General features: G+C 35.4%; 2 long non-coding RNA genes across 4 annotated transcripts in view; both read left to right on the top strand.

The window, feature by feature from the left end:
• Positions 1 to 218, top strand: part of LOC117090438 — an 18,135-nt gene extending 17,917 nt beyond the window's left edge. For both annotated transcript variants that reach the window (XR_004440007.1, XR_004440006.1), the window contains exon 6: positions 156 to 218. This is a non-coding gene — a long non-coding RNA (uncharacterized LOC117090438). The remainder of the gene's footprint in view (positions 1 to 155) is intronic.
• A 30,674-nt stretch (positions 219 to 30,892) lies between these two features.
• LOC117091104 lies at positions 30,893 to 48,664 on the top strand. Of its 2 annotated transcripts, none has more exons than XR_004440240.1 (3): positions 30,893 to 31,010; positions 40,730 to 40,738; positions 48,649 to 48,664. It is a non-coding gene; the product is annotated as an uncharacterized LOC117091104 (long non-coding RNA). The 2 variants fall into 2 exon arrangements; XR_004440241.1 differs by lacking the exons at positions 40,730 to 40,738; positions 48,649 to 48,664 and adding exons at positions 42,634 to 42,666; positions 43,535 to 45,561.
• Positions 48,665 to 72,089: the final 23,425 nt, after the last annotated feature.

Raw genomic sequence — 72,089 nt, 5'->3', positions numbered from 1 at the left:
AATAACATGAATAGATGGACAGAAAATGCTGTGTAGGTTTAAAGGAGAAAATAGGCACATTAAATAATAAAATAATAATAATAATAATCACAGTAATTGTGTTACTGCTACTACTAACCTCTACAAATTATTCTATTTTTATTTGCTGTTGACAGATGAAAGAAGCATTACCATTTGGCTAATGGACAAAAGTAATCCCTGACCTGTTGAGGTAAGTTGTCCATGGGTCTCTAGTACAATTAGGCCCTGCTATTTGCATTAAGATAGCCCAATAAAGAATCCAGTCTAGAGACTTTGTGACTGTCCACTTTGAAGTGGCGGAGTAAGTATACAAACTGACTCTGTTTGAAATCAGAACAGAAACCCTATACTTTGAGAGGTAATTTTTGAAAAGCTTTGTATTTGATATAGTAAAGTATATGAAAGGAGAAAAACCTAGACAAAATTTTAGAAAAAAGGAGAAAAATCAAGCAGTAAGAGATGAGAAAGTATGAGGATTGCTTACAGATCCTAAAATGCTTTTGTTTGGTTTGAGTGAAGCAAGGAAGAGGTAGATAACACTGAGAAGTTTTGTAAAAATATCTTTTTAAACTCAATTTAATAAGCATTAGGGCAAGTCAGTGCAAGATTTTGAGGTAGAGTTTTGACAAAACAGGAACTTTCTTTTGTGAAACTGTATTGTGAATAGGATAGATTAGTAAAAGAAGATATTAAAGCAAGATGATCAATAATAAATGCCATATTGGAGTAGAGCAGTATTTTTTTCTGACACAAAATTAGGGAATTTTATTTTGGCTTTGAGGAAAATTGTATTAGGAATGGGTGACAACTCCTAAATGTAAAAACAGGTTGCCAACCTCTATGTGTTCATTTTGTAATTTATGATCATATTAAAATGGCTTTTAATTTTAGTTTCATCCAAGTCTAAGAGTTAGATGGTTCCATTCGTTTAACTGCTAGGTGAAATCATTCTAAAATGTCCTTATCCAAGTCTCAAACTGTTAAATATTCCAGGTGTTTAAGAGCAAGTCTATGATAACTCCATTTTTATCCTCCATGATTTCCAAAATACTGCTCTGTGATTGCCTTCCCCATTCTCGTCCTTTTATATTCCTTTTGTAGGCTATGAGAATCTTGTTTGTTTTCTTTATGCCTTATACTTTTTGATTTGTTTTGTGCTTTCCAAATTTGGTTAATCAGAGCTTCATAATCCTTCACTCATTGTATTTGTCATCTTAACAATTTCAACACCATGAAAATCCCAAACAAACAACCCCATCAAAAAGTGGGCAAAGGATATGAACAGATATTTCTCAAAAGAAGACATTCATACAGCCAACAAACACATGAAAAAATGCTCATCATCACTGGCCATCAGAGAAATGCAAATCAAAATCACAATGAGATACCATCTCACACCAGTTAGAATGGCAATCATTAAAAAGTCAGGAAACAACAGGTGCTGGAGAGGATGTGGAGAAATAGGGACACTTTTACACTGTTGGTGGGATTGTAAACTAGTTCAACCATTATGGAAAACAGTATGGCGATTCCTCAAGGATCTAGAGCTAGAAGTACCATATGACCCAGCCATCCCATTACTGGGTATGTACCCAAAGGATTATAAATCATGCTGCTATAAAGACACATGCACACATATGTTTATTGTGGCACTATTCACAATAGCAAAGACTTGGAATCAACTCAAATGTCCATCAGTGACAGACTGTATTAAGAAAATGTGGCACATATACACCATGAAATACTATGCAGCCATCAAAAAGGATGAGTTTGTGTCCTTTGTAGGGACATGGATGCAGCTGGAAACCATCATTCTCAGCAAACTATTGCAAGAACAGAAAACCAAACACCGCATGTTCTCACTCATAGGTGGGAACTGAACAATGAGATCACTTGGACTCGGGAAAGGGAACATCACACACCGGGGCCTATCATAGGGAGCGGGGAGGGGGGAGGGATTGTATTGGGAGTTATACCTGATGTAAATGATGAGTTGATGGGTGCTGATGAATTGATGGGTGCAGCACACCAACATGGCACAAGTATACATATGTAACAAACCTGCACGTTATGCACATGTACCCCAGAACTTAAAGTATAATAATAATAATAATAATAATAGAAAAAAGAAAATCCCAATGCCATCTGGAAATGTGCAGATATTAATATTAGATAATGTTCTTCAATTTTAATACCAGTTTCTGAGGTTACATCAATCCATCCATTTTTTGATCAACCATATTTATTGAGAGCCTATTATATTATCAACCACATTGAGGTACAAAGGTAAATAAAATGCCCATGGCAGAGAGTTATTGTGTAGAGGAGATAGACAAACATAAACTCCTGTAATGTGCTACTAATATAAATGTTATGATTAGGAATGAACAAAATGCTGAGTGCATATAGGCATGGAAATGCCAAATTCTCCCAGGAGATGCTAGCAAAGACTTTGCAGAGTAGGTGGCCTGATCTTAAAATATGAGGGTAAATTCATGAAGCAGAAGGGTAGAATAGGATACATGCTGGAGAAACAATGTGTAACTGTATAAAGGTGTTGGGACATAAAAAGTAAAGGAGAATTTGGAAATGGTAAAAATTTCAGTGTGAATGCAACATGGAGATCCTAGAAAGGTTTGTCCTGAGGAGAAGCTGAAGAAGGAGATATGGCTCAACTGAGGAGGTTACAGTTTGCTTGGATTTAATCCTTAGTAATGCAGAATTAATAGAAATTTCAATGGTAGAGTGATGTGATCACATTTTTCTAAAGGGAGATAACTTTGGAATCCATTTGGAAACTTAATTAAGTATAAGAGATTAGTGAAAATATATCAATTAGGAAGCTATTGGAATATAAAAGATCATGAGGATCTTAAGGGAGACGGTTCAAGTGTGGGAGGGGTGAGGAAAAGAAAAAATCCAAAGACAGAGTTTCATTACCACTTGAATACAAAGAGAACAAGAGAGCAAAATTTCTAGGCTGCTTCTGGAATTTTAATGTTGAAGGAGATGGTTTAGATGTTACTGCTTTAACCAACACAAAAGAGTGAGCATAAGTGTAATATGAGTAGAATAAGTGAACTGTCACTGGACACGTTGTATTTGAAAAGTTTGTATGAAGGAGATACATATAGGTAGTCAGAAATAAATCTCTAAGTTGGAGCTTGATAGAGATTTTAGAGCTATCAGCAAGCATCACGGTCAAAGCAGGAAAACTTGGTTGAGAGCACTGATGGAAAGCAGTATGTATATATTGTTAGCTTATATTATTTCCTATTTCATAATTAGTGCCAAACCTATGGTTAAAATTCTTCCCTAATGCCTAGTTGGCTTTATAAAAAATTTTAACAATTAGTGATAATTTTAGTCAATAATTTTTAAGTGTAAATAAATAAATTCACTGGGTATCTTCATTTACAGACATGTTTCTTCAAAGATTTCTAAGGATTGTATATAATAACTTCCTCTTTCAGAACCATAATAGCTTCTGTGAATGAAGTTAACTGCTTATGTATTCAATTACAATACTCTTGATTTCCTAACTTTCCACTTTTAACAATTTTTTAAATATAAATATGAAATCTCCAGTTTGTAATTGCAGTGTTCTCTGAAAATCTTTTTATTCATAGCTCACAGGAAATGTATGTCTTTCAAAGTGTGTTTTTTTTTTTTGGTATTAGTTTTTTATCTTACACTAATCCACACTTATAGTTTAACTCGGTTCCCCTTAGAGCAATGACACACACAATATAGTTGGCTTGAATAAAATGTTCTAACCCCGATACTGAACAAACTGTAACTAACAGACTTACGGGGGAATTATAAATATCACTTTACCTTTATTTGTGTCTTTCTCCAAACAATTGATTGTCAATATAGTCAGTAATGCACTGATTAAGTACCATAGACTTGGGATATCTGACTCTACTACTTACTACTTAGGTAATCTGGAAATGTTAGTTATTCAGCCTCTCTCTGAACATCAGTTTGTTACATGCAAATATGGATATTATGTGAGACACCCATATAAAACAATATTTTATTTAGAAGTTACTTTATTTGGTTATTTAGGAGTAAATGGATTTATTTCAAAGCCTTTTCTATATTTTTTCTTATGGGTTTCTACAAAAACTCCACTGTGGGCTTGCTTAATGGTCCACCATATTGTCAGCTCTAGTAAATATCTCATATGTACCCGAAAGGAATATGTTTTCTGTCATTTAGGGGTTCAAGGTTTTTCATTTGTCTCTTAGGTTTAATGAAATTATGTTTTTTTAATTATACTTTAAGTTCTAGGGTACATGTGCACGTAATTATGTTCTTTAGCCTTCTTTATTTTTTAAATTGAGATGAAAATCTTATAGCATACAATTAACCATTTAAAACTGTACAATGTAGTGGTATAATATTTAGTGTATTCACAATGTTGTACAGCCACCACCTCTTTCAATTTTAAAAATCCTTTATCACTCCAAAAAACACCCAGAACACATTAAGTTATTATTTCCTATTCTACCTCCTTTCATTTCCTGGTAATGATTAATCTGCTTTCCATCATTATAAATTTGCCCATTCTGAATATTTCATAGGAATGGAATCCTAAAAAATATGACCTTTTGTGTCTGAAATCTTTCAATTCAAAGAATGTTTTAAGTTTCATGCAAATAGTAGCAAGTATCAGCATTTCATTCATTTTTTATGACTTAATAATATTTCATTATATGTATATACCCCAGTTTTTCCTTTCACTCATTAATATGCACTTGACTAACTATTATGAATATGCTGCCCAAAACATGTGTGTATAGTGTTAAACAAGTAAGGAATGTCAATAAAGTGATAAATATTATAAAAGGGAACCAAGTATATTCCAGAGATAAAAAGTACAAGGGCTAAAAAATTCACTAGAATGGTTTAATGGCATATTTGAACAGGCAGAAAAAAGAATCAGTGAATGTGAAGATATGGCAAGTGAATTTATCCAGTTTTAAGAGTAGAAAAAAAAAATAAAAGAAAGAAAAATAAAGCCTAAGTGAACCGTGGAACACCATTGAGCGTACCAACATACACATCATGGGAGTTCCAGGAGAAGAAAATAGAAAGGATTAGAAAAAAGTGTTTGAAGAAATTATGGCTAAAATTTTCCCAATTTGATAACAGATGTATCTATCCATCAGTCCATCCAGGAATCTCAATAAACTCCAAGCAGGATAAATTCAAAGAGATTAACACTGAGAGACATTATAGTTAAATTGTCAAAGGTACAAGACAAGGAGAAAATTTTGAAAGCAGCAAGAAAAAAGTAACTCACTTTTTCCCCCTTCCTTCCTTCCTTCCTTCCTTCCTTCCTTCCTTCCTTCCTTCTTTCCTTCCTTTTTTTCTTTTTTTGTCTTGCTCTGTTGCTCTGTAGCTCTGGCTGGAATACAGTGGCATGATCTCAGCTCACTGCAATTTCCATCTCCCAGGTTCAAGCAATTCACCTGCCTCAGCCTCCTGAGTAGCTGGTACCACAGGTGTGCACCACCATACCTGGCTAATTTTTGTATTTTTAGTAGAGACAGGGCTTCACCATGTTGGCCAGGCTAGTCTCAAACTCTGGACCTCAAGTGATCTGCTCACCTCAGCCTTCCAAAATGCTGGGATTACAGGCATGAGCCACTGCACCTGGCCTCAGAAGTAACTTGTTTTATACAAGGGAGCATCTATAAGATTTTCATCTGATTTTTTTGTTTGTTTGTTTTTTATCTGAAATCATGGAAGCCAGAAGGCAGTGGGATGACATGTTTAAAATACTGAAAGAAGAAAAAATGTGTTAACCAAGAATTCTATATCTCCAAAACTATCTTTCAAGAATGAAAGATAAATTAAGACATAACCAGATATGCAAAATCTAAAGGAGTTTGCTACAAATAGATTTGCCCTACAGAAATTGCTAAAGATCATCCCTCAGCATGAAATGAAGTGACAGTCATTGCTTGAAGCCATGTGACAAAACAAAGAACACTGGTAAAAGTAACTACATTGGTAAACATGAAAACCAGCATTATTGTACTTATTGTATTTTGGTTTATAATTTCTTTTTTTCAATATAATTTAAAAGTTAGATTCACAGAATAACTATAAATTTATATTAATGGGCACACAATGTTTAAAAATGTAATCTGTGAATATAGCAATATAAAGAGAGAGGTACCAAGATGTATAAGAGCAGAGGCCTTTTGTACTATTTAAGCTTGCATTATTCAAAATAGATTTGTTATAAGTTGTTATAAGATGTAATTGTAACACTCAAGGTAACCAGTAAAGTAATAACCATAAAATATGCAGAAAAAAGGAGAACAAAATGTATACTGCAAAAATACACCAGATACAAAAAGAAGACAGTCATGGAAAAATTGAGAAAAAACATAAGATATTCAGAAAACAATAGCTAAATGGCAGAAGTAAGTCCTTCTTTAGTAATTATTTTGAGTGTGAATCAACTAAACTCTTCAATTAAAAGGTAGAATGTATTAGAGAAAACAAGACCCATCTATATGCTGTCTATATATACATGCTACATATGTAGATAGAAAGACACAAAAAAAGATGCATGTAAAAGGATAGACAAAGATATTTCATGCAAATAGCAGCCAAAAGGAGTTTGGGTGGCTATATTATTAATGAACAAAATAGAATTTAAGTCAAAAATTTGCAAGAGATAGAGAAGGATATTATATATTGGTAAAAGTTCAGTACATCCATGAGATATAACATTACAAACATATACTCATCTAACAACAGACATGTAAAATATATAAAACAAAAAATTGACAGAATTGGAAGAGGACAAAAAGAAATGGAAAGAAAACCAATGTTCATAGATTAGAAGAATCATTATTGTTACAATGTCCACACTACCCAAAGTAATCTACAGATTCAATGCATTTTCTATGAAAATTCCAAGGGCAATTTTTGCAGAAATAGCAAAAAAAAAAAATCCTGAAATTTGTATGGAACTCCAAAACCCCCCAAATAGCCAAAGTAATCTTAAACAAGAAGAGTAAAGCTGGAGGCATCACAATTCCTATTTTCAAACTATATTAATCAAAACAGTATGATAATGACATAAAAAAGAAACAGAGACCAATGGAACATAAGACCACACATGTGACCAATTAATTTTCAACAGCAGCACCAAGAAACACAATGGGCCAAGGATAGTCTTTTCAGTAAATGGTGTTGGGAAAATTGGATATCTAAATGCAAAATAAATAAATAAATAAATTCAATCCTTATCTTTTACATATACAAAAATCAACTCAAAATGAATTAAAGACTTAAACATAAGACCTACAACCACACAATTTCTAGAAGAAAACAAAGTAGTAAATTTCCATGATGTTGGTCCTGACAATGAGTTTTTGGATATGACACCGAAGACACAAGCAATAAAAGCAAAAATAAATAAGTGGGACCACATCAAACTAAACAGCTTCTTCACAGCCAAGGAAGCAATAATCAAAATAAAAAGACAACCATAGAATGGGAGAAAATATTTGCAAACCAGGTAGCTGATAAAGGGTTAATATCCAAAATGTGTAAGGAAACTGTTCCACTCAGTGGTAAAAATAATAGTAATAATAATGTTAACCTTACTAATCAATGGGCCAACGACCAAAATAGACACTTTTCCAAAGACTTACAAATGTCAAACAGGTATATTAAAAGGCACTCAACATCAGCAATCATCAGAATAACACAAATCAAAACCACAATGTGATAGTCACTTATACTTGTTGGGAGGGCTATTATCAAAATATCAAAAGATAGCAAGTGTTGGCTAGGATGTGAAGAAAGGAGAATTCTTATACATTGTTGAATGTTATACATTCTTATACATTGTTGAATTCTTATACATTGTAAATTGGTATAGTCATTATGAAAAACAGTGAGATTTTTCAATGAATTAAAAATAGAACTATCATATGATTCAGCAATCCCACTTCTGAGTATATATCTGAAGGAAATAAAATTATTATCTCAAAGAGATATCTGCATGCCCATGTTCATTCTAGCACTATTCACAATAGCCAGGATTTGGAAACAATTTAAGTGTCTACCAACAGATGAATAGATAAGGAAAACATACATACATACTATATATATAATGGACTGCTATTTATTTTTTAAAAAGAAAAATTCCATCATATCAAAAATTCCATATAAATGAACTTGGAAGACATCAAGCTAATTTAAATAAGCTAGACACAGAAAGACAAATGCTGCATGATGTCTTTTATATGTGGAACCTAAAAAAGGTGAACTCATGGGAACAGAGAGAAGAAAGGTGCTTGACAGGGCAGAGAAAATGGGGAGATGTTTGTCAAAAGCACTGACAATAGGAATAAGTTCTGGAGACAGAACTTATCTTATTATTTCAGAATGTGTATATAGATATAAACACATAACATATGCCTTGAATATGTACAATTTTCATTTCTTAATTATACCTCAATAAAGCTGAAAAAAATGACAGGATTAAAAAGAGAAACACACAGTTCTGTAATAATAGTTTGACACTTCAATAATTCATTTTAAATGACAAATAGAAAAACCAGACAGAAGTGGATTAAGAAACAGAAGACTTGAAAAACAGTATAAGGCAATTAGATCTAGTAGACATATATGGAACAGTCCACCCAACAACAGCAGAATATACATTCTTTTCAAGTGGATATGGAACTTTCTCTAATCTCAGCCATATCTTAGTCCACAAAATATCTCCTAATCTTTTAAAAAAGTTTGAAATTAAATAAAATATAATTTACAACCACAATGGAAGAAACAACAGATCAATAAAGAATGAGAACTGGAAAATTCACAAATATGTGGAAATTAAACAGTACAGTCTTCAACTACCAGTGAGTGCAAGAATAAATAACAAGGGAAATTAGAGAATTTCTTGAGACAAATGAAAATAAAAACACAACGTAACAAAACTTATTGAATGCAGTGAAAGCAGAGCTCAGAGAAAAATGCATACACAACCTCATTAACAAAACCTCAAATCAATAACTTCACTGTGTACCTTAAGGAAGTAGAAAAGCCAGAGAAAATGAAATCCAAAGCTAACAGAAGGAAAAAAAATGATAAAGACTAGAGCATAAATCAGTAAAATAGAAGATTGAAAAACAATAGAGGAAATAAACATAGCTAACAGTTAATTATTTAAAAAGATCAAAACTTTTACTATATTGACTGAGCAAAAGATAGAAGACTCTCATTATAAAATCATAAATGAACGTGGAGACATTACTACCAACTTTACAGAAATAAAAAGGTTTATAGGAGAATACTGTGAACAATTGTATACCAACAAATTAGGTACCCTGGATGAAATGGACAAATTTCTAGAAAGATGCAAACTACCAAAATGACTCCAGAAGAAAACGAAACTCTAAGCAGACCTATAACAAACAAGGAGATTGAATCAGTAATTAAAAACCATTCAACAAAGATAGATTGATGACCAAATAGCCACATTAACTGGTGAGTCTACTGAGCATTTAAAGAATAATTATTATCATTTCTTCTCAAACCCTTCCAACAAAAGATATGAAGAAGGAATACTTGTTAATTCATCCTTTGATAACAGCATTACCCTGATACAAAAGCCAAAGACAGTACAAAAAAAAAAAAAAAAAGAAAACTACAACCCAATATCCCTTATAAATATATAGGCAAAATATCTCAGCAAATACTAGCAAAATACTAGTAGCAATACTGTATAATCAAAGGATTGTATACTGTCAGCAAGTGAGATTTATCCTAAAAATGTGAAGGTGGTTCAACATATTAAAAAATCAATCAATGTAATATACCACAATAGTAAAATGGAGAACCATATGATTATTCCCATTGATGCAGGAAAAGCAATGATGAAATACAACACCTTTTTATGATAAAAATACTCAATAAACTAGGAATAGAAGGGAACTTCTGCAACATGATAATGGAATATATGAAAAACTGACAGTTAATATCATGCTCAGTGGTGAAACACTGAAAACTTTTTTACAAAGATCTAGAACAAGACAAGAATGCTGCATTTGTCACTTTCACTCAACTCTGGCTAGTACCGGAAGTTTCAGCCAGAGCGATTAGGCAAGACAAAGAAAAAAAGACATCTAAATTGGAAACAAGAAAAAGAAGTAAAATTATATCTGTTTGCAGATAACATGATATTATCTGTAGAAAGCTCTAAGGAATCCAACAAACCATTAGAACTAATGAAAGACTTTTGCAATGTAGGCACAAGGTACACATATGCAAATTAGTTGTATTTCTATATAGTTGTAATGAACTATCAGAAATGTTTTAAAATTCCATTAACAATAGTATCAAAAAATAAGATATTCGGAAATAAATCTAACCAAGGAGGTATACACAAAACTTGACTGAAAGAAACTAACAAGAGTTGAAATAAATGAGAAGACATTCTGTGTTCATGGGCTGTACAACAGTAATGTTAAGTTGACAATACTATCTAAAGTAATGTTCAGATTCAATGCAATAACATCAAAATCCCAATGGCATGTTTTCTTTTTCTTTTTCTTTTTTTTTTTTGCAGAAATAGAAAAAGTCATTCTAAAATTCATATAAAAAATTCAAGGGACCTGACATAGACAAAACAATCTTGAAAAAGTATATTTTCCAGTTTCACAACCTACTACAAAGCTATAGTAATAAAAAGACTGTGGTACTGGTATAAGGATAGACATGTAGACCAATAGAATAGAACTGAGATCCTAGGAAGTAGTCCTCACGTATATGGTCAATGACTTTTCAACAAAAGGGCCAAGACCATTTAATGGTGGAAAGAAAAATGTCTTCAATGAATAATGCCAGGAGAGCTGGATATGTACATGCACAGAATGAAGTTAGACCCCTACTTTGCATTATGTAAAAAAAATTAACTCAAAATTAATAAAATACTTAAACTTAAAGACTAGAACTATGTATCTCTTAGAAAAAAATACACAGGCAAATCTTTTTTTTTTTTTTTTTTGAGACGGAGTCTCGCTCTGTAGCCCGGGCTGGAGTGCAGTGGCCGGATCTCAGCTCACTGCAAGCTCCGCCTCCCGGGTTTACGCCATTCTCCTGCCTCAGCCTCCCGAGTAACTGGGACTACAGGCGCCCGCCACCTCGCCCGGCTAGTATTTTTTTTTGTATTTTTTTAGTAGAGACGGGGTTTCACCGTGTTAGCCAGGATGGTCTCGATCTCCTGACCTCGTGATCCACCCGTCTCGGCCTCCCAAAGTGCTGGGATTACAGGCTTGAGCCACCGCGCCCGGCCAGAGGCAAATCTTTATGACCTTTGATTTTTAAATGACTTCTGAGATATGACACAAAAGCACAGATAGCAAAATAAAAAATATGTAAATAAGATTTAATCAAAATCAAAAACTTTTATGCATCAAAGGACACTATCAGGAGAATGAAAAGACAACCCATAGTATGTGAGAAAACATTTGCAAAACATGTATGTGGATAAAGGCTTAATATCTAGAATATATGATGAACTCCTGCAGCTCTTGCAACTTTTTGTACCGTGACAAAAACCTAAAACTCCAAGTTAAAATAGTCAAAAGACGAACAGATATTTCTCCAAAAAAGATATACAAATGGCCAATAAGGACAAGAAAAGATGCTAAACTAAATTATTCATTAATAAAATGCAAATCAAAATGAGATACCACTTTGTATCCAGTACTGTGGCTATCATAACAATAATGAAACAGAAAATATGTTGGTAAGGGTGTGTAGAAAATTGGAAAGTTCATGAATTGGCTGCTGGGAATATAAAATGATGCAGTTGCTGTGGGAAACATTTGGTGGTTCCTCACAAAATTAGACATAATTCTATGGAATTCCACTTCTAAGTATCATAACCCCCCCAAAAAATTTGACAGTAGGGTCTGGAACGGATATTTTTACACCAAAGTTCGTTGCAGCATTACTCACCATAGTTAAAAGGCAGACACAATCTGTGTCCATTAACAGGTGAATGGATAAACAAAATATGGTGCATGTATATAATAGAATATTATTGAGCCATTAAAGGGAATAAAGTTCTGATACATGTTACAATCTGGATAAAACTTGAAAACATGTTGCTAAGTAAGCCAGACACAAAAGGACAAATACTGTATTATTCCATGCATTAGTCTGTTCTCATGCTGCTAATAAAGGCATGACCCCAACTATGTAACTTATAAAGGAAAGAAGTTTAATAGACTCACAGTTCCACATGGCTGGGGAGGCCTCACCATCATGGCAGAGGGCTGATGAGGAGCAAAGTCAAGTCTTACATGGCCGCAGGCAAGAGAGCTTCTGCGGGAGAACCCATATTTACATAACCATCAGATCTCATGAGACTTATTCATTACCATGAAAACAGTATGGGGGAAACTGCCCCATGATTCAATTATCTCCACCTGTCCCTGCTCTTGACACATGGGGTTTATCACAATTCAAAGTGAGATTTGGGTGGGGACACAGCCAAACAATATCATTCCACTTATATGAAATATTTAGAACAGGCACATTTCTGAAGACAGAACGTAGATTAGTGTTTACCAGAGACTGGAAAGGAAGGAATGGTGAGTTATTGCTTAATGGGTACTTCGTTTCTGTTTGTGATGACAAGAAGCTTCTGGAAATAGAGATGATGGTTGTACAACACTGTGAATATGCTTAATGCTACTGAATTGTGTACTTAAAATTGTTGAAATGTTAATACAATAAAAATTTAAAATATGAGCTATTCTTATATGTTCTAATAATTATTCTTATATCCATGGTTATTTGAAAGGTCTTTGCTTAATTGCCTAATATTAAGGTTTTCAGAACATATTTTTATTATTGATTTTTGATTTATTTCTGTATTGGTCAGAGTACAAACTCTGTATGATTTAAATCCTTTTATATTTATTGAGAATTATTTTATGGTCCAGTATTTGCTGTATCTTGATTAATGTTCCACAGATACTTGAAAAGTAGACTTGATTATTGTCACTTTTACTCTATTGATATCTGTTTCACACATTTTGAAATTTCATTACGCTCACTCATTTAAGATTGTTAATTTTATGAACTGACCCTATTTTGATTATGACTTGACACCTTTATCTTTAGTAGTAGTACTTGTATTTTAAAGACCACTTTATCTAATATTAATATGGGCACACAGATTAGTATTTGTATGGTGCATTTATATCCACATTTGTGCTTAAATGTTGTGTCGATATCCAAAGTATGTTTCTTGTGAAGAGCATAGTGTTGGGTCTTGTTTATTTATTTATTTATTTATTTATTTATTTAATCTCATCCGAAATTCTGTACCTTTTAAAAAAATTTATTTTATTTTATTTTACTTTAAGTTTCAGGATACATGCGCAGAACATGTAGGTTTGTTACATATGTATACATATGCCATGGTTGTTTGCTGTACCCATCACCTAGGTTTTAAACCCCACATGCATTAGGTATTTGTCCTAATGCTCTCCCTCTCCTTGCTCCCCACCTCCCGACAGGCCCCAGTGTGTCCATGTGTTTTTGTTGTTCGACTCCCACTTATGAGTAAGAACATATGGTGTTTGGTTTTCTGTTCCTGTGTTAGTTTGCTGAGGATGATGGCTTCCAGCTTCATCAATGTCCCTGCAAAGGACATGATCTCATTCTTTTATATGGCTGCATAGTATCCCATGGTGTATATGTAACACATTTTCTTTATCCAGTCTATCATTGATGGGCATTTGGGTTGGTTCCATGTCTCTGCTATTGTAAATAAAGCTGCAATAAACATACATGTGCATGTGGCATTATACTAGAATGATTTATATTCCTTTGGGTATCTACCCAGTAATGGGATTGCTGGGTCAAATGGTATTTCTGGTTCTAGATCCTTGAGAAATCCTCTTCCACAATGATTGAACTAATTTACATTTCCACCAATAGGGTACAAGTGTTCCTATTTCTCCACAGCCTTGTCAGCACCTTCTTGACTTTTTAATAATTTCCATTCTGACCGGTGTGAGATTGTATCTCATTGTGGTTTCGGTTTGCATTTCTCTTTTTTTTTTTTTTGAGATGGAGTCTCACTCTGTCTCCCAGGGTGGAGTGCAGTGGTGCTGCGCCATCTCGACTCATTGCAAGCTCCTCCTCCCGGGTTCTCGCCATTCTCCTGCCTCAGCCTCCCGAGTAGCTGGTACTACAGGCACCCACCTCCACGCCTGGCTAATTTTTTGCCTGTGTTAGCCAGGATGTTCTCCATCTCCTGACCTGGTGATCCGCTTGCCTCAGCCTCCCACAGGGATGGGATTACAAGCCTGAGCCACTGCACCCGGCCTTGATTTGCATTTCTCTAATGATCAGTGATGATCAACTTTTTTTCGTATGTTTGTTGGCCACATAGATGTCTTCTTTTGAGAAGTATCTGTTCATATCATTTGCCCACTTTTTAATGGGGTTGTTTGTTTTTTCTTGTAAATTTGTTTAACTTTCTTGTAGATTCTGAATATCAGACCTCTGTCAGATGTGTAGATTGCAAAATTTTTCTCCCATTCTGTAGGTTGTCTGTTCACTGTGATGTTAGTTTCTTTTGCTGTGCAGAAACTCTTTAGTTTAATTAGATCCCATTTGTGAATTTTGGCTTTTGTTGCCCTTGCTTTTGGAGTTTTTATCATGAAAGCTTTGCCCATGCCTATGTCCTGAATGGTATTGCCTAGGTTTTCTTCTAGGGTTTGTATGGTTTCCAGTTCTTCTATATTTACACATTAGAAACAAGATCTTGCTCTGGCACACAGTCTGGGGTGCAGTGGCATGATCATAGCTCCTGGTATTAAGGGATCCTCTCACATTGGCCTCCTGAGTAGCTAGGACTGCAGGCACATGCCACTGTGCCCAGCTAATTTTTAATTTTTGAAAATTTTTTGCAGAGATGTGATCTCACTACCCATCTCTTGCCAAGGCTGGTCTTAAACTCCTGATCTCAAGTCATCCTCCCACCTCAGGCTCCCAGAGTGCTGGGATTACAGGCATGAGCCACCAAGCCCAGGCCCTTTTATACTTAATGTAACTTTTTATAGATGATTAGGTTTCAGTGTATCCTATTGCTATTTGTTTTATGTTTGTTTCTGTTTCTTTTTTTCTCTATTTTTTTATTTGGTGTGATTGTCTTTTAATATTGTGTTTTATCTCTTCTACTGGCTTTTTAGCTATGCTTCTTTGTTTTAATTTTTAAATTGTTAGTTGCAAGATTACAATGTGTATCTTTATCACAGACTACCTTGAGTTAATATTTTAACATTTTTGTTCAGGTAAGAACCTTAAACTGGTATAATTCCAATAATTTTCCTCTGTCTATTATGCTAGTTTTGTCACGTATATTTTTTCCTGCATGTTTGTTGTAAGTCATCAGGAATTAATGTTGAATTTTGTGAAAATTCTTTTACAAGTCTTTCAAGATGATTCTAGGGTTTTTCTACTTCATTTTATTTATATGATGTACTATGTTCATTGGGTTTCAGATAGCAAACCAAATTTGCTTTACTAGGATTAAATCTACAGAGTTATGATGTATTACAGTTATAGATATTGTTGGATTTAATTTGCTTCCATTTTGTTAAACATTTGCATTTACACTTATTAGAGATATTGTTTGGCACTTTTTTTTCTTCTGATGTCTCCATCTTGCTTTTGTGCCAAGCTAATACTGGCCCTATAAAATGCTTTGGCATATGTTCTATTCTCTATTTGCTGAAAATGTTTGTCTGTGACTGGTATACTTCATTCTTTAAATGTTTGATGAGATTCACAGGTTAAGCCATCTGGTTCTACGCTCTTCTTCAAGGGAATATATTTAATTACTAATTCTATTGTTTTTACTTTATATAGATCTACTGGGATTTTCTATTTTTAAGTCAATTTTGCTACTTCATAACTTTCCAGGAATTTGATTATTTCATCTCTGTTTTTAAACTTCTTAATGTGAGTTGTTCATTATATTAACTTGAATTCTTTTTATATTTCTGTTCAATCTGTTGTGAGGTTCTATCTTTCATTCCTGAGAGTAAAAATCTGTGTCTTCTCTTTTTCATCTTGATGATTCTAGTAAAGTACTTGCAAATTTTATTGATTGTTTCAAAGATACAACTTTGAGTTCTATTGTTTTCGCTGTTAGTTTTGTTTCCTGCTTCATTAATTATTGTTCTGATTGTTATTATTTCTTCTCTTCTATTTCCTTGCTTCCTTTTTTAGTTTCTTAAGTTCAAAGGTAAATAATTGATTTGAGGCTTTTTTCTTTTTTAGTAAAACATTTGAATCCATAAGTTTCCCTCTAAACATTATTTTAGCTTCTTTTCATATACTTTGATTTATTCTGTTATTATTTTCCATGTACCTAAGATACTTTCTAATTTCCCTTGTGATTTGTTGTTGGAAAAATTGGTGATTCCAAGCTATTTTGTTTAATATTTGTTCTGTTTAATTTCTCAACACATATATAGACATATCTATTATTTTAGACTGGGTTTTCTGATACAAATATTAGATGTTTTATTTTGGAGATGAAACAAAGGGCAGCATGGGTACAAAAAAAGAGAACTAAGGGTATCTAGAAAGGGGAGACAATAGTTATTACTTTATAAGAGGCCATGAAACTATAGTGCATTTGTTGGAAGGAATATCTGCTTGCAATGAAACACTTCCAGGTGAGCCAAAAATAGATACCCAGCCTCAAAGTAGATTATGGAGAGACGAATTTACTTCTTTAGCTTCCTTCTATCTTCTTTCCCCCCAACAAAGTATTCCCCAGACAGCATTAACTCCCTCATACATCCATACTGTATCATTTTGCCCCTTTAATGGTGAGATGGAGTGCCAGAGCCCCAGGTCACCCATGGGTTCCTAGTGGGGGAAAGAACTAGAGTCTCTGGGCAATCACTGCTGGACCTGGCTATGTATCAGAGGCTATACTCCTAGGACAGCTTACTGGTTGTCACAGCAGCAGAGAGATTTGGGTCTGAACAAGGTACCACAGGGTATGACTGGTGGCTATGGCAGAGTAGGTGGCCAAGGATACATGAGACAGCTTGATCCATGTCCCTACAAAGGACACACTTTCATTCTTTTTATGGCTGCATAGTATTCCATGGTGTATATGTACCACATTTTCTTTATTCAGTCTATCATTGATGGGCATTTAGCTTGATTCCATGTCTTTGCTATTGTGAATAGTGCTGCTATGAAAATAGATGTGAATGTATTTTATAACAGAATGAAATACAAATCCAAACCACAATAAGATACCGTCTTACACCAGTCAGAATGACTGTTATTCAAAACTCAAAAAACAACAGATGCTGGCGAGGTTGTGGAGGAAAAGGAACACTTTTACACTGTTGCTGGGAGTGTAAATTAGTTCAACCACATAAAGACAATGTGGTGATTCCTCAAAAACCTAGAGGCAGAATTACCATTCAACCTAGCAATCCCATTACTGGTTATATACCCAAAGGGACTGAAGACTTTATTTGAAGAAAGAACTGCTGATGTGGTAGAAATAGCAAGAGAACTAGAACTAGCAGTGGAGCCTGAAGATGTGACTGAATTGCTACAATCTCATAATAAAATTTTAATGGATGGGAGTTATTTTGTATGAGTGAGCAAAGAAAGTGTTTTTTTTTTTTTTTTTTTTTTGAGATGGAAACTACTCTTGGTGAAGATGCTATTAACATTGTTGAGATGACAACAAAGGATTTAGAATATTACATAAATTTAGTTAATGAAGCAGTGGCAGGGTGTGATGGGATTAACCCCAACTTTGAATGAAATTCTACTGTGGGGTAAAATGCTATCAAACAGCATTACATGCTACAGAGAAATCTCTCATTAAGAGATGTCAGTCAATGCAGCAAACTTCCTTGTTGTCTTATTTTAAGAAATTGCTACAGCCACCCCAACCTTTAGCAACCACCACCCCAATTATTAAGCAGCCATTGAAATTGAGGCAAGATCCTCCACCAACAAAAAGGTTATGACTTGCTGAATGTTCAGATGATTGTTTGCATTTTTAGCAATAAGGTATGTTTAACAAAGTTATGTACATTGAATTTTAGGCATAATGCTATTGCACACTTAATATGTTACAGTATAGTGTAAACATAATTTTTATATGCATAGGAAACCAAAAAGCCTGTGTGACTCAATTTATTGCAGTATTCACTTTACTGTGGTGATCTGGAACTGAACCCACAATATTTCTGAAGTATGCCTGTATAAAGAAAATAATTGAGAATGTATTAGATGTTTAAAGTTTTTAAATAGAAATTTTCATAAATATCCTCTGTTAGTGTTTGACCATGTGAATAAATTGATTAGAATGTATGGAGAGAAAAAAATAGTATAAAAGGAATAAGGGAAAATACAGAATATACACGACACCAAATGTATAGCTATCATAAGTGAAGTAGATTACAGAGAAATAATCTGTATGAAAAAGACTTGAGGAAGAGTAGTGGTTTTGGACACTGACAAATACAAATTTGGAGTCATGCCATTACTCTTCTGGAGATAATCCTGCTTAGGATCTCATTTTCTTGCCTGTTAATAATAATAATAATAATAATAATAATAATAAAACTCAGTATATCACAGCATACCTATTATGGTGAATAAGAAGAATATATTTTAAGTACTTTGGATAAATTGAAGGGATAAGGATGTAAAAATAAAGGAGAGAGAAAGTTTAAACAACTTTGATGGTGGAAAATGAAGGAAATTTGTTTACACTACTCTTGTCTTCTCCCATTTTAATGTCTTTATTGTTTTTGTAATTGGTTAGTTACTAGCACTCTCCAGAAACTCAAAGAAGAGTCCCAGGATTCAAAGCTAAGCTTCGATATTTACAAAGGTAATGAGTCTGTCAGCCATGGGAAGTCAAGTGCTCTTACTGTTTGGTATTGCTCACCTCAAACCTAACCTAAAGGGACACCTTTCTTGGGGGATAACAGTTCATTTGTCTTCATGCTAACTCTATCAAGGAATTTTCCTGTGCAGAAAACAGCTAGTTTCACTAAGCTCTGTATGTGCGGTGTTTTTATGTAGTGCACTGACAGCCAGTAACTGAACCTAATCCGTCAAACTCATTTCACCTAAGACCTCAAGTATAACTCCAATTCTGATCCTTAAGGTAAAGGTGTCACTGAAGTACTTAGTTCCTGAACTTTTGTTTTTGAACACATAGTACTCTGGGAGTTGGTGTAGAAGTGTTTTTTCTCTTGTACTGAGAAATAAGTCATTATTTTTGGATGTTGCATTTAAAAATATTACGTTTGCCTGTAATTTGCTTATAATAGCTACAACCTTATTCAAGCAGCCATTGATAGAGTTGTTCTTTTGCAGCAGTAGGTTTGCAGTTTAGTAAACTGTGTGATTTTAATTTTTTAATTTAATGCAAATGAATCTTTTGGAAATACTACATTATTCCTGGTAAGATAAAAATCAGGTATTTTAATTTTGCCTAAATTTCAAAAATTAATCATAGGAATTTGGATGTATACCATTGATCTTTAAAAGAATCCGACACTTTTAATTGTGCCATGTATTTTTAAGGCAATTTTGTGGAATAGTTGTATTTTAATATATCTCAAATTTATTTCTGCCAGCTATTTAATATTTCTCATGATTGAGAGGGCACTAAAACTGGCATTTCAGAACTATTTCTGCTCCACAAAATGTCTGCCCTTTGTTTACTCTTGTGTTTGTTGGACGATTTAGTGTTTTCTGGAGAACAGGGATCATTTACAGATATAAAAAGACATGTAGTAATATTTGCTCTGTAGATACGTACAGCTAAAAAACAGCTAAAAAAAATGGGTAAGAAACCATCAAAACCAAAGATTATGTCTATCAGTAAGTTAGCAGAGCTTACTGTGTTGTTAATGATCCTACTTCAGTAAGAACAGTAAAACTCCTGTGGTATATAACTGACTGCTATTTTATGTGGAGGAGTTATAACAACTTAGAAAAGAAATTTAAGATGCTTGGTCAGTGTGTATTTTTTTTAAAAAGACCAATATATTACCATAGAATATTTACATCTATTAGTTTTACTTTTAATATTCAGAACCACATGATGGAGCAACTTTTACCTTAAAAAATTAGTCTAATATTGCTTTGGAGAAATGAGAGCAGCAAACAGTTCTGGATTCAAATAACTTTTGGAATTGTATTTTAAAAAAGATGTGATTGTTAACTAGCATAAATCATGTTATAAAATGCTGTGTATTTAAATTTCTTGGATCTTTAAGGGAAAGAATTTATTTTATTGAACATTTATGCAAGAAGAGAGTATTCTTATTTCCTGGTAATGCTTAAATCTCTAAAAAACTGAATTTTAAATGGGTGTCAAAACTTTGGCATAATGTTTATAAGAGAAGTAATTTATAAGACAGTTGTATTTGACTATAGTTATAACTTTTTTAAAGCAAATTGCATTATGATTTTTACCCTATCATTACATTTCAATTAGAATCTATTTAAATATTATTGATATAATTTGGAAATAAGTATTTACAGCAAGTCAGATTTGAATTAAGAACATGTAAATACATTCTGGTATTTCTAAATTTAAGTCTCTCTTTTAAAGTAGGCTTAAAGATAATAAAAGCATATATAACATTTTTTTCCAATTTGTGAGTCAAGTTGGAAAACGGCAGGAGTTTATTTTAAGTAAATATTCACTGTCTAATGAAACACATGAGATTAAAGCATCAAAAATCTGTGGACACAATTATTTACTTTCGGGACTCAAAAGATCATAACATTGCAATTCAGCCTTAGCAAGGATGACGGAAAAAGTTCTTACTATGTTAAATGCCTTGGAAACTTTCCCCAAATCATAAACTCAGTACAATATTTTTATCTTAAATGCATAACATTTAAATGCCATCTCTACAATTATCATTCTCTCCCACTGCCCCTGAGCAACTCCATCTTATTGCACTGATCTCTGCATCACAAGAGAATAAAAGCACCTGCCTCTCTAAATAAATAAACTCAGGCTTTGGTTCCTTGGTGGCTCATCAAGGGAGTTCAAAGATAAACAATTCAATCAATTACTTGGTTTTTTCTTTATTAGAATAAAATACCAGTTTAAAAGATTTTTTAGAGATGAACAGAATATTATTTTGATTGAACACATAAATTATTTTGGCATCGTGTTAAACCTAGCCTCAGGGTTGCTTACTTAAAATAAATCTGCACTTTTAAACTATTCCTCAGGATACTAGTCTTCTAATTGGCAGATTTCAGATTATTTTCCCTATTTTTCTTTTCCGTTATGATTTTGCCTGGCTAGTTACAGTCTCAACTTTCACTTGTAATCAACCTTATTCACAAACTGACTAAATAATCTACTAAGATGTTGTGAAGACATGAAGAAAAGATACCATTGACTCAAAGTACCTTGTTTACCCCTAGCTATAGACCTCTTGTTTCTCATTCACAAATTCCTTTTTGTGGGTCAAAGCCTGTGAGAACTATTTGTTATCAGGTACATACATGTGGGAATTTAGTTTACCTCAATAAATATGTGTTGAGAGCTGTGGGGAAGGAAAGAATGACAGATTCTTCCCTTAAAGAGTTCACAATGTAATGAGGAAGGCAAATATTTAGGGGAAAATTTAGATATTTGCATATGTACTAAGGGAACACAGAGAAAACTCACTGTATTAGTCTGTTCTCACACTGCTTTAAATAAATACCCAAGGCTGGGTAATTTATACAGGAAAAAGGTTTAATCGACTTACAGTTCTGCATTGCTGGGGATGCCTCAGGAAACTTATAATCATGGCGGAAGGCAAAGCAGGAAGAAAACTTCTTCATATGGCGGCAAGGGAGAGAAGAGTGAACGAGCAAAGGGGTAAGAGCCCTTATAAAACCATTAGATCTTGTTCTCACTATCATGAGAACAGCATGGGGGAAACTGCCCCCATGATCCAATCACCTTCCACCATGTCCTGCCCTTAACAAGTGGGAATTTGAGATGAGATTTGGGTGGGGACATAGAACCAAACCATATCAACCACTTACTATAATCTGGGGCTGTGGACAGCACTGGGGAAGACAGTAGATGATATGACCATTATCTAGGCTGTTAAAGGGTAAGCATATGTTAGCCTGGCATCACAGTATGTGTGTGTGTGTGTGTGTGTGTGTGTTTATGTGTGTGTCTGTGCACATGCATGGGGTGTGTGTTGGGGGCATGGAGAATGGGCCAATGGATGGTAGGGAGATGAAAGACATTTCAGCAAAGTCCATGTAACTTATATTAACATGCTTTAAAAAGGCATGAAATAATACTGTGTACAAGGGATTGAATTCAAAAGTCACTCAGGGATAAGAAGAAAGTAGTGAGAAAAGAAACTAGATAAGTAGATGTGGCCAGGGCATAACAGGCTTTATATTCCATCCTAAGGATCATGGCCTTTATTCTGTAGGTGGTAGAGTAACATTAAAGCAGAATAATGACAAGGTTAGGTCTACAGTTCAGAGGAGTCATTTTAGCAAAAGCTCAGAGGAATGGATTTCAAAGAAGGCAACTCCGCAATGTGGCAGGTAAAGGGTAGGAGGCTATGGCAACAGTGCAGCCTTGATTAAGGGCAGCGTAAAATGTAAGGAGAGAAGATGACATATATGAGAGCAAAAAAAGCTATCCATGCCTTTTATTCCCACCATTAACCTTTTATATCAGAGGAGCACAGGACATGGAGAAGGAGACCTGTGCATGTGATGGAGTAGTGTTGAAGATTGAATAAGTTAATGAACATGGTCAGTACTATAAAAGTGTTTGTTGTTATTACTATTATCGGGGGCAAGGAAGAGTAAAACTCTGAATGATTTACTGACCTTAACATACAGGCATCAGTGGAGAGCTGCACTCATGGTCTAGACCCTGGGGACGTGGATCTTTTAGAGAGTCATGAACAGAGAAGATAAGGCATGCAAAAGAGAGAGTCTTGGTAGCTGTAGACAAATGGAAACTATCTTTCAAGCTATATCAGTGCACCAAGGCGACACAACAGAAGTAGGGTGTGCTCTGAGTCATTTCATGCAGAAAAAAGGGAGATGTTTGGATTAGCCACAGCTTCTGCTGTCCCTTAAATAGCAGCAGGATGCATTCAGAATCCCCTGAAAATAAGTGTCATTGCATTCTCTTTTATGCTACCATCCTCGGAAAGTACACTAGGAAGATGCAAAAGCATTTGGATAGAAATCCATAGAAGTGACACATGTACATTCCATCAGCATTTTTGCTTTGCTCAAGGATTTTTGTTGGACCTAAAAAAACTCTGATCTGTTTGGAAAGAGGATTTGCATTTGCAAATAGATTTACAGGCAGATCCAACAAGCAGCACTTTGCCATTTGCAAATCCACTTGAAACATCTGGGTTCCCGTCTAGCCCTAAAATTCTTATATAAATGGACAACCCTAAGATCATAGTTTGGACACGATTTTTTAAAAATCAAGATAAATGCTAAGTAATTTGCATAATTTGTTGGTTTTGAAAGCACAACCTATTTCGTTAACAAAATAAAAGAACAAAGAGAAACTCACCTTTTTCTGTTAAAGGAGAATTAAATAAGTGAAATCGATAAACAACAATAAAAGCACTTTGACTTCGTTAACTGGAGAAAGGCTGTGTGATATTTCCATGAAACAAGCTTGTTAATAAGGATTTTAATTTAGACTGAAATTCTACCTCTTCTCCTAATGGTAAAATAAATTTTTTTAAAAAACTGTATCGATGGCTTATTTATTGTGGATCTGAAGATATATCCTAATTGCAACTTTTTTACATAAAAAGGGAACTAGTGAGGTTCTTCTCTGGTATAAAAAAGTATTATAATATAGCCAATATAAGATTTAGTCAGGCTAAATTTATATTGTACCAGTAGACTGTAAGAATTCCATTAATGCTCCATTGATATCATCAATGAAGGAAAAGGCAAAATGGATGCATTGCTTCTGCTCCACTGGGTCTGTAATGAAGCAGCGTTATAGCAGCTGCTGTCTTTTTAAACAGCTTTGCTTTTTTTCCCAAGGCATCACTTGGTATATTGCAAGATTCTCCAGAAAAATATCTTTTGACCTTGTGGTCCTTTCTTTTTATTATTTTTTCCCCAAGAACCATGGCCTTCCACTTGCCACTGTGGTGCTATAGCGTAATTTAAAACGTACAATGGAAATTTCAAATAAAAAGGAAGAGTTTGAGATTGGTACTGCCAAAGGCATCTGTGGCAGTGGATCCTAATAGTTCAGGAATCTTGGCCATTAGAAAGTTTCACAGCCTTTAGTAATATGATGGATAACCTGCTGAAGGAGTGGAAATCTCAATCATTCTTTCCTTTCCTTGGCTAAGAAAATATATACAAAGCTTTCTACAAAGGTACAATTAATATTTTGTCAAACTATAAAGCCATAGTGCTGAGCTAGATTCCCATCCAATTAGCCTGTTTGTTCCAGCTGTTGGCATGACATGACCCTGGTTATCATTGCCAGATCATTCATGCAGCAATTCACTCTCATTGCTAAGGTGGCCTAAATGAATAGCCCGGTGTATTGAAGTTAGTTCATTCTCTCTCTCTCTCTCCTGTTTCTGTGTGTGTGTATGTCTGTGTGATTTGACAACTTCTGTACACCCACCTGAAAGAACAGAATAGAAGATATTTCAAGGCTAAAACTTTTAAATGATGAAACTTAAACTTTTGAAATTATGTTGCCCTGGGCATCCATATTAAGAGGAGGGGCAATATATGCAAAGACGCACAAGAAAAATATAAAGAATGCATTAAATCAGCTGCAAATAAGAAATTATTGAATAATGATAATACTTGAACTACCTTTCTAAATTCTACAAGGTGAAGTTCTGGGTTTCCTATGATCTAAAAATATCTGACACTCTGTAGGTATTCAAAACATATTCTCATGGTTTTCCAGTGAGAATTGCCCTGAATTCCAAAATTTCCCATTCATTGCTTCTGGAATATTACTCTTAGATGATCTAGCTCAGAATTAAGATATACAATAATAGGCTGGGCATGGTGGCCCACACCCATAATCCCAGCACTTTGGGAGGCTGAGGTAGGAGGATTGCTTGAGCTCAGGACTTTGAAACCAGCCTGGGCAGCATGACGAGACCCTGTCTCTACAAAAATTAGCTGGACATGGTGTTGTGCACCTGTAGTCCAGCTACTAGGGAGGCTGAGGTTGCAGTGAGCCAAGATCACACCACTGCACTCCAGCCTCGGCAAAATGTGACCCCGTCTCAAAAAGAAATCTCCAATAATAATTCTTACTCTTGCATTTACTTATGCATTGAAACTCCTGCCTCTCTTCATCTGAACTCTGCCAACAGATAAATATTTTTTTTTAGTGAATGGTACCACCATTTATCTACTGCTGACAATAGCCACTTGGATGCCATCCTAGATTTATTCTTCATACTCTACTGCAAATCAAGTCATTTTGACCTATTAATTTTCCATCTGATATAGCTCTCAATTCATTCGTTATTCCTCACCATCCTCGCACCCCTTAAGTTTAGACTTCGAGTGTTTTTCCCTTTGATTACTGATTATTTCATCTGATTATATTTCAAAAGTTTACCTTTCTTGGTCTTCTTCCTTTCTTTCTAATTTATTCTGTACACAATTATCAATGATCTTTCCAAAATGTCACACTAGTATGTCACTCATCTATTTTAAAGGTATCAATGGTTTACCAGCTCATTAAATATAAAATCTGTACTCTTTAGCTTATACAAGGCCCTTCCTGATCTGCCTTCTTATGCCTTTGCAGAATTACCTTTTCTTCTATCCTTATTGGATCCTTACCAAACTGCTCGCAGTTCCTCAAATGTTCCATACTTTTTCTTGCCTCTTTCCATTTTTATGTACTATTTCCTCTACACAGAATGTTATCTTCCTTTTCCCCATGATCAGTTTCAACATTTCACTTAACACAGTGAAATTAACACTTCTCTATGAATCTCCATGCTATGAATTTTGGTTTCTCCGTAACAGTTAGTGTAAACCTTCAGCACAGCAGTCGTAATATTATAATATGATGCCCATTGTACTCATTTCTTCTAGCATGATGTGAGCTTTTTGGTAGTGAGGATTGTGTCTTAAATCTTTGTCTTCAACAGCAATTTTATGCTTGACTTGAGTTCATTCATTCAGCAAATACTGATTAAGTAGTTATTATTTGTAAGGAATTCTTCCAGTCATTGGAATGAGCAAATCAAAGCCCCTATTTTGTAGGCTGAATTTTGTCTTCCAAAGCTCAAGTAAGCTTACCTGGTTGGCAATACCACATACATATTGTCACAAATCATTTCTGGGAGAAGACAGTGTTGTTCAAGATACATTGGGAGAGGACACCTGGAAAATCTACATGTGGAAGTCTTGAATATGCCTTAGGTACTTCTTCCCTTGATTAATTTTAATCTGTGTTCTTTCACCACAATAAACAGTAACCATGAGTATAACAATTTCCATCAGTTCTGCTGGTCATTTTAGCAAATCACTGGCTTTGGGAAACCCCGACCTTGCAGGTCTTGTCATAGAGAGTGGGCATGGGAACTCTCTAACTTTTCAGGGGCTAAGAAATGTGGGGCAAGTAAATATTTGTGAGCATCACTGTGCTTGCCACTATCCTGCACAACCTATTTTCCAACCACCAGCTAGAGAAATTCCCTAAAAGGTATGTCATTTTACCTTTCTGCTCAAACCTCTCCAATGATTTTTCAGTTTATAGGATAAAAAGCAGATTTGTTAATGTGGATTACAAAGGACGTGTATAATACAGTCTTTTGCAAACTGCCTGATGTCAGAGCCAACTAGTTTTCCTGGCAAGATAACAGCTACAACCCAACTGGCTTTCCTTGACCATTTTAAGCATGTATCTGTCTTATGAATTTTGAACTTGCTATTCCCTTTGCCCTTAATATTCTTTTCACTCTTTTCCCCATATATCATTTCCCGAATACTCTCTTCGGTACCTCCTACCTGTGACCCTTATTTTCCTGTAGTGATTTTCACAGGGCCATCCCCCACATAGGCATGCCTTTCTTAATGCAGTTTTCCATTGCCCATCTGCCTGACCATATGGCCAAACCACTGGCTACTACTCATGGGTCAGTAAAAGCCCAAACATAGTGGACTTTTATCGCCATTCAATTCTTTCATCACGGCAAGGAAAATGGTATGCAAATAAACTCATTGAACTAATTTGTTCTTATCTTCTTCAGTCATTTCACACGCTGGTCTTAGTGCAGCAGTCTTGCAAATAGGAAGCTGTGTTTCAACCTTGAAAATACCATCTGTAAACCAAGCATCTCTTTGTTGGTCAACAGAGAGCTGTTCACAGGGCACTGTCCATGTGACCATAGGATCTCTCAGTTACTTATGTGGTTCCAAGTCAGACCTATGGAAAAAAAGGCTCAGTAATCACCATCCTGCATTCCCTCAGTAACATGTTTCTGCACAAACCATACTCATTTTATTATGAAACTCTTCTGGGTACTACCCTCTTTATAAAAACGTTTTTTCATCATCTTCCAAGACGTTGTGGGTATTTCCAGTTTCAAGGTTATCTTATGTCCTTCAGTCATAGGAACAGTCTCAATTAATGCCCAACAGAGACCCAGGAATTTGTTCCACAAGCACCTGTATTGCATAAATATTCAATTATAAGAAAGAGGAAAATGGTTTTTGAGAAGAAAAAAAAATAAGAGACTTCACCCAGTCAGAGGGGTCTAAGAAGTCTTTCTTAGGAAATTTAAATCTATGCTAATGTCAGATTATTTTTAGCCAAACGAAGAAGAGTGTTTCAGCCAGAAGAAATATGGTGTGCAGATACCATAAGCTGAGAAAAAGCCTGGCACATTTAAGGACCTAAATAAGAGCTCCAGGAGAGTGAATGTGAGAAAGTGGCTCCAGATGTGGCTAAAAGCCTACAAAGGCCAGAGGTTGTAAGACCTTAATTCTTATTGCCATATTTTTTAACATCAGCGATCTTATGTGTATTATAATCAATTCAAAAATATATATTGTGACAGAGAGAGAAAAATTAGACATTATATACCTGTGAATAGGATGAAATGTTATTTCCTAAATGTTACTTATCTTCTCCATAGCAGACACATTTCTATGTAACCCCTCTCAGAGAGATATAGAGATGAGGGAATTTTGCAAGACCAAGGTTATTTCAGGTTCTCCTGGTTGGCATGACTCAAGAAACTTTGTGGGATCTGAGAGGTGCTTTCTTTTTCAAAGTTGAAGCTGAGGAGCTTTTTCCAAAAGTCTTTCATGTAGGGCAAAGAAGGACTTAAGACTGAATTGTGATACAAAAATCTATCAAATGGGTTTGTTGCTTCTACTTTTAGTTTGAATTCCCATGTGAGTGAAGATACAAAGGAAAAAACAAGCCATAAACGAAAAGATATTAGGGAACCTTCAACTTTGCAAATCTTGTCTTTTCTTTAGCTCCAGCTATTATAATTATCATCAATCAAAATGAGTTGTCAGTGAAAAAGATTATCACCATTTAAACCAATCTGATAAACATATTATATAATAGATGTTAGGTTAAATATCATGTTTGAAACAAAGAGTTCCTAAAATTATAGCCTTGAAAATGTATACTCCTGGGCATGGTCACCTCAGCAGTCCAGCGTGTTTTTCACTTAGAATCTAAGAAGTCTGATTTCCCTAATCCTATTATTGAATTAATTATACATTCTTAAATTGGTGCAACCATGTGGAAAACAGTGTGGTGATTCCTCAAAGACCGAAGAATAGAACTACCATTTAATCCAGTGATCCCATTACTGGGTATATACCCAAAGGAATATACCCATGGAATTAACCTAAATGCCTTTCAGTGGTAGACTGGATAAAGAAAACATAGTACATATACACCATGGAATACAGCCATAAAAAGAACAAGATCACGAACTTGGTAGAAACATGGATGGAGCTGGAAGCCATTATCCTTAGCAGACTAATACAGAAACAGAAAAGCGAATACCACATGTTCTCACTTATAAGTGGGAGCAAAATGATGAGACTACATGGACACATTGTGGAGAGCCACAGACACTGGGGCCTACTGGGTGGAGGGTGGGAGGAGGGAGAGTATCAGGAAAAATAACTAGGAGGTACTAGGTTTAATACCTGGGTGCTAAAATAACCTGTAAACAAATCCCCGTGACACAAGCTTACCTATATAACAAACCTGCACATGTGCCCCTGAACTTAAAATAAAAGTAAAATTATTAATTACACATTCTTAATTATTTCCATTCTAACTAGTTAATACACATGTGATATGTATATTATAGTCTTACATCATTTCCCTTAAAAGTAGAAATATTGCTAAAATAAAAAGAAAAGAGATTGTATTATCCACCTGAAAATAAAAAATTATACAGTAGTGTGAGGGTCAGAAAGGGAGAGAATACAAAATTGCTGTTTTTAGATGTATTATAATAAATTGGCAAGTTATCAAAATATTACTAGGCTAAATTTATTCATTAAACAAATGTTTATTTAGTAGCTATTATTTGCCAGATACCAGTCTAGGCATCTGGGCTAGTGCAGAGACCGATAAACAAAGATTACTGTGTTTGTGGTGTTGCATTCTTCTGGCAAAGTCAGTACATAACAGCTATATTACAAAGTGATAAATGCTATGGGGACAAAAGGTAGAACAGAACACAGGGATAGGCAATATCAAAGAAGGGATGCGTCAGGTAGAATTTTAAACACTTGGGAAGTGTACACTACATTGAGAGGGTGACATTAGAGCAAAAACTTGAAGAAGAAAGAAATTAGTCATGTTTGCATCTTAGGGGAAGGATATTTTAAGCCGAATAAGTACCTCAAAGGCGTTGAGAATGTACCTGGTATGGTGAGAAAACAGGAGAGAGGACAGTATGACCAGGGTAAGAATGGCAGGAGATGAAAACAGGGTGTAGAGAACCAGATCATTCAAAGTCTTGGGTGCCTTTGTAAGGATCTTGGGTTTTACTGAGAGTGGTATGAAGGGTTATTGGACAATTTGAAGCAGAAGAGTAACACGATATGGCTTATATTTTAAAGAATCACTGTGGTCCTATGTTGAAATTAGATTGTGGGTAACAGGACATAAGATGAAGCAAGGAGATGCAATGGTTGGTTTTATGTGTAAACTTGTCTAAGCTATAGTGCCAAGTTATTTATTCAATCACTAATCTAGATGTTGCTGAGAAGACATACCATAGATGTGGTTAGCACCCATAAACAGTTGACTTTAATTAATGGAGATTATCCTCCATAATGTGGGTGGGCCTCACCTAATATGTATGTATATATATGTTTATAAATATATGATTATGTATGCACACATAATGTGTATATACATGTTTATAATGTGTATATATTCACACGCCCATATACTCAAGGCCTATTCTGTTTCTCTAGACAATCTTGACTGATAAAGGAGGCTATTGCAACAATATTGCAAAATAGACTGGTGCCTGGGAGCAGGATGGTAATAGTGTAGGTAGTGAGAGCACACATATGTGTGTATATATATTTATAATGTGTATATATGCACAAGCCCATATACACATTGCCTATTAGTTCTGTTTCTCTGGACAATCTTGACCCACAAAGGAGGCGATGGCAACAATGTTGCAAAATAGAATGGCGGCTGGGAGCAGGATGGTAATAGTGTAGGTAGTGAGAATCATTTGATTCTGGATTTATTTATTTCAGAATTTCCAGACAGGGTGGGATGAAATGTAAGAGAAAGAGAAAAATCGAGGGTTCCAAGGTTTTCTGCCTGAGTCAACTTTATTCCTGAATCCAGGGACATCAGGAAATGATCAATTTAGGTATGACTATCATAACTAACACTTATTTAACCTGAAAAATACCTATTTGGGTATTATAAAGGAAGATATTCTTGTACTCAATAAGAGAATGATGTAAACTTGGGCAAATTAATTAACTATAAGACCAACTTTTCTCGCCTGATGAAAAGTAGGCAAAAAATGCCAGGCTCACTCAGATTGATGAAACTTAAAACTGATGATATATGCAAGTTATTTTGCACAGAGCCTGAGAATAAGTTCTTAACAAACCATTTAAAAAGTATTTGTATTATTCCATTACTGAATATCAAACTGTACCAAGTACACATAATACTGGGTAATTAAGAGTTAATGCAAGAAATGTCCATCTAGTCACTGGATGAGGACTGCTCCCAGGTAGGAGGCCCATAATCTTTGGCAAGGCAGCTCCCTCTAGTTAGAGAGCAAGTCTGAAAGCGGGCAGTGCTGGTTAATAGGACGTGCCAACTTGTCTGGGCTAAGAGATTCCCAGGTAGCTTTGAATACATTATTTCTGACTGTGTCTACGAGGGTGTTTCTGGAAGAGATTAGCATCCAAATTGATAGACTGAATAAAGAAGATCTACCCTAACCAATGTAACTGGCATTATCCAACCATGGTGGTCCAAGTAGAACAAAGAGGCAGGGCCAGGTGTGGTGGCTCACGCCTATAATCCCAGCACCTTGGGAGGCCGAAGTGAGAGGATCACTTAAGACCAGGAATTCAAGACCAACCTGGGCAACAAAGCGAGATTGTCTCTGAACAAACAAACAAAAAAGTAGCCAGGTACAATGGTGTGCACCTGTAGTCCAGCTACTTAGGAGGCTGAGGCAAGAGGATTGCTTGAGCTCAGAAGGCTGTTATGAGCTATGATCATGCCACTGCCCTCCAGTCTGGCTGACAGAGCAAGACCCTGTCTCTTAAAAAAAAATAATAAAAATAAAGAACAAAAAGGCAGAGGAAAGGGGAATTCACTTTTCCTGTTTGAGCTAGGACATTCATCTTCGGCACTTGGACATTTAGACATTTCTGACATTTAGACTGGCTTTCTGACACTTAGACTGGGCCCAGAACTTACACATGGGTACCCCACACCCAGTTCTCAGGCTTTTGGACTAGGACTGAATTGCACCATAGGCTTTCCTCACTCTTCAGCTTGCGTATGGCAAATCATGGGCCTTCTCAGCCTCCATAATGAATCATTTGAGCCAATTCCTATTCTCTCTCTCTCTCTCTCTCTCTCTCTCTCTCTTTAGCATCTATCTTCCCATCCATCCTTCCATCCTATCAGTTCTGTTTCTCTGAAGAATCCTTGCTCACACAGGGATGTATCTGTGGGCAATCAGAAGCCAACACTTCCAAAATCTGGGTGGATAATTTTCTTGGATAAAGGAGTTTTGTTGGGTGGCACATCACAATATCCATTATACTGTGAACTGCTAAGCTCACTTCTATCAGGTCAGGCCCTCTTTTAAATTGATTGCTGAAGGTGAACAATTAGAGCCTCTTATTGCTGCATTTATGCCCTGGGTAAGCAGGGAAGCAGAAAAACATTTCCATCATCTTTTTAAAGTTAATCTTATGCTGGACATATGATTAGGGGTTAATTAGGCCAATCTTCTATGAACATGAGGAAGAAGTGGCTTATCAATGTTCACAATTGGTTTTATTAAATATAAAATTTGTATCATGTCCCATTTCTTGGTCAGATGAAACCTTCTCAGGTGTGACTTGTGTTATTGATACATTCAAAATCAATTATACATATATAGCCACACTTCTTATAAAGCAGCCAGAATTTAGGAAAAGGCAGAATTGGTATAAATCATTAAGACCCAAATGAAGTCCTTATTTAGATAATTAAATACCTTAATCTAAAATCCAGTTACTAAAAAGGAAGTTGACATTTTCAAATATAGATACTTTCCTTTATTTTTGAAGTTAAGATCTATTAAATAACACTGTGAAAGAGAGTCATACTGGTAGTAGCAGAAATCAGAAGACGGTAAGAAATGTCCAAGGAAATTTTCTATGTATAACATTTATCAAGACATGGAACTGATGTCTACAGAAAATACTCTAAGTATCATCTTCGGAAGTAATCCAGCTGAAGTCTGGGACCAATTTACTATGACACAGCAGTTCCACCTTTTTTTCCTGGAGGTTGAAAGTTAGACAGTCTGGGTGCCTTCCAGATTGTAATTTGAAAGGCACTCAGCTACTACACAGAATTGTTAGTTTTCTCCCAACCCCCGGCCACCGCTGTGTGAAAGCAAAGGGAGGGGGCTGAAGGTACAACCTAAGGGTGTCAACTCTTACTTATTGAACAAGAACCTGCATACACAATGCCAGTGATGTGATTAATCATTCCCTGGTCCAAAAGGAAGGTCGTTCATGTTGAAATTTTGATTTATGTGTGCTCTTGCATTATCTCCTAAACCCTAGCCACTTGCCAGCATGCACAGTGTAATGAGTTTGGCATTTGTGTAGGACTTTAAAAACATTAAATAATGAATCCCTCTAGAACATCTCCTTGTATTACTATATCCTACTCAATTTTTAAGTAGCGAAAATAGAGATAGTGTATAATTTCACTAAATCCTCATATCGGTAAAAGTAAAGTAGAGGAGTAGGAATAATTAAATGTGTTCAAACATTATAATGTGGAATCATTAAACATGCCTCATAGAGTCCAAGTAGACTCCATAGGTCTAGAAAAGTGATGATTTCAAACTTATCAAGGAAATTAGGAGGTTAGACTGTTCAAAGGGGTTTTTCTTTATATTTACTAGTGTTAATATCATCTAATAATTCTTCTGGCTTAGTCATCTTCCTCCAGCTAGTATCATACTCACTCAAAAATTGATTACTTTTTAATGAATCATAATTTACATGTCAATTTTGACTCCATTCTTTAAAATGCTAAGATACTAAATTTTAGAATATGTTTTCTGTTCTTTTTAAAAATGCATATTTGCTATCGAGTTAAAATTCTTTATTCTACTAGTGTGTGGAAATGCCTTGTAGCTATTGTATTTGGCTTTGATCACCAAATACTAGTGAGCATATCTGTGCATCCAAAACTTTGAAAAGTTACCTTGTAAACCGAAATGTTTTAGTAATAATCTATGTGAAGATGGCAGCTGCTGAGATAATAAAAAAGATTTTCTCGAAAAAAGAAGCAAGCGATTTCAAGCTGCTAAAGTGCCTTAAAGTGCAGAGAAAAGAAAGTTACATAGTCTTAGTCATAGCAGTTAAATACATGGGATTTTAATGGAGGAATATATATATATGTGTGTGTGTCCATGTGTGTTTGTGTATATATATATTGTGTATATTCCTATTATATATATATTCCTATAATCCAGGCATATATATTCCTTATCTTATATATATATTCCTTATCTTATATATTATATATATATATATATTCCTATAATCCAGACATATATATTCCTTATCCAGAATATAAATGCCTGGATTATAGGCTGATTTGGGTCAGCTTGGGCTTTGGTTTTGGCTACTTCTCAGATGTGGTAGTGAACAGAAGCAAGGTGCAGTACCTTTACAAAGCAGACAGTCTAATACAAGAATTTCTCATGTTAAGGAGGGATTTCAGAGGAGGACTTGGCAAACCAAAACAAAACCAAATGTAAATGAAACAAAACGCTATAACCCCTTTTGAAGATGACTGCAAGAAAGCATAAGGGTACCTTGGCACTAAATAGCCTGTGAGAAAAAAACAAAAAACAAAAAACAAAAAACAAAAAAAAAACTGATGTCCTGAAGAAGTCGTGATTATGGGCTGGCCCTCACAAGGGTTTTCAGCCTTGTTCCCAACAGCGAGAGTTCACACCTTTCCTTTGTTGGCGGGGCTCCCAGATTTGTGGTGCCCCCTAGTGCCCAGCAAACGCAAGTGTAAATCCTTGAGCGTTAAGCCTCTGTCTGTATTCTACTTTTGAATCTTCGAAAAACTTCATGAGGGCAGTAACAAGGCAAAGTAAAAACGAATTAAGTATCAAGAATATGGCCTGGCGCGGTGGCTCACTCCTGTAATACCAGCACTTCGGGAGGCCAAGGCGGGCGGATCATCTGAGGTCAGGAGTTCGAGACCAGCCTGGCCAACATGGTGAAACCCCATTTCTGCTAAAAATACAAAAATTAGTCAGGCGTGGTGGCGGGCACCTGTAATCTCAGCTACTATGGAGGCTGAGGCAGGAGAATCGCTTGAACCGGGGGTGGAGGTTGTTTCAGGCTGGGCAACAGCACGAGACTCTGTCTCAAAAAAGAGAAAAAATATCAAAAATATAAGGCATCTGAATGAGAAACTAGAGAAACAAACCTGAAAAGATATTCCAGATATTGGAAGTATCACTATAAATAAACATTTCAAAAATTATGTTTACAAGGTTTAAATGGCAGGGCACTGTGGCTCACAACTGTAATCCCAGCACTTTGGGAGGCCGAGGTGGGTGGATCACGTGACATCTGGAGTTGTAGATCAGCGTGGTCAAGGTGATGAAACCCCATCTCTACCAAAAAAATACAAAACTTAGCCGGGTTTGGAGGCATGCACCTGTAGTCCCAGCTACTTGGGAGGTTGAGGCAGGAGAATGGCTTGAAACTGGTAGGCAGAGGTTGCAGTGAGCTGAGATTGCACCACTGCACTCCAACCTGAGTGACAGAGCAAGACTCCATCTCAAAAAAAAAAAAAAGATTTAAAGAATAAAAAGATAAGCTTTAAAAGATCATCAGGGTACATGAAAAGAAACAAAAATTACATAACAGAGTTGAAAAATATTCAAATATAATTTCTAGATATGGAAATATAAAATAATTAAAAATTTACATTTAATACACATATTTGCACCACATGAAGGGAGCTAAAGAGATAATTAGTGACCTGGAAGATGGGAAATAGTATACAGAGTACAGAGGAAATACAGAGAAACAAACAAAATGGAATTCATCTTGAAAAAAATAGGAGACTTTGTAGATAGAATGAGAAACCATAATATTCCTCTAACAAAGCTCCAGAAGGAGCTAAGAGAGATAATGGGGTAGAAGCAATATTGGTAGGGATAAAAGCTTAAAATTTCTGGAATTAATGAAAGATGCTAATGTATCCATCCAGATTCATGAAGTCAACAAATCTGCTCTGCAGCAGAATAAAGAGTTTCATACTAGACACGGTGTAGTGGAATAGAAAACATTAAAGTTAAAAAATTGAAATTAAAAATGGCTAGAGGTACAGAGATGATACCTTCAAAAGACTGGAGACTAACTTCTCAATAGATAATGGAAGCCAGAAGACAGGAGAATAGTATTGTCAACATGCTACGGAAAAAAACATGGAATGATAACATCAATTAATCTGAAAGAAGAAAAGGATGGCAATAGGAGGAAACAGATTAGGTACAGCATATAAATTGACAAAACAGAGCAAGTAGTTACAGTACGTTTAAAGAAACCAGTGTCTGAAAATAAAGATTACATAACTTGATTTAAAAAGATTGCATGATATTAACAACAGCCACATCTAAAACACAGAAAGAAAGAAAAAGAATAAAGGACATATGCCATGCAAATATTAATTAAATAAAATTAAAATGGTTGTGTTATATCAGAAATAAAGACTTTAATGTAAAAAATTTTGATTGACCAAAAAAATTATCAGTAGTAATTGTGAAAATATGTGAACTAAATATAACAGAAATATAAGGATAAACATAATGGGATATTTTTAAATACTTTTCCCAATAAATAGTAAGAAAGATAGTCACAAAGTCATTAAAGATATAGATTTGAATAAAACAACCATATTAACTACACATCTCTATCACTGTATCCATCTATCTATATAAATAAAATACATATATGTAATATACACACAATATGTGTGTGTGTATATATGTATACACCCCCAAGCACACACAGATATGCATACATCTATATGTATGTATGTGTGTGTATATATGTCTGTGTGTGTGTATATGTGTGTGTGTGTATATATATATATATATATATATATATATAAATGCTTTCTCCAGCAACTGGATAATACACAATTGTTTTAAGCACACCTGAAACAGTTGTCAAAATTGCTCTTTTTCTGGGTCATAAATTGAATGTTATCTAATAGTTAAGAATAAAAATAATGACAATTAAGCTAGAATTAAATAAAGATAGCTAGACAAATGTCTATTCAATTGAATATCAAGACTAAGTAATACTAGTGTAAAAGAAGAAAGTAGAAAAAGAGCTGAACGATGATAATGAAAATGTTAGCACATAAGAAAAAACATGGAAGGCAGCTAAAGCCACACAGAAACAAAGTTTATATACATATATATAAAGTTTTAAATATATTTATGTATAAAATTTTAGACAGAGACAGAAAGTGTTGGAAATTAATTAACTACCAATCCTGATGCATTAGAAGCAGAACAGGCAAAATCAAAAATAGAGTCAGAAATTATTATTATGCATCAGAAAAATATATAATAAAGAGAATCATAAAAAGCAAAAATTGATTTTAAAAAGACAGCTTAAGTTGATTATTCCTCAGATTAGACTAGTTATGACAAAATAAAGAAGTCCCAAGCAAACTATATCTAGAACTAAATGGAAACATATCTCCAGATTCTAAAGATATTAAACAGATATTAATAGGATAATATGAAGAAACTTTTAGTGATAAATTTACACATTTAGATAACATAGATAAATTTCTAGAAATATCTGATCATCCAAAAGTGACTCCAGAAGGAAGAGAATAAATAAATAGGATGTACATAGACATTAAGAAACTAAATCATTAATCAAAAGCCTTCCCACAAAGAAACTCCAGTCCCAGATGGCTTCATTAATAGGTTCTGCCAAATATTCAAGGAAGAAATAATTCTATCTTATCAAACTTTCTGAAACTAGAAATAAAGAAAATACTCCCCAACTCATTTTGTGAGGTTAGTATAACCTTGACAACACTCCTGAAAAGAGTATGTATTTCAAAAAAAACTAAAATGCATACCCCTTTGACTCATAGATATAAGTGTAAAACTCCTAAGTCTAATATTCGCAAATGAAATCTAGAAAAATCTGAAGAAAAAATATTATGTCATCTCTGGTAAAAACCCAAGAATGTGCTGCAGTTCAGTTTTGCACTAATTGCTTAGAATCAGCAAGACCCCACATGTTTAAAAGGCAGGGTTCCCAACAAGACTGCTCTTACTGCCGACACCAGAAACACTTTGAGGCTCCCACATTCCCAGACTCACACTTCTGACCAGCTGGCTATAAATTCAGGGGTTCCCCCAGGCCTCTCAATTTTGATCACTTGCTAGAACATCTCAAAGAACTCAAGAAAGTATACTTAAAGAAAGTATACTATACTTAAAATCACAGATTTCTTTTTTTTTTTCTTTGTAAGGTATACAGATTAGGAGAATCAACCAGATACAAAGACCCATAGAGACCAAAGAGAGGTTGGTTCACTACTAAGTCAATCAGTATAATTTACTACAATAACAGACTAAAAGAGACAAATCTTATAATTCTCTCAACAGATGAAGAAAAAAATGCATCTTCCAGTTGTGATAAATTCAACTTTTATGCATGATAAAACTCTTAGTCATTCACAACTGAATGAGAGCCATTCTAAATACTTCCCTGTCCCATGTTCAGTTTGTATATACAAATGGTCATTAAGAGCTATTATTTTTATTTTTATTTTTTTGAGATGGAGTCTCACTCTGTCACCCAGGGTGTAGTGCAGTGGCCCGATCTCAGCTCACTACAAGCTCCGCCTCCCGGGTTTACGCCATTCTACTGCCTCAGCCTCCCAAGTAGCTGGGACTACAGGCGTCCGCCATCTCGCCTGGCTAGTTTTTTGTATTTTTTTTTAGTAGAGACGGGGTTTCACTGTGTTAGCCAGGATGGTCTCGATCTCCTGACCTCAATGATCCGCCCGTCTCGGCCTCCCAAAGTGAAGAGCTATTATTTCTAAATGCATTTTCTATTGGTTTTCTCTGTACCTGATGCTGTCCTGTTTCTGGCCCCTGTTATCTCTCATTATTTTAATTGACCTATTTTCTTTTAATGTTGCTTATTTTCAATTCATCCCCCAAACTTTCTAGTATGTAAATCTATTTAAGCCCTTGCTTAATATTTTTCAATGAGTTTCCATGGTTTACAGCATATAATTTGATACTTTGGAGCTCCCTATACCACTGAACAAAAAATCTTCCACATATTAATGATAAGTTAGAAGTATCAAACTTCCAGTTTGAAAAACTGTCACATTTAACCATATTTGGGGAATTTATAGTAGCAAATATATTAATTCTAAGAAAAATAATAGTTTACATTCATATAATACATAATAGTCTGTTAAGTGCTCATATTTGTATTATGACATTTTCTAAGAGCAAGTGTTATTATCCCTTCCTTCTTGATGAAATAACGAGACGTAAGAAGTAATTTGTCCAACTAAATGGCAAAACTGGGAGTAGAACTCAGCTCTTGGATTATAAGTTTAATACTTTTTCTTTCTAAATACAAGTAACATTTTCTGCAGGAATTTGCCTCAGAAAGTCATTCCTCGGTATCTTGTAACTACTGGTATTTGGCCACTGTCTGCCGCGTTTATGTTTGTTTTACATTTGCCCTTTTCCTGGCCCTTCTGTCCTGTTTTGCCTGGCTACTGGACACTTTCACTTGCTTATCTTTCTTGTCTATGCATGTGCCAAAAGAATAGTGGAATGGCAGGAGATAACAGTTAACTTTACTCTTTACCCTTCTCTTCATCTGGCCCCATAACACAATATATTTTATTAGTATTCACCCTAGAGAATCTGTACAATTATGCCTGTGGTTAATAAATAACTAGATTAGACCATTTTTAATAATTTATATAGTCTGGTTCTCTTTCTTTGTTTTTTAAAGAAGAAAACATTCTTACCAACGCATGAACTTAGTTAAATTTAAAATAATTTGATGAAGTAATATCTCTGAAAAGCATTTATTATCTTCTATGGAATTCATACTACCTTAGGTACAGTTTGCTGCTCTTTAAATCTAAGAATAGTTTATAACATAGTAAATATACCCAAGAAAATTAAGTTCATATTTAAGGTCATTGTATGCCGAAATCACTTTTCTAACCAGCCACTTTCATAACTCTGAGAAAAAAACACAAAACAAAAGAACAACCAAAAACAACTAGCTTTCTTCTGCTGTTATACAACAATCAACACAGAAGATTTCTGTGACCAAATGTGTAAGGGTTTCTTCCCACTTATCAAGCAAGCAATCAATTCTGCAGCAGACACCAGTTGGGTCTCCTCCAACCTAGTTTCATTCCAAAACTACCCACATTAAGACAGCGTATGAAGATAGATCGTGCACAAGTTGAGGTTGCAGTCTCACAGGACTGCCTCCACTTCTGACGCCAATCGCAAGTCCGGGTTGTTTTACCTGTGCTTCTTTATTATTATTATTATTATTATTATTATTATTATTATACTTTAAGTTCTAGGGTACATGTGCACAATGGGCAGGTTTGTTACATATGTATACATGTTTAACTGTGCTTCTGACTGACCAGTGATAAACTGGAGATCCCACCATCTCCTCCTTGGGTTTGATTATTTTGCTAAAGCAGCTCAGAAAACTCCTGGAAATGCATTTACCAGTTTATTATAAAGGGTGTTATAAAGGATAGAGATGAAGAGTTGCATGGGATGAGGTCTGGGGAAAGTGGTGTGGAGTTTCCATGCCCTTTCTTGGTGTGCCACCCTCCAGGAACCTCCACTTGGTGAGCTACCAGGAAGCTCCCTGAGCCTGTCCTTTTAGATTTTTATGGAAACTTTATTACTTAGATATGATTGATTAAACCATTGGTCATTGGTGATCAACTTAATCTTTAGCTCTTCTTCTCTCCTTGGATGTTGGAGTGTGGGGCTGAAAGTCCCACCCCTCTAATCCTGCCTTGGTCTTGGTAACCAGCTCGATCAGATCCAGAAGCTATCTAGGGGGCTGCCAGCCACCAGTCAACTGATGAGCACGCAAAAGACATTTATCAGTTTGGAGATTCCAAGAATATAAGTAGCTGTCTGTTAGCGGACAGCAACAAAATCATATATATCTTTCATGATATTAAAATGGCATTCTAGCGCTCGATTGAAACTTTTTAATAATCAATTTGGCAGACTTTTCTGTATCCTTACTGAAAATTTCAAATGTGTAATTAATTAATATTGGAACTTTGATTGATTGTCTATTGCCCAATGTGCACATTTCAAAAGCCTAAGCCCTTTTAGCTACATAGATGATCTTTAGTGTTTTCAATGGTTTGTTGCTGAGTATTTATACTGGATATTGTGGTATGTTTCAAATGATAGAAAATAAGAACAGACATGAAAAGTGCAAACTTCTTGTAATTTACTTTGTTTATGTAGAAGTGATACATTAAATCATCTATGAAGTACATCAAATAAACCTAAATAGCATGGATTTTTAAGTTAAAAATATGAGAATTAATAACTGAAAACCCCCATGGGAAGTAACCATATGCCACTGGTGCCAAATTAGAAATCTCCAGGTTATAAGATCATAACCCCTAGAGGAATATTTATCTGTATGTTTACTTAATATCTAACAGCATGTGAAATTTATTTATTAATATGCCTGCAGGTTTCTCTCTAATCCCACTTCTCAAAGATGCACACACATAGATATAAAGCCAGGAGGGGGTGAATTGCCCTGAAACTGTTTCCATCTAAGTTGAAAAATATGGTTATAATGGGAAAAGCAAAAGTTGCTCTCCTTCTGACCTTGAACATTTTTACAGACCCAAAATAAAATATGTGAACAAATTCAAAGGCCATGTCCTCTACGACATCTTCCTTGCAATATACTTGGCCCCATCTAATCAGCACTGATCACACTCTCTTTGATTATAATTTGACTATAGGCCTTATTTTATCATCCCTTCAATTCTAGTTTATTTATATTCCTCTGTTTCTTTTGAATGCTCTGAAGCGATAGAGATCTTGTGATAATTTGTTTTAATACATGGCACATAGCAAAGTGACTTTGCACATTGTCATTTACTAAATATTTGTTAAATGTGTTTGGTTCTAATTGAATTATATTTTCATATGCAGAAACTGAAACATGTAAACCATTATTGAGGGTAATGATATTAAAAGAAAAGAACAAACATTTTATAACTGGCAAAGAAATACATTTTAGAAAGTTTAGAATGTAATTTTCCAAAGTACTGTATTTGTGAAGTGAAGTTATGGTTGTATTAAAAGCATGGTTATCTGACATAATTTTTACCTATACAAAGTTTAGAATTGAAACAACTGAATAATTTAAAACAAAACATATTTGCTTCAATTTTCTATCGATTTAGGGTATAACTATTGATTTGGCTTGAAATATCCAATGATTGCCTCAGTGCTATATTTTCTTTAGCACCTATGGACTTAGCTACAATGAAACAAACCTTTTTGAAACCGTAACAGCTAGGCTGCATGCAATAGTAATATCAGACATCTATATATTGCCTTATACTTATATAAAAGTGCTTTCACATAAATTATTTTATTTGGTTCTTAGGTATGGGAAATGGAGGCAGAGAAACTGAGAAAGGTAGGAGAAACTCACACTTTATAGAGATAAAAGATAGGATTATATTTGGCGTATATATATGGATTTTTTTTGCAAATACCTAAATAGCTTGCACAAAAGCCTCTTGCCTATATAAGTTTAATTGTTCTAAAATGAAGGTAAAATTTGAAATTATGACAAACTTATTTGTATACACATGGAACTTGTTGTTCACTTAATGTTGCCAAGTAGTTGAAAGTAGAAATCAGACATTTATAATGATGGCTTACAGGATTAGAAGATTTCATTGCAGTAAAGACTGTGAATATATAAAATTTGAATTTGACCAAATGGAGATGATTTTAAATCTTTCAGAGATCAGTTTCAGTTTCAGTAATAGGAGTAGACAAGAATGAAGGCATCAGGTAAAGAGACCAGTGTGGTTTATAAATATGCCCAAGTCTTGTAAAAGTACCGTGGGAATATATAAAAGAAAGTTACCCATTGTAACAACGGGATTAAGGGAAGTTTGCACAAAAGAGGTGGGTCTTGAGAGTTCAATAGAGAAATGAGTAAGACCATAAATAAAAGCTCTCAAATGTAAAATTACACATTAGGGTTGACAGTCTGCTACATGGTAAGTTGCATGGAAGAAAATAATAGAAAATCCAACTTAAAAAGTGGAATTGGGTTTGATTATGAATAGCTTTGAATTTCACACTAAAGATTTTGGCGGTCTTTGTAGGCAACGAAGAGTTTTTAATTAATTTGTTCTAGAAAAATAAGTGAAAATCTATTTTAGTTAGGAAACTTTACTCTGATTGGAGATGAGAAAAGTGTTGAGAATGGAATCTTAGGGCAGTGCTTTCCACATACCTAATAATATGTCACGAAATGTTAACTTTTGCAGGGTACACTGTGCTGAGCTGATGACACTGTTTATGACTGTGGGTCACCAGCTCCCTAAGATCTGCTCCTCTGCACCTCCCTAAAGGCTAAGAGAATCAATGTCACTCTCACTCAAACCCATCAGCTCCACAGCAAAGTGCCTCGTATCTCTTTTGGGAAATACCCTGCCTTTGGGAAAGAAAGGAGAACATGAATTGATGAAGAAAAGGGAGAAAAGGGAACAAAAAGAAGACAAAAGCAGAACAGAAGCAGAAAAGCGTGGTATTCTAAGTGAAGGAAGAAGCTTTTTAAAGAGGGAGTGAACCAAGAAGACTTGACAGCTGTTTAGAATTCCAATTGTGTGGGAGCTAAGGAGAGGGCACTGGTTAGGACAATGTCCTCCCTGGTTTTGTGTTAGAGGCAGTTTGAGTAGCAGAGGGGCATAGAAGGCAGATTAGGCAGTGACAGGGAGGTATGGAAGTGGTGTGTGTGGTTTGCTACACTTAGACAAAGCTTGTGGGGGAAGGTAGAAAAGCAATGGGCTGGAATGGGTGGAAGGACACTTTGGGGATTTGAAGACCTGCCTGAGTGTGTGTTAGGTGCAGATTGAGGGGAAGATATAAGAGGAGAGAATGGAACTGAAAACATAAAAGACAAAATGAAATAATTGGCAAAGCAAAATTCAGGCAACCAGGAAAGAACAGGATCAAATGTATGTAGACAGATTAAACTTGGTTAAAAACATACTTTTCTTTGAATAGACAGAAAGGAGGAACATATTGATAAAAGGTAGAGGGAGTTTTGAAGGGTGCTGAAGACCCGAGAGAGTATTCTCCCCCAATAGCTTTTGTTTTCTCTGTAAAATATGATGTGAGAAGGATGGTAATCATTCAGCAATTCCTACTGGGGAAAAGGACAGACGACAAGGTGGAGTGAGAGTGCGGTCAGATGACTCTATCAATCATGTGCTCAACACTGTGCTAGGTGCTGTAGGGGATATAAAATATGTATGATGTGATTCCTGCCCTCAAAGGGAAACACACACACACACATTCTCTCTCTCTCTCTCTGTCCCTCACACAAACCTATAAGGGTAAGGGAATATTTTTGAGTTAAACTATGATTTGCTGAAAAGCATAATAAAAGTCCTATGGAAGAATTGGAGAGGGGGCAGTCAAGACATTGAGAAAAGCTTTATGCATTATTTAGATAAACAGAGGAACAGATTGTAGGAAGCAATGGAACCCAGCAAGAGGATGGCATGCACACCAGCTAGTTGGGAGATCATGAGATAGCAGAGGAAGTACGTGACGGGAAGAGGAAGGCAATATGACTGAATAAATAGGAAAGAACCAGAGTATAGAGCATTGGTAGAAAGGATGGAAGTGCATGAAGATTAATTAGGTATTTACATGCGAGATGGAGGAGAGTGTGAAGATAATAGAAGTAGAAAAATAATAAGGCAGGAAATGGTTGCAGCAAACCAGATGTGAGGCTATGCAAGAGTAATGCCAGTGCCAGAGTGAAGAGAAAGGGGTGAATCTGAGAAATATTCTGAAGGAAGATTTGCTAAAATAATGTGACAGATTGGATATTGATTGGGAGGAAAGAAAAGAGTAACATGTGCTTTCAGGTTTTTACTTCTGGAAGACAGAAAAATGTTGCTGATGTTGAAATAGAACATCTGTGAAAGCAAGGCAGATTGGGGCTTTTTGAAGTTTGGCGGGAGACTAGTGAATATTATCGGTAGATTTTTGGCATTTCAAGTCTATAGGGAGAAAGGATAGCGGTTTATAATTTGGATTAACACCAAAAGGTCATAAATGAAGCTCTGGGAAAAAAGAAGCTCTTTGAGAAAATGTGTGGAAGGACAGAGGATCAGAGTGAGGGTTTGAGTCTCAAGGGGCATTTCTAGTTAGAAATCAAGAGTACGCATGGAGCCTGCCAAAAAGGTAGAATAACTGGCCAGAGCCTATGAGGGACTAATGAATTGACATGTCCTGAAACAAAAAAGAGAAGAAAACTTCAAGGAACATTAAGAATTAATTGCAGTAAAAGTTTTGAATAAATAAAATATATAAAAATCCATTGAATATGACCAAAAGGAGATGATTTTAAACCTTTCAGAGATCAATTTCAGTGAAGTGATAGGAGTAGATGAGAATGAAGGTACCAGGTAGAGAGACGGTTGGTGTATAAATATGCCCAACTCTCTCTGAAGGACAGCATATTAGAATTTCTAAGATAGTCCTGAGAAAGTACTTTAGTGATCACCTCTGAAATTGATGGAGTGTTGCAGTACACCCCGATGTCCCCAGACGCGTCAGTCATCCAGAGTAGCTCCATTTTATATTATGTGTATGTGTATGAGCGCATGTGCCTGGGTGTATGTGTGTGGTCACACATATATAGATTTAGGAATTTCATATATCTTAAGAGGTGCTTTTTGCTAAAATAAAACAAACACTTAATAATCTGCTCTAGAATTTTGGAAATCAATAAAAAAAAATACTAGATTAGTGCTACCAAGGATTATGGGTAAATTTTAAAACAGCATATTAATAACTCCCAATATATTAGAGAAAATAGGCTGTGGATTCATAGATCTCTCATTTTTAACGTTGGTTCTGTTGACTAGCTATGCATATGAGTTACTTAACCTCTCTTAACCTCAGTTTTCTCCTGTCTGAAGTGTACCAAGTGGTATTTGCTGCATAGTGTGATTGTTAGGATTCACCAGGAGTAGACAGGGGTACTGGTTTCTTTTGTCTCAAATTTCCGTTTCAGTGAGTGTGGTCTTTACAAACCAAACACTCGGCCATACAGAAGATGAAATTGGATGTTCTATAATTAAGTTTTATCTTGAGCTCCCATCTCTACTGATGGCAGAAAATTTACTCACTCCCAGATGAACCCAACAGCTTAGTTTTCTTAGACATTTTAGGATTAAACCCATTTAGGATTGAACCCATTAAATTCATGATTTACATCTTCACACATTTTCCTCATTGTAACTTCAAAGATTCCACAGATACCTCTTGGCTTCTGGGTCAGGCATTTAGTCCGTGGTCAGTTTGTTTGTCATTGGCATCCATTGGGATTTTTCCTCTTATCTGTCCCTGGAGTGCTTGCCGTCCTCCATGCATGCACCGGCTGATGTGTAAACATGTCCTGTGGGGTAATTCAGGCTGAATCTTGCATAGGGTGGCATCTTCTTACCCTGACCAAGCCTCCCCTATCTCTTCACAAAATCTTTCTACCAGCTAAAATCTATTTGCCTTCTCATGGACGTGTGAAAATGTGACTGTCTCTTGGCATCGGGCTAAGATTTGCATCTGTTTGGGAGACTACCCTGAGCTCCTTTGGACTTCATGTAGACTCATTGCTGATCTACCTCTCAGGTACCCTATTAGATACTTTTGGCCCAAACATACTGTCCTTCCAGACTCCATTTTGGGAAGTTAAAACTCTGCTCTTGAATTTACAAATCTAGCTGAAATTTATCTGCTTTTCCCCTCTGGGAAACAATAGGAAAAAGAGAACAGCTTACAGAGAATTGGGGGTTTTTTCAGACTTACACCGATGCTCAGAATCTATTGCTCTTGCTTCTCCTCACCTTGCCCTGAATACACCCCTTTCCTTCACGCTTTTCTGTGTTTTTCTGGCGTGGGAAAACATGCTGGTTGCTCCTGGTCATGCATATTTACAAAATTTTCTGCTTCAGCCTGGATCTATAGTAGGGAAAATGTCTTTGGATGTTTTGCTACCTTAGCAATCTACTTGTAACCTGGCCTTTGATCGTGCTGGACAAGTTGGTTGAACGAGGGCCTGTCAAGCTGTTCAGGAGAGGCAGGGGCCTAGTTTTATGCCAACTGATGGCTCTGTAGTCTTCCCTGAGTACTGTGTTTTCCTTTTGTTTTGTTTGTTTTTACATTAAGCTACTTACACAGGCGTGGCTCACGAAGGAAATGAATTAACTTGGATCTCGGAGGTTTGAAAGCTAATTACAGGGAAGTTTGAGGATACTGCAGCAGCCTGAGCCATTCTGCCCTCCTGGTTCTGTCATGCTAGTATAATTTGGTTCTTCTGTCCACTTTTCAAGCACAGATTGCTAACTAGGTTGATTAATAATCATTCAAAATGGAATATCCCTATTGGACTGCTTTCACTTCAGTCATAGTTTCCTGGTATAGTCATCTGACACCAGAATAGCTGAGGAAACTGCCTGTAGCAGTTTCCCTCGGAAAGGGGCACAGAAACTGGTTATTATTTTGAAGCTTCTGGGCAACCCCCAGAAACTGTGATGGTGGAAAAGAACAAGCTTTTTTGATCTATGGAAACTTCTCCTCATCCTGGCATTCTCTCTCTCTCTCTAACACACACATTCACATACACACACACACACACACACTCTCACACACACAGACACACTTCTTCCCATGTGTTTAAGCAATATAGAGTCATCACCCCTCTTGCTGCTATAGCCCTGGGAGCAATTCGCCCTTGAATTTGGCCTTAATTCTAGTTATCTAAACAGTTTGCGCTGCAGGACTTTCTGTCTCTTTCAGGGCCGACTCTGGGCCTAACTCAGTAGTATTTATATTTGCCTATAACTCTGTAATTCATCCAGGGTTCACACTAAGCAACATAAACCAAATTTATGATCCCTTATTTCTTAGAAGTCTCTTTTCGTGAAAAAGGCACCTGCCTGCACCATCCAAATGGATAGTTGTTTCTGTTTGTGTTTTTCCATAAATAGTAGGGATACCGCTCTGTAAAGACTTTGAGAACTCACTTTCCTTACTGTTCCAGGCTTTTGGGAAAATATGTGGAATATTGACATGAACTTCTAGATTTTTCTCTGCTAGAGAACTAGTGCATTCAAACTCGTATGTTTTGATGTCTTTGGTTTATAAAAGATTTGTTTGTTAGATCTTCTTAAAAAGAAAAAAACAAAACAAAACAGACCACAAGTTTATTTATGTTAAAATTCTGAGGGTAAGGCAAAAGGAGAAAGAAAAGTCACTGGGAATAAGCCTAGTCCTGAAAAAATTGTGAAGACACACATTCTAGTCCTCAGAGAAGTAAGCTTGTTTTTAAAAGAAAGGATGTTTTTGTCTCTTCTATGAGTGGAAGAATGAAAGCTCAGAGAAACTGGCTATCAAGACTGAGGTAAAGCCAGAGTGTTGAGGGCTCATCCCTTGGAGAGCTTTACTCTCTTCTTCAGAAGAAGTATGAGAGAGCAAGAGGAGCATGGGCTTTGGTGTCAAACTGTAACATTTTATATTTTGCATGACACAAGTGAAAACTGGAACCATCATAATTTCCTGCCCCAATGGTAAACAACCCTGCAAAAAAGAAAATTTAACTCAGTTGTGTGTTCTAGAAAATACTTGCTACTGGAAGATAAGTCTGTGATTCAATGAAAATTGTATAATAATTTGCTCATCAAGGCTCAATTTAGGTGGGAACCTCTCTTTGCTGTGCCCACAAATCCAAATCTATCATGTCATAGATTCCACCCATTCCCAAACAGTTCTCCACCTATCCATACTTGCCTTAAAACTATCTAATGTAGATCCTAAAAAACCTATAACCATCCCTCTCCCTGAATTCCCCAAATGAAGATGCAACTGAAATTTCATAAAGTTAGTCCTTTCTGCCGTAGGTTTAGAAAATTTAGCTATGCTTTATCAACAGGTACATCTGGTGGTCTTTTAGGCCATTACTCTTGAACCCAAACTGGATTTCAATTGCTCCTTTACATAGATAATTCATTTAGCTGATTTTGCAGATAAAATGTTCATAAACCCAAGTTTTTCCCCAATAATACTTTTATATATTACTTTCATAGTAACACAAATAAAACTCATATGAAGCAACAATGCATTAATTAATAATGTTCAAATATTCTGAATTTCCTCATAAGTCCTATTATAAGGGGTTTATTATAATCTACTTCTAAGCTTTACATATGAAAGGATCTAGATGCTTGCCAAGGTATCCTTAATGGGGTGTTCTCTAGTCTACAGTTATTTCCTCTATAACCCTGGATAATTTGCTTACCTTCTCAGAGCTTCAATTTTCTCATTAGTGAAATGGGAGTAATTACTACATCAGAAAGGTATTGAGAGGATTAAAGGAGCTCATGTAGGTAAAGATCCTAGAATAATCCCTAGCATATGGTACAAATATTATCAGTGTTGGTTCCCTTCTTTCTTTGGTATATTTCTTTCTTTAAAATAGGAGATGGGTCATGTGTCAAGAATGAGCAGATCGGGTTCTCATTTTTCTATATTGCTGGGCAGAGAATAGAGGGAATCCCTGTCCCTGTGCAGCAAATATCCACTGTCCTTAAGTTTGTTTTCAGTGTGGGAGAGGAAGGTAGAAATTCAGTAGTGAATGATGGGATAGCAATAAAATATTCCATTGCCCAATCTTAACTACTGGGAAATGGCGCCTCTACATATCTTAGTTAGGAGACACAAAATTAAATTCCTTTTTTTGTAGTTGATATTTTCTATTATATGTAGTACTCTATAAACACTAAGAATTTGGACTACAAATAACTATAAATATCTTTAAATATTCAAATTATGAATTTAACCTGTTTCTTAATGTAAATTTTAATTATTCTTATGTCTGTCTTAACATGGGTTAATAACCATTGGGAAAATGAGATGCTGCAATATTTTGCATTCGAGTTTTAGAATGTTTTCTTTACTAGAATTTCCCTTTCTTTCCCACTCTGTTATTTTTTATCCATCTGCCTCTTTCCCCCAAACACATATCTGTCCCTGAGCGCGTGCGCGCACGCGCGCGCACACACACACACACACACACACACACACACCTGTCTTTCTTTTATTCCATTCTTTCATATCACTGATTTTACAGAATCTATGCTTAGGCAGTCTGGACAGCCACAATCTAAAGACAGATTCCATCAAGCTCCTATCTGTTAGAACCTGCAGTGCTTGCATTTGGATTCGATATCTAACAATAATGTGGTATTTTATAAACATTAGTGAGGATGATTTTGCACTGGTCAGCAAAGGTAAAAAAATAGGTGCTTTGGGAAAACAAATAAAAAAGGAATTGGATCTGTCTCAATAAATTGCACAAATTGTAAATATCCCAAAGACGCAGCCACTAACTCTGGCATAGGAAAATAAAGCTGACAATTACACTTTGGAATGAATAGGTGAGTAATACGATGGCTAAAAATTTTCTTTACAATCATTTTTTATTAAGTGCAGCACTGCATTTATTTATTAAACAAAGTTTCTGTTTAATCTGCCTGTTCAATTCTTCAGATACTATTTTAATAGAGTCAATTAAGATTTACATTCAAGTCATGATTTTTTTCCCCATTCTGGTTTGAGTCTACAGATATACTTGTTCCATCAATTTAAACATAATTATAGAATAATCTTTCACAAATATTACAGTTAATAGCATTGGGGCATTTATAAACTCTAGTCCTTAATTTATGCACATTAAGATTTCATTTGAAATGAAAGAATGTCGCATAGTCAAGTATATTTTTAAGTCATCTATAATGTTTCTAACACAGTTTGCACCAAAGCCCTAGAATTGGCCATGGTTGGTTGGGTTTGCATGACCTGGACAAAGTCAGAAGTCACTTGAGATGAATTATTACTGCCTTTAACAAAGTAAAACTTAGTTTGATTATGCACTACACATTCCTCTTTGGTTTTAGAGATCAGAACCTGACATTTCACTCAGGCTAGGATCTGAACAGAGTTTTGTCTAACGGAAAAACTGACAGTCCTTTTAAGTTTTACAGGTACATGTTGTAATGCAGAAACTCTATGTACAGAAATATGCCATTACAAAATTGATAATTCTGGGCATTGTTCTGACATGAATTAACTGAATTACCACATCAGAGAATTTCTGTTTCCTTATTGAAGAGAGGGACTTAAAAATCTTCTGCTTAAATCAGCATGTAGGGCAAATTGTCTATTACTTTATTTACAGCTGTATAAGTTCCAACAAATGGGGATGGAGCAAAATAAATTTATTGCTGTATTTTGAGAGGCTGTCTCTTATTTTTGAATCTTTCCCAATGTGTATTCTACATCAAACTCTTTTATTTCTTTGTGTCAGAGCTTTCCACAAATTATAATGAAATGCAGTCTCATAAACCAAAAAGAAGAAAGGTTGTTCTGTTTTAGGATGTTAGGACGGAAAGAATGTAGAACTTACAATTTGGAACAGTGTGGTTTGCTTGATTAAAATGTCTTTCATTTCATTTATGCCTTTAAAATAATATTTAAAATATTAGAAAAAAACTTAGAAAACTTTGCACAATATTGACTTTTAATATTAATTCGGTTTCCTTTTCAGTATATTATTTTTAACAATGTGGCATTTACAGAAGTAATTTGATTACATGTGTGGGACTAGATGTTTTCAAGGCTCACATATCTAGTTTCATGATTAAAATCAAGGAATAATTAAATTCAATAAACATTGTGTTAATATCTTTTTAGAAATGCATTTATTTCTGCAAAATAAGATTCCTCTATCTATCTATCTATCTATCTATCTATCTATCTATCTATCTATCTACCTACCTACCTACCTTTCTCTAAAAACATCCTAGAGTAGCTCTGCAACTTGGTAAAAATATTTTAACTTCATATGCTATGAATTTTATTTTCTTTGTATTAACTACACATGTAATTAGATTTTTTTCTTTCCAAATCATCTTTCCAAATTATATTATCATTTTCTCTGGGACACTGATTTTGTATTGTTAAGTGAAAGAACCAAATTACAACTCTTATGTACTTTATGTACTTAATTGTAATATCATTTATTGATACATGACCATATATCCTATCTAGTCCAGGACAGCTTCAGTTTACATTTTTTGTTCAGCCTTAAATATCAATTATTTACCTACTCCCCTATAAAAACGTCCTAATTTCAATGACAGGATCACCTATGTGGGGCCTGTTAGGAATTCATCAAAGGGGGTAAGATTTATATATTTATGACAGAAATCCTTCTTCTTTCTCCTTTTGCAATTTTTCTCAAGTTTCTTCTTCATAACTACCCTTCCTGTCTACTTCCAGCTGTGAATAAACATAGACATAGATAAACATTGTTGATGCATGACCTTTGCCCAGATGTGATGGTAGGTAGATGACATTGCATTGAGCAAATGAAGAAACTGCAGCCTGGATCAGCACTCACTTAAGAGGAAAGATCATTTCTCCTTTCTTGCTATTTAGCCAAGCATTTACTGTGGGGATTTTCAAAGACCTAGTATTAGGGTTTCTGTCAGAAAGTTGATGGTCATACACACATATCTGGAAAGCAAATAGTTTGAAGTCAAAGGGCATAACTCATTGCATTTATTCCATACATGTTGTTAATTTAAGGTGTGTTTTCCATTTCAAAAGGTCAGGGAATATCAATTTGATAGCTCATTCTTGTTATACCTAATATTTTCTTTACTCTACATGCAAACACATCCAACAGCCCAAAAGGGGCAAAGGAAAATCATGTAAATTGCCTGATCTTTGTTCAGTGCAAAAGCTGAGTTTAGCAGCTCCGCTCACCCAACTTCATAGGGAAATTAAACATCACAGAAAACTTTGCCCTGCTGAATGGTCTTTCTGGCCTTACTATTGGATAGCAAGAGAGATAAAAATGAGCTACGAGGGCTGAGGGTGGAGATCATACATGTTCTGGTAATTCAAGCCCCTTATCTTGGGGTTACCTCCAGTGATTTGCTGGTGCTGGCTTAGCCTGGCTTGGGAGAGCACATAGTGAACATCTTTTTCCAACATGTTTTCTTGAGGAATCAGTTAACCATTTGCCAGCACAACAGTAGTCACCTCTCCGAATAATCTAAATGTACTAATTATTTTAATTCATCACATGGTATGTGTGACTGATAATTTGTATTTAATAGTGGGAGAAGATACTGATATATTGTCCAGTTTTGGTTGTGTATATTTTCCTTTGCACAAATTGAATCAGTCCATTTCTATTTTTTGGTATCTTACTTTCCTGACTTATTAATATATCTTGGGAGATCTTCCCAAGTTAACACGTACAAATCTACTTCATTTTGTGTTAACAGCTACGTTACAACCCATTATACCAAAGTTTATTTACCCAGATCCCTCTAGATGAAAAAAGTTTCCAGTTTTTAGCTATAATAAAGAATGCTGCATTGACCATTTTTTTACACTTGCACCTTTGTATAAACCACTCTCATATACAGATAGAGGAAAATAGATGAATCAAACTGTAGGTGCATTTTAAATTTGGATAAATATTCTTAATTTGCACTCATATTTTAAGGGTACAATTTGGCATCATTTGCAGTATCATTTACAATTGCAATTTTCTTTTCTTCCTTTATGGCAGGCTTAATCAGATTTGAGAATGCACTGTTAGGCATGTCCTTTTCCATCCTCCTTTCAAGGAGATATTTCTTTTTTTTTTTTTTTGAGGCGGAGTCTCGCTCTGTCGCCCAGGCTGGAGTGCAGTGGCCGGATCTCAGCTCACTGCAAGCTCCGCCTCCCGGGTTTACGCCATTCTCCTGCCTCAGCCTCCCGAGTAGCTGGGACTACAGGCGCCCGCCACGTCGCCCGGCTAGTTTTTGTATTTTTAGTAGAGACGGGGTTTCACCGTGTTCGCCAGGATGGTCTCGATCTCCTGACCTCGTGATCCGCCCGTCTCGGCCTCCCAAAGTGCTGGGATTACAGGCTTGAGCCACCGCGCCCGGCCTCAAGGAGATATTTCTAATAGAAAGATAACAAAGATTTTTAAAAAGTCAGTGTTCCTTTAAATTTCAGCAAATAATTAGGAAGTGCCTGCCTATGTTCTAGAGACTCAATAGTTTAATAAGACAGACCAGTTTCATGACTTCCTGTAGCCTATGCTCTGATAGGAGAGCTGAGGCAAATACTGTGAAGTATACCTGGTAATCACTCGCTCCAAGTATTTTTTAGGTAATTCCTTCCATCACACCCTCGTCTACTTTTCTCAATTTGTTGTTCTAAACCAGTGGCATTCATATATGATCTCATCCTTCACCAACCCGGGAATTCCTTTTTCTTCTTTTATGTATTGCGTCTCATTTCCTGTTTTTTGGTTTTTGTTACTTTCCTCATTTTTTACATAGCACATCCTCTAATAGCTTCTTATAGAAGCTCTAATAGAAAAGTGCGTTGAAAATATGTTTTTTGATATGGCTATATTAAAATGTCATTATTCTTCCTTCATACTTTCTATATTTCAGCTTGATTATGAATTCTGATTGGAAATACATTTCTCTTAAAATTTTAAAGGATTTTTTCTATTATTTTCTAGTTTTCATTGTTGCTATTGAGCAATCTGTTAGTATATGGGCTGCATTTTCTCTCTTAAATGTTAAGGTTTTTTTTATCATAAGCATTCTGTAATTTCAAAATGAGATGTCTTAGAGTGGATTTTTTTTCATTCATTTTTGCAGAGCATTTGGTAAATCGTTTCAATCTGGAAACTCATATGTTTTAGTTCTAGGAGCTGGAGTACCAAGAGTGGGTCAATGGGGCCGTCTTCCTCAGTGCAGGCAATAAGGAATGGTCTGAAGAGAATTTTTAAATCATATTAAAACTTACTAAAAGATACTCTTATTTGACTATAGAGTGCCAGCAATTCTCCACCCAAATCTCTTATTATTTAAAGTTCTCAACAACCGCTAGGATTACTGAGTTTTAATAATATATATGTAAACTTCAAATTAGCACATGCTGTATTACTGATCCCATATTAAATATTGTATTATGCATAAAAATTAATGTGGAGAACTCTCAGTTATACAGTTAGCTCCCTCCCTCATGACACAGTACACTCATTTGAGATAAGTTCATAATACTTCAGAATCATTTGAGGTCTCTTTGGGTGTAGTTTCTGTTTTCAGTCCCTATTGTACTACATTTTCCTGGATTTACATATAAGATTCAAAATAAATAATGATAGCATAGTGATTATAAAAATGAAGAAATTTAATTTTAATTACCTCAATTCTATCATTCTATGTGACCACTGGAGTATAGAATTTTGTTCTTGTTTTATGGAAGATAGCTATCTCTATATATGTTTTCCACAAAATATAATAAATATACATGCACTATCCCTAGAGTAGTATACATATATTATATATAAATATATAAAAATAACAAATATAATCTTCCATAATACATAATATATGTATGCCGTGCTAGGGATAGTGCATGTATGTGTGTGTGTGTGTGTGTGTGTATCTTGGTTGCAATTCAATCATGGCTCTGCCATTCTTTCAATATGTTCAAAATGTCGTTGACATCATCCTTCTGCTGAAACTTCCTTCCCCTTTCTCTGAACTTGTTTGTCTATATTTTTTTATTCTATTACTGTCAAGATATATATATATGTGTATATATAGTCCATAAAATATTATATATACATATATATATACATGCTACTCTAGGGGTAATAATTACAGTTTATTTTTCTTTTAAGTTTTCTTCTATTCCCTGTATTGTATCTATTTCATTAGTAATCCTTTCAGTTTGTATGATCTTGTTTCTCTTGTTCCTGTTTTATGTTTCTTAAATTATGCAGTGATTTTTGGTTTTTCATTCATGTTTAAGATTGGAGTGCTAAAAAGCCAATTTTAAGGTCTGCATAAATGAAGGAAACTTATTTCTTGGGGGGTCTGACAGAAAGATAATTGAATAAGAACCTAGCTGTTTTGTTTGCGACTTCAGATTGTCATCTCTGTGGCCATTTCTCCTCATTTGATCAATTTCCCCAAAAGGAAATCTTAATTCTTAGCTTGTAGGAGTAGAGAAACAGAGAGGTGAAATGTCAGTCAGCTTTCTGAAAGATGCAGGTATGAAAAGTGTTGGTACATTTTTTGCCCCATGTCCCTAGAACCAAGACACTCTCTCATTCTAGATCTCCAGAAAGTCTGACTTCTGTCAGGCTGTGCATTTTGAGAAAGAGTAGATCTGAAGTCTATTTATACACATTCCCAATAATCTAACAGGTTTCAGCTCCATCTTCAACAGTAAGTTCTGAGTTCTGTGATGTCAATTGCCTTGGTTCTCATTGGCGTTCCCTCTTGTAGGCATTCAGGTCTCAGCATCCTTGGTTTTAGTTCAATCATGGTTCTTACATTCTGTCAACATCTTCAAAATTTTGTGGACATAATCCTTCTGCTGAAATTTCCTTCCTCTTTCTCAGAACTTGTTTATGTGTGTGTGTATATATATATATATATATATATATATATATATATATATATACCAGATATATATATATATAACCAGATATAGATTCTTGCACTCCTTGTTCTAAGAGTTTTTAGTTGCTGTGTTTGCATGATATACAATTTTTCATATAATTTTCTCAGTTTCACTTTGTTTAATATCCTCTTTATATTGTAAAATAAATACTAATACAAAAGAATGGATACATACAATTTAAAGCCATAAAATAAGCATTCATGGACTCACTTTAAAGCTTTTATAGCTTATGAATTAGAACATATATTTTTACTTTATTGGCCAGATTATAATCCCCTTGAAGCTGTATAATATTGGATATTTAAGTTTTGGCAGGTATTTTATTTACATTTACATGTATTATTTAATGTAATCTTCACAATAGCTTTATGAGATAGGTACTAATATTAGCCCTGTTTTGCAGGTTAGGAAACTGAGGCTTAGGAAGTTAAAGAATTTTGGCTAGTCGGTAAGTGGAAATATATGATTTATTTTTTATGTCAGGGTACAATCAGGAGACAAAACCATAAACTAGTTATTTGAACGTAGAGAAGTCAACATAAAGAGCTGTTATCTGGATAAGGTACTTATCCTAAGTAACTAACAGGGTAACAAGAGTGTTCTAAGGTATCAGGGAAATAATCCATGGGGGAAACAAGCACTACCCCTAGAACTGAGGAAGCAAAGGAAAGATGTTGGAATCATTACAACCTGAAAACTTACGGAAAGGGCTCTGTGGCTCTGAAACCCAGACCTCTGAGCAGAAGGCAATGCTCAGCTGGTTTCAATGGTTTTTATCATAAAGAATGAGTTGTGTTGGCCTGGTACCTAGAACTCTGAGGAGCAGATACCATCCAGGTGCTGTTTTCTCTGGAAGTATTTATTGATGAGGCTGGTTTTGCGTGTGTTAAAAAAAGTCAGGGCCACAATGACCTGAGAAAAATTCATCAGAACATCTGATCTCCCTATAAAGTGCTCAAATAATTTTCTGGAGTGACAAAAATAAGTCATAGCTGCTGTTTCAAATTATCCCCTAAATTAACACATGATTAGCTAAATGTATTTTGTGCTTATTCAATCGCCCTGTATTGCCATGTTTAAAGGCTATTTACTGTTGAAATAATTAGATGTATGGGGGATTTTCCCTATTGCAAGTTGTTTGGTATATAGTGACTTTTATCTATTAACTAACTCATATAGTGACAAAGAGCCCCCCCAAAAATTTAAAGTGGCTTCTTTTACTTTATATTTCCTCATCTAATTAAAATTTTGAATCCATAATAAGTACAACCTGAGAATCTAGATGAAGAGGTTATTTTATATATAAAGATCTTGCCTCACCTTCAATAATTGTTCTTTGTTGACTTAGAGAAGCATAGCTCCTTTGACTTTCTGTTTGGTCTCTTGGGACTAAGCTCTACGGGGATTACTTGAACTCTCAGGTTCAGAGATCAAGTGGATATTGCCTGTAAATACAGAATGACATGGAACAATGGGGTCTTTGAGTCTACCAGGAAGAGCCCTGAGCTCAGAATTATTCTATTCCCAACAAGCCCCTTGAGAGACCACCTAAGATGGCACAGTGACCCAGTGCAGTGCTCTGTAGAACAGAGACACTGGTTCATTGCTTTAAAAGAGAGTAATTATAAAAAATTACCCAATATCACAAAATCTTTAGGAAATAGCATTTTGCTGAAGAAGAGATCTGAATACCATGTATGTTTATATAATATCAGAGTTTAAATAATACCTTTCATCCCTCAAACTAAAAATAATGCTTTTTACAAAGATCTTTTACATATATATATATGTGTATACACAGACAGAGTTCATATTGTTGGAAATAAAAATATCTTAATAAACATATTTTCTAGTTCAGAATTTATCATCTTATTTTCCCCTTTTTGGACTTATTGTTTCATCAATGACCAGTACTGGATCAATGCCAGGTCCAAGGTTGGCACCTAATAAATATTTGATTGATAGGTGGATTGATTGATTCAGGCAACCAAGAAAAACAATGGCTAACATGGCTTCACTTGAAAAGTCCCTCAAATAAGACAATCCATGTCTTTAATATCAGTTTTTAGCTCCAATTAAAAAATGTCAAGCTTACTGAAGGGTAAGATTATTTCTGGTTCAAAGGAAGTTATGATTTTATAAATAACACCTCATTCCAAAAATTACTCAAACAAAAGCAGAGTGATTTGGTTTGCCCTATTCATTAAGTAGCCATCAAGATGAATTTCTACATTGGCTCACTAGATAAATTGTTATTTGCTAAAAAGGTTTTTAAAAAGAAAATTGAGATTGAAATGAGAGTTATATACAAAAATGAATCTTGCTTTATTATTGCACTTATATATTTAGTACAAATAGCTAGTATGGCTCATAGAAATCTACATTAGGAGACTGTTTTGTTCAGAGTATTCAATAAATTATCCAGAATTGGAATCTAAAATTAAACTTTATAAATTAACAAATTGTACAAAATAAGAATGTGTAACAAGCAAAAGGAATGATAGAAAATGAAAGCTGTATTTTCTATGATGAAAAAATACATGCATAAATTGATTGGATTTGCTTGGTCTCTTCCAGCTGGTGCCAGCACATTTCATATTATGATGATGTGCTGTAATGAAAACTTTAGAATATTTGGGACATTCACCTAGGGCTCTCTCCTCTCCATCCTTTACATAATTCTGATTTTGTCTTAGTCTGCCTTTAGTCCTCTGGACTTGATTTGGGTAGACATATGAACAAGACACTCATTTTGCAGGGACAGACATTCTCTAAAAGATTTTAATCTAGGGAAAGATCAGGACAAGATTAGCATTTTAGAAAGATTCGTCTTGTTGCAATTAGGAAGTGTATACTAGGGGTAGACTGAAGTCAGTTAAAAGTTACTGTCATGTTAGAGGTCATAGGGACTTGGCCTATGGTGGTAGAGAAGGAATGGAAAAAATGAGATGAAGAGATTGTAAGTTAAAGTATTTATAAAACTGGGTTACCAAATAGAAATAGGAAGTGAAAAAGAAGATTCTAAAGTGACTAAGGATTCTACGACAAATATAAATAGGCATTTTGTTTGCTTATTTTTACCTGTTTTGTACATTGATATACCTATTCCAGGTGCTCAGAATGGTGTCTGGCCTGTAGAAAACACTCAAAAAATATTTACTGAAAGAATAAATAACTGAATAGGTGACCTAGGTAAAACTAGCTGGATGGTGGTGCTATAAATGGAGAGGTATAAAAGCAGAAACAGGGTGAGGATGTGAGAAAAATGGGATGTGTAATTTTAGAAATCTTAAGTTTTTGGCAACTTGGAAATATTAATTTAGAAATTCTTTCTGCGCTTTTGGATAAACAGCTTTAAACCACATGACAAATAAAAGTTTGAGCTGAAAAATTGGGGGATTATTAGCATATAGGCTGGGTTAAAGTGGTGACCATGATTCAGATTATCTTGGAAAAATACAGTGACTAGGAAGAGCCAAGAGCCAAGGGTAAATCTTTAAGGAATGCTAATATTTATGGAGTGTTTAGGGGAAAAAGAAGTTACTAATGAGAGCAAGTGTCCCAAGAAAGTAAGAACACTGGGGTGCATGATGTTGTAGAGATTCAAGGTAAAAGGCTTTCAAAAAGGCAAAGCTGAACAATAGTGTTCAATGCCCAAGATAGAAACAGCAAAATTTGCTATATATATGGCAATTAGGAGGTTCATTCATCTACTCTTTCATCTTGATTCATTTAATGAGCCGGCATTTTTTACTATGTACCAGGCAGGCATTTAGTTCAGCATTTTGCTAGGGAAGGATTGGGGTGACAATATTATTATACAAGACAGATGTGCTAATGCACTCAAAGATTTTGCAGTCTAGTAAAAACAGGATAAAATAATGAGTAGTGAAAAAATATAAACAAAAAATGAGTAGTGAAATGCATTAATGACAATATTTGTTTTATTTCTAAAACTTATGGAAGAATACATGTAGTAAGAAAAAGTATGAAACAATAGAGTTCTGAAGGGATAGAGAGGTCAGGTACAACAGATAGGAAGATAAATGATATTTTCTTTCGGGAGGTAACTTTTAAGCTGGGTTTTTGAAGCATGGCAAGAGCCAGCCACGTGAAGATCAGGTGATAGGGCATTCTGAGATGAGGGAAAAATTAGTGCAAAGGCCCTAGGAATGTGCTCGGTGAGTTGGGTAGGAGCATTGTAGACTAGGGAGCAGGTGATGGGAGAGGAGGTCGGGAGCAGGTTGGGACTCCACCACGTAGAGATATATATGTCAGGTTAAGAAATGTGAGTTTTATTCCAAGTGCAAGAGGACCTGGGAGTAAAGTTCAGTTTTTATAACATTTTAAACACGATCTCAGACTATCCTGAAAAAAGCTTATAGAGGGTGCAAGTTTGGAACTGAGGAGTCTGGTTAGAAAATGGTGCTGTTGTCTAGGTGAGATGGTAGTAGATTGGACCAAGGTCTTCATGGGGAAGGATAGCAATGAATAGATTTGAGCTCTATTTTGTAACAGAGTTCACAAGATGAATAAATGGTGACTGAGGGCAGGATTGAGTTCAAACAATTTGCCAGATTTTTGAAAGCACATTTTCAACTGCTCAATTTATAAAGCATTAAAAAGTAACCAGGAGGCAGAGTGTATGCCTGGCCTGGGCAAGAGTTTCAAAATAGAGACCAAGGAAACACAATGGAGGCCCTGGAGATGGCTGAAGAAGAGGTGAAACTGCTGCTTCTAAGAAACAAGCTAACCAACTGCATGTGGTGGTGGAGGGTCATCATCATGAATGGTTGAATGGATAAATACCTCCCTGCACATCTACCCAGCCAATTCCAACATAAAATAAATACTGTAATGGTCTTTCTTCAACCTCACACATGAATATTTGAGGGACACTGGAAAATACTGTATTGCCACTTAGTACTATTATACAAATCTATGGTTTAAGACATCTATTTGACCCCATCTCTGCTCAGGAGTGTTTTTCTTGATCAGCTCCCTCTCTCATTTTCTTCAGACTATTCCAAAAACTCTCCTATTTTCTTAATCTCCCTACTCAACTTTCTTTGCTCTTGCTGTTGAAGATCCACGCCTAAGGCCTTCAGGTCTAATGCTGGTAAATTTCTCACCTCACTAATTATAAACTTATCTGTAGCAGACACATTATCTCATCCTTCCCTATAGTCTCAGAGGCTAATATGTTCTTTCTCTTGTTCGAAGTAGCATCTCAATTTTGTCCTTAACTCTTCTGCCTCCTGTTCTCTTTCAGATATTTTCCAACTGTCATCTCCTCTCCCTTCTATGTTTAAAGGCCAGTCTCTGCCTGCCCGTATTCTTCAAACAATAATCATCAGAAGCCTTTCTCATCAATGGTAACAACCTCTTCCCTTAAGTCAATTAATTGTCTCAATACTCACCTACAAATTTTGAGAGACATCTGTACTCACTTCATCCACAGCCTGCTGCACTTTTTTTCCTGCTCATAACCACAGCTAGTCTTCATACAGTCAATAGGGGTTCCCAACTGTCAAATGTAATATAGTAGTTTGTAGCCTTTATTCTATATTTTCTCTTTATTTGTTGCAAATGCTTGACTCCACAGACCACCTCCCTGCAATTTGAAACTATTGCAGTCTTTGTATTCTATGCCACATTATCAAATTTTTCAGGTTCTCTTTAGGCACCTCACTTTTAGTATGTCCATCAAATGTTGATGCTCCCAACCTTAAATCATGTTTCTTTTTAAATTTTACGTATTATCTTTGGGTTACTTTGTGTAATCTCAGAGATACGCTAATTAACTTCCAACTCATATATAATCTACTCCCTTAATGTTTACAATTTCAGTGGGTCTTACTGTCTTAATATACATTAATTTCATATTCATTGTATCTGAACATAACATCTTGTATAATAAACCTGCTGTCTCCTATATATGGGTACTATCTCAACTGATGGTCTTTCCAGTGATATTAGAGAGCGACTCTTGATTTCTTCCCTTTTCACTCACAGCATGCAGGAATTTCTACTACTTATGTCTTGGCATTGTCACCTTCTTCCCATCCCCATGACCACAAGTCTAGGTCAGGCCTTTACTATCTCCAGCTAGAGGAAGAGCGTCCTATGATTCTTATGTCTAGTCTTTCTCACTTTCTTCCTTTGCCTGGATGGTCTATTTCATCCCCAGCCTTCCCCAACACCCAGAGCATACCTAATCCGTGATTTACACATCAGAGCTTTTCCTTTTTTTCCCCCCAGGCTTACATTTTAATGGGGAAACAAGATAATAAATGAAGAAATAAACAAAGGAACAAATGAACTAGAAAAAAATAGCTAGTGGTAAGTGATATCACAGAATTACATCAGAACAGGGGAGGGGGTGGTAGAATTAGTTAGGGCCTAAACAATGGCTTTACTTTTGATGCTGAAGGATGATCTTTTCTTTTTAAATTATACTTTAAGTTCTAGGGTACATATGCACAACATGCAGGTTTGATACATAGGTATACATATGCCATGTTGGTTTGCTGCACCCATCAACTCATCATCTACATTAGGTATTTCTCCTAATGCTGTTCCTCCCCCAGCCCCCCACCCCATGACAGGCCCCGGTGTGTGATGTTCCCCACCCTGTGTCCAAGTGATCTCATTGTTCAATTCCCACCTGAGTGAGAACATGCGGTGTTTGGTTTCCTATCCTTGTAATAGTTTGCTGAGAATGATGGTTTCTAGCTTCATCCATGTCCCTTCAAAGGACATGAACTCATCCTTTTTTATGGCTGCAGTATATTCCATGGTGTATATGTGCCACATTTCCTTAATCCAGTCTATCATTGGTGGACATTCAGGTTGATTCCAATTCTTTGCTATTGTGAATAGTGCCACAATAAACATAAATGTGCATGTGTCTTTTTAGTAGCATGATTTATAATCCTTTGGGTATATACCCAGTAATGCGATGGCTGGGTCAAATGGTAATTCTAGTTTTAGATCCTTGAGGAATTGCCACACTGTCTCCCACAATGCTTGAACTAATTTACACTCCCACCAACAGTGTAAAAGCATTCCTATTTCTCCACATCCTCCCTAGCATCTGTTGTTTCGTGACTTTTTAATGATTGCCATTCTAACTGGTGTGAGATAGTGTCTCATTGTGGTTTTGATTTGCATTTCTCTGATGATCAGTGATGATGAGCATTTTATCATGTGTCTGTTGGCTGCATAGATGTATTCTTTTGAGAAGTGTCTGTTCATATGCTTTGCCCACTTTTTGATGGGTTTGTTTATTTCTTGTAAATTTGTTTGAGTTCTTTGTAGATTCTGGATATTGGCCCTTTGCCAGATGGGTAGATTGCAAAAATTTTCTCCCATTCTCTAGGTTGCCTGATCACTCTGATGGTAGTTGCTTTTGCTGTTCAGAAGTTCTTTAGTTTAATTAGATCCCATTTGGCTATTTTGGCCATTGCTTTTGGTGTTTTAGACATGAAGTCCTTGCCCATGCCTATGTCCTGAATGGTATTGCCTAGGTTTTCTTCTAGGGATTTTATGGTTTTAGGTCTGACATTTAAGTCGTTAATCCATCTTGAATTAATTTTTGTATAAGGTGTAAGGAAGGGATCCATTTTTGGCTTTCTACATATGGCTAGCCAGTTTTCCCAGTACCATTTATTAAATAGGGAATCCTTTCCCCATCTCTTGTTTTTGTCAGGTTTGTCAAATATCAGATGGTTGTAGTTGTGTGGTGTTATTTCTGAGGGCTCTGTTCTGTTTCATTGGTCTATATCTCTGTTTTGGTACCAGTACCATGCTGTTTTGGTTACTGCAGCCTTGTAGTATAGTTTGAAGGCAAGTAGCATGGTACCTCCAGTTTTTTCTTTTTGCTTAGGATTGTCTTGGCAATGTAGGCTCTTTTTTGGTTCCATATGAACTTTAAAGTGTTTTTTTTTCCAATTCTGTGAAGAAAGTCACTGGTAACTTGATGGGGATGGCATTGAATCTATAAATTACTTTGGGCATTATGGCCATTTTCATGATATTGATTCTTCCTATCCATGAGCATGGAATGTTCTTCCATTTGTTTGCATCCTCTTTTATTTCATTGAGCAGTGGTTTGTAGTTCTCCTTGAATAGGTTCTTCACATCCCTTGTAAGTTGGATTCCAAGGTATTTTATTATCTTTGAAGCAATTGTGAATGGGAGTTCACTTATGATTTGGCTCTCCGTTTGTCTGTTATTGGTGTATAGGAACACTTGTGATTTTTGCACATTGATTTTGTATCCTGAGACTTTGCTAAAGTTGCTTATCAGTTTAAGGAGATTTTGGGCTGAGATGGTGGGGTTTTCTAAATATACAATCATGTCATCTGCAAACAGGGACAGTTTTACTTCCTCTATTCCTATTTGAATACTCTTTATTTCTTTTTCTTGCCTGATTGCCCTGGCCAGAATTTCCAATACTATATTGAATAGAAGTGGTGAGAGAGGGAATCCTTGTCTTGTGCTGGTTTTCAGTATTTTTTTTGCCCATTCAGTATTATTATATTCGCTGTGGTTTGTCATAAATAGCTCCTGTTATTTTCAGATACGTTCCATCAATACCTAGTTTCTTGAGAGTTTTTAGCATGAAGGCTGTTGAATTTTGTCGAAGGTCTTTTCTGCACCTATTGAGATAATCATATGGTTTTTGTCATTGGTTCTGTTTAACACATCAGAGCTTTTAAGGCTCCCTGTGGTTTGACCCAGGCCTCTGATTGTACCTTCGTATTTTGCAACTCTCTCCCTTACTCTCTATGCTGCCACAATCTCAGCTGCCTATGTTCCTCACACAGGGTACTCTACCATTGTTGCTTATGGTTTTTCCACTGTTTAAGAAACTACTTCCTACTCTTTGTATAGGTCAGAGTTCTAACATAATCTCCAATACAATTTTTCATACTTTCCTATAATATTCCAGATTTGTTGGTGCCTCTTCTCTGTATTTCCCACAAAAAAATTCTACCTTCTGAAAAATCATATTTCATTATTCACCATATGATAAATATGTAATACACACATTACACACATACTTGCACATACATATTTCCCCCATTAGAGTGAAAGGACCTTGAGAATCGGAGTTGCACATTTTCCCTAGAAATTTGCATAATGCCTAGGACATGCAAGAGACTCAAAAATATTAATTCAATAGACACACCAATAAATTAATGTATATTTATGGTTGCCAGGGCTCTGCAAAAATAATCTGTCAAAAATACCGACAAAAACAAAAATATTTTCTATGTACTAACTGATCTTTGTCCTTTCACAATTAGAGGCTTTTCTTTTTAGCTTATACTCTTATTTCATGCTAAGAGCCTCATGGGTGCCATAGGTACTTAAGGTCAGAAGGTAAAGAAGCTGGGGAAAGGAGGTGCCCACCTGGAAGGCTGTGGCTCTTTGGAGATTTGTGCCAGTCCTAAAAGCAACGGCACTGGAGGAAGAAAATATTTGTTAAATCCCGGTGTTTGTGAAAGTATGATAGGTAATGCATGTTTTCACTGGGTGAATTGAAAGGACTTCAAGACCCCAATCATAACTCCTCCTAGACGATTGTCTTCCTATCTATTTTATCTAGGCAGCAAGTTTCAAGACTGTTATTTGTTTCTTTTTGATTGTTAGCTGTTGCACATTAAATTTTAAACATCCCAAAAGAAATGCAATGCCCTACTTCTCTCTCACTGCTTCTAGGGCTTTCCATAGAGGTGTGGATTCAATGACAGGTCAATAAAAAGATGTCTCACAGACAAGTGGAGACTGACTGACTGACTGACCGTAGAATCAGATTGTGCAAGTCTGTAGGAGAGGGATAAGTCGGCCTGAGAGTAAGAAGCATATAGCAGAGCTGAGTACCTGCACATAAGAAATATATGCATACGTATCTGGGATGAAAAAGAGATCCTCAGTCTAAAAATGTTTAGTCTTAAGTGTCTACACAAATCAATAAAATATGTTTAGCCTGTGCTAACTAATGTTTTCACAGAGACTCTAGTGTTCTCTCTCTTTCTGAGTCCCCAACCCTACTATCAATGGCACTAATGTCATGTATTCTGTCTATTAAATTTAGAAAAGAGTTGTTCTGTTTACCTGCATGAAAAATTCATTGCTCCCTGTACTGTAAGTGGCTTTGTGTTTAATATAGGTATATCTTACGTGTCAAATCGCTTTTGGGGTTAAGAAATTTTTTTAATTCCCTGTTTTTATTTATTATCTTATTACATTTTTAACTGTTGATGTTTATTTTTTATTTGACATTCAATGAATTTTCTCTGGGTCTGCCTTTTTAGTACTGGCTGATGTTTTATAACATATTGATTCCCAATATTTTAAACTGACCCACTGTTGATATGAGGATCACACTGGGAAGTAAGATGTTTACATCTCGCTATGAATAGCAGATAAATGAAATAATAAAGGTTGTCAAAAGCTGAGAAATAAAGTAAGCCAGGTCCTTGTTTGCTGTCAAGAATATATTGCTAGGGAGCTTAGAACCAGCTAACTTCATAATGCACAGAGTGCAGTGGTTCTGGGCAGAAGGCTACTCTTTCAAACATTTGAAGTATCGAAGAAAAATTTTACAAAAAATAGTATTCAAAATGAATGTTTTAGATTTGTCCATCATGAAGTACTTTATTGATATCAGACTCTAGAGACGGACTGTTTCAGTTCATATCCTCTGTCTGCTCCTTCCTAGTTCTGTGGCCTGACCTTGAACAAGTCATTTACGCTGCCAGTGCCTTGAGTTCCTCAGATATAAAATGCAAATAATAATAATGCATCTATGATTGTTACGGGGAGCAATAGAGATAATGCATGCAGGCATTTAGAACATTGTCCCATGCGTAATAAGTGTGTAATAAATGCTAGCTATTGTTTCTGCTATTATAATTAGTTACAAAGGAATTGCCTATACACAATTCTGTAAGTAGAGGCATATATATTTAGCCTTATTTCTGTATTTTTATTTTGAAACAAGCAACACATTTAACTCATAGAATATCATTAATTGTCTACTTTCTCTGATTCAAGAAATGACTTATCTATTTCATCAATTTTTCCAGGCAAAGTAGAGTTCCCTCATTTGTTCTCTCAAAGGACTGAGCTCATGCTATTTCATGGCACTTACTGCATTCTGTCCTAACTCGTCTGTCCCCATATCTACTCCTCCAAGTAGAATGTTGATCTTTTAAATGCAAGGGCAATATTTTATTCTTATTTTCACCTCCAGGACTGAGGAGAGGGCTGAGCAAAGGGTGCTTGAAATGAAATGGAATCTAGTATTTTGCCTAATTGGACTTACATTTTTCCTGACCTCTGTATGTATAATGAAGTATCATTTTTCAAGTTCTGTATGCACACAGAAGCCAAGTTTTTAAAATTCTGGTTTAATAGGACAACAAAGTTGGAAATTAAAAATTGGTTTGCATAGGTGTGTTCTGTAACTCCTTTCAAGTACACACTGATTGCAATTCCAATCCTGACCTGGACTGTATAAACTTTTAACAAACATTTTGTATTCTAATTTCACAGAGAATCTATTTTTACACCCTTCAAAATAGTTCTGAAATACAGGTTTTAAAAAAAGAACAAATAATTGACTGTGGCTTTTACTACTCTAAACCTGTATGCCCAGAAATACTTTTGCTCCTAAGTATTCTACTAATTTAAATATCATGCAATACACACCGACTTGGATAGTGGTCAGTGAGAAATCTGCTTGGAGTGCAAGTCATTCCCAAGGCATCAAAGTTGGTAAGTGAGAGAACCAGATCAAGCAAGTGATCTCACTACCACAGATACTAATAAACAGTTTCAGCCAGAGACCACCCTGTGCCACGATGAACCAAAAGAACTGTGAATTTGAACATAATTTCATACAAGAATTGACTGATGTTGACCTTAAGAAATTATTACTTGTGTACAATGTGCATTAGTTTCTATGACATTAGCTTAAAGCTCAAATATTCTGTTTCTATTTTTGGTGCTGAGCATGCTCCTATGTGGAAGGAAGAAAACATCCGTTATAGCTCTCCCTAAATTATTTCTTGGAGTTAGTTTTTGGCAAAGGCATATGTTAAAACTTATCTTACTTCAAAAGTGAAATGTTCCAACCAGCAGATATAGAATTTATCTGCATATCTGTGATGACCAGTTTTAAAGAGACTCATCTTCAACAAGAGGCAAGATATTCTACTTGTGTTTAGTAGCAGTTAATAAGCCCTAAAATAATAATAACTAATAGTAATTTTAAAACCTTCAGAGGTAATATAGGAAATCCATATATATATATATATGTGTGCGTGTGTATGTGTGTGTGTGTATATATATATATATATATATAAAAATACATCAATACTGATTGTGCCTAGCTGAAGAATATATAGCAGTACATAATGTGTACATATTATATACATTGAGGTTGATAGCTAGTTAAATTCACGCTTGGCTTTATTCAGTGTTTGGTTGCCAGCTGCTTTTCTTTTGTACATTGTGATTAATTTCATTGTCACTAGATTTGATGTTTCTGAAAGAGTCTTTTTCTGAACCTAGTCAGGAACCAGGAAGGGAATTAGGAATCCAAGTGGTTGGAGCAGTCTCTATTGTAGTCTGATCTACTCACTCAAATTCTGTGGTCAGATAAAGACCATGAAAGAAGAATAAAAATAATGACAGTATTTTTTTGCTTTTCAAATGAAACTCCTTACAATAGTGCTGCAGTTTTTTGAAATATTTTATTTGTTCTGCATTAATATATATTTCTAAGCTCTTAAACTTTTGAGAAAATGAATTAAAAGGGATATGCTTTCTTGATTGATATGTGAGAAACCCCATAGAATGTGTAATACAAAAAGCTACATAGGCAAAATGTTTTATAAGCATGTTTAAAAGGGGAATCTATCAAGCCATTTCTATATGCTCCTGATTGCTGGCTTGTGTGCTGTGAAGAACAAAACTTCAACTCAAAATGCAAATCATACAGGAATCGTAAAAAGGCTCAACCCAACCCTGCTATCACAGTAATTAAGATTTTCAAAGTAAAATTATTTTCTTCCTTTTTCTCTTCTCTCTCTCTCTCTCTCTCTCTCTTTAAAGGCAATTTAATGAGCTTAACAATTTTGGGATGTTTTTAGTTAAGGATGTTGCAGGTAAAATTTATGCCACATTTGTCAAAAAAAAAAAAAAATCCCTTTTTGGTACGTATTAAGTCCCTCCCTTAATTAAGCCTTCTGGGGTTTCAATGTGTTGATCTCATTTTAAACCAAGCTCAGCACAATTAGACACACTGAGGAGATGGGAGATAAGTGCTGTATATAAAAACATTTCAGACACAAATATTTCATCCTGCAAGGCCTCGATTTGCTCTTTCCATTTTTAAAAATCTGGGCTCAATAAAGAAAAAAATTGATTATTTTCAGCTTGTCATACATCTCATTTGGAGTGGGTCAGACCTCCCCATTCACAATTACAACTAGTTAATCTTATCATAGGAAAATTCAATTACATTTATCAAGGTTATTCCATAGATTCAAGCTATTGCTTTAAAAAATGGATTTTAGTGTTAGGAATGTTAGCATTGTGTGTTCCCTCAATTTTAAAATAAAAATAAAAAATAAATAATTAAATATTGCCTTTACATCTATATTATTAATGTAGAGTTGTAATAAAGTAATATTTGACAGCTTTGTAAAAAGGATTATTAATACATAGATTATGGAAGTTTAGGAGGGAGGCTCATAACTGTTAATAGACTTCAATTCTCAGCCTACACTGACATTTTAAAAAATCTAGTTTCAAATTTGATAACAGATTACCAGCTAGGCTGGAAGCCAACCACCTGATTAAGGCAATTTAAATGCTTGCAAAGTGGTGAGATTAAAATCAAATAAGTGCCGATTTTTTTTCCTGCTTCACTTATCTTTCCCTGGATTCGTTCCTTAACTACCAGGTGGTGGAGGACTCTGGGTAATTTTCCTCTGCGCCAATTACCCCAGGATGGTTTTTAGGGTGAAGCAGAATAATTACTGCACTATCAATCCAAAATGGGCTGCTTAATGTGTTTAAGAGAGATTTTGAGCCTTAGCAGGGAGGCTGCCTGAAGCGTGCTCTGCTCGCGGTGCCAAAGCCCACTCGGCCTACTCGGATAGTTAACCGTTCAGCGAGAAGGCAGCACACACCCAAGGTGAAAGAAAACAAGGAAAACTCCTGGGAAGCTGTGGGAAAGTTAATGAGCTGCTTCCAACGTGTGGCAGGCTGCAGTCGCAGGTGGCTGACAAAGCTAGGCAGGTTAAGAAAATAATATTTATCATCCAGCTGCCAGGACTGTCTTTATCAAAACTCTTTCTAAAATCCATACAAGAAGAAGAAAAACGGGCTTGAAAAAAATGTTTTGAAGAGAAACAAAAACAAAAACCCCAAGCAGCTGGGATTCAAATGCCCTATTCTTGCTGCTGGGTTAGAAAGGAAGCGGGAGACAGCGGTTGCATCTGACAGCACTTTTTCAACATTTTCCTGCAAACAAAACGGAAAAAGAAAAAACAACTAAATCAGATTATTTACTTCAAAATTAAAATGAAGCTGCAACTTTGAAATGACACCACTAAATTCTATTTTGTAGCAACCTCAAATTAAGTAACGTGTTCCATCTGTTGAGCCTGCTCTGAATTTCCTTAATTATCATTATTTGAATGTAAATTTTGAGTTTTAGCCAGTTTGTCCAAAGAAGTGCAATGCTAATTTAAAATAAAAATAAAGAAACCATTATGCGTAAGGGGATTGCTGCTGTTTTCTCCATTTAGTTATTTCTTTATATCATATTTAAATGATCTGTGCCTTCCTTGTGTTCAGTGTGGTAAGGGTTGCTTTTTTTAATTATTTAATCAAAGACTGATTTATGATTTAGCTTAACAGATGGTTTGTGATAATGTGAGTCAAAGTGTTTTATTTCAGAGAAATTCAGCATTTGAAATTTGTGTTTTATGCGTGCGTGTGTGCATGCACACACGTGTGTGAAAGCGTTTCTGTTTTTGTGGATCTGCATTCTATCTGTGTACGTATCTGAAAGAGCTTCTGAGTGCTAACCCCAGTAGGCTAGTATTCCATATGAAACTGATTCATCAATGCAATCATTCCTGGCTCCTTACCTTGGTAATCAGTTTCATCTGCAAAGGGGAAAAAAAGATAAATGAGAATCAAGGGAAAGACATGCTGTCCTGTGTT

Source organism: Trachypithecus francoisi, unplaced genomic scaffold, assembly GCF_009764315.1.
Source record: "Trachypithecus francoisi isolate TF-2019V2 unplaced genomic scaffold, Tfra_2.0 Lachesis_group11, whole genome shotgun sequence".
NCBI lineage: Eukaryota > Metazoa > Chordata > Mammalia > Primates > Cercopithecidae > Trachypithecus > Trachypithecus francoisi.
Note: the sequence above shows the minus strand (reverse complement) of the source record. Positions and strands in the feature narration are given on the sequence as shown.